The sequence below is a fragment of the Salarias fasciatus genome, unplaced genomic scaffold (assembly GCF_902148845.1).
Source record: "Salarias fasciatus unplaced genomic scaffold, fSalaFa1.1, whole genome shotgun sequence".
In the NCBI taxonomy this organism is placed as follows: domain Eukaryota; kingdom Metazoa; phylum Chordata; class Actinopteri; order Blenniiformes; family Blenniidae; genus Salarias; species Salarias fasciatus.
This window is the reverse complement of record NW_021941388.1, coordinates 18,369-82,146: the sequence shown is the minus strand read 5'-3', so window position 1 is coordinate 82,146 and position 63,778 is coordinate 18,369. Positions and strand designations below refer to the sequence as shown.

The window sequence follows — 63,778 nt, the reverse complement described above, 5'->3', positions numbered from 1 at the left end:
CCGCTGCATCTCCTCCCACTTTTCCCTCTCTCCCTCCTCGCAGTTCGGCCCTTCACCCATTTTTTAGTGACAAACCTTCTGGGTTTTCTCAACCACCCCCCCCCCCCCCCCCCCCCCCCCCACCCCCCCTCAGTTAGCAGGAAAACAAGCTGGGGGCAGATGCGGGATAGCCTCTATTTAAGGGGAAGCCACTATAGGAAAGCCACAATGGACCAATTCAAAGAGCAGACAGCATGGAGGCATGTCATTAAAAGCAACTAATGACAAGCACAAGCTTCAGCATCTAGGAGTGTAACGGTATTTGTATTCGTCCCGTACCGTCACGGTACGGGGGTCACGGTTCGGCACACACAATCACACGACGAATACACCAGTGAGTAAAAAAAAAAAAAAAAAAATCCAACCTTAGATGGCGGTAATGAACCTAAAAGCTGCCGGCAACCACCATTATCACAGAAGAAGAAGAAGTACAACAAGCAGGTCCAAACATGAACAAACAAAGAAGAAAGTACAAGCGGAATGAGAGCTGCAGCGTGTGGCGGAGCGGATTAAACGGGAGAGTATTTGTTCTGCGTGCGTTCCCTCATACGGAGTGACGTGTGACGTGCCAGTAAATGGGAAGCAGCACAGTCAAAAAACCAGCAGAGAACACCACGGTGGTGGAAAAACACTTTTTTAATACAAAACCCCGACATAAAAACATTGGAGAGGCGAGATGGAACCAAATCGCGCAACAGCGAGTTGTATAAAGAGCTCCATAGCAGAATACGAGCGATCGCCGGCTGGTGTTATGGATTAACTGGTTCCCGTGTTAACGAATGACGGCGGAGGTCTGTGTAAACACAGGCTCATTACAGCAGTTGTTAAAGTAAGACTCACAAAAGACTTTAAACGTATACACTCACTGTAACTGTCGATAACCGACGTTCGCCAGAACGACTAGATATTTCAGTCATTATTGGTCACAAGTTAACACGGGCACCAGTTAATTCGAAACATCGGCATGCGGCGCAGAGCTCACACCGAGACGTGCTGCTCGGCGCGGCGGTGCTCCGGTCAGGGGAGCAGCCGTTCCTTCAGCAGCGTATCATGGAGATTTTGGGACATTATTTGAGCAGATATCAGCAGATAAAAACTCTCTGCTTGGCGCTGAGGACTGCTGCTGCAGAGAGGAAGACCTGCAAGTTCCTCGTGAGACGTTGTGCGCATGTCACAGGGTCCTTGTAAACGAGGATTCATGGTGGATGCTTTGTATGCTGTACATGAATACACTCGCGTTTAATACTATTGTTTACAATCGGATTGAAAAAACACCATGTAAACTGGACCAATAATGTGTCGCGTGGGAAAGCTTGGGAAAAATGTTCTGGTACATTTGTGAGCTTTTTTGACTTTTTCCCCACTGTACCGAAAAATGTACCGAACCGTGACCCTTACACCGAGGTACGTACCGTACCGTGGCTTTTGTGTACCGTTACACCCCTATCAGCATCACACATTCAAACATGTTGAGATGCAGGAAAGACATGAAGCAGAACCAGGAGTCACACAGACCTGCCAGACGGCCTGGTCTGCTCCCACAAGCATACTGCAAGTTATAAAACTTCCAGAACATACGTTTATGTTTGTGATTTGTCCGCTACGAATCCACTGTTTTAGTGAGCTGCTTTTTTGATAATAATGAAATTATTCCTGCATCAAATCCACACTATGAGCGTGAACTGATGAAACATAGACTCTCAAAGCTGCAGAAATAGTAAATGGATTTTATTCTTTTTCCCAATTTCAGCAGCTCAGAATGAGCTTAACAACGTTCAAGCACACGTTTAAGCACGCACCGGTGGAAATGGCTCCCGCACAAGCCACTGAATTCCTCCAGTGAGAGCCGTTTATGATGTCTTGCTCAAGGACAGTTTGACATTTGGACGTGGGAGACACAAGATTTGAACGTCGACCTTCTAATTGGGAGACGATGTACCAACGTTACTCATTTATCCAGCAAACATGTATTTGCAAATATGGTTTTGATGAGATGTACTGTGCAACAAGGAGATTTCAGATTGATGGGTTTTTTTTACATTGTCCGTTGCTCATAAGGTCTTAAAGTTTGAATGTTTTCGGGCTAAAAACAAAGAAAATATTCAGAGTGCAGCTCATATGAGATCAAATTGTGCAGCATCTGCTTCATCAACTAAAATGAGCTGGACAGATCTGCCTCACAGTAAATCAAATTATGCATCATTGTGGTGGAATACTGCCAGCTGCAGTTTTTTGTTAAATTACATTTAAAATTACACGCACACGCACAGGCACGCGTGCACAAAAACCTGTTTCAGAGACTCTATTATTAGAGCTGATGGAGCTACCTGGAGACACCTGGTTACAGTGCGGTGTATACGCTGTGAGTTCAGGGCTATAAAGAGCACATTTTGGGTTCAGTTGCTTGATTATCTCCCATCACCGTGTTGTGGGGTCATTACGGGTGAAGACAGGATGCTTCCAGACAGTCCACCACAGGGAAAACACAGACAGGAAATCACATATTGAACTGAATCATCTTTGTTTATTTTCGTACCAAAAGCTTACAGGAAAAAAAAACCAAAAAAAAACCTTGTATTTCTGTTAGTGCTATCAGTTTTAATCGCATTGATCGCAATTTAATCGCATTGATCGCAATTAATCGTGTTAATTCATGGAGAACTGTCAACAATTAACTTTTTTAAAGTTGAGATTAATTGCAATGAAGAATGTAATCCTCATAAATCAGTCCCAATGTCAGGAAAAAAATACTATTATCCTCTAGTTCTTTTCTTTGACCCAATTGGCAGACAATGGATTAATCGCGATTAAAATTGACAGCACTAATTTCTGTTTTTGAAAGCATACTTCATTGATCTACTGTGTAAATTAGATTTTGAAGGTAATAAATTCTAATGAAAAGATAACATTAAGATTTGTTCTGCGCTGTTAGTAAATAAAAGGGATAGATGGATGAGAAATAATCTATTATCTACTTATCAGGCTTCAGGACAGGCTGAACTAAATTTTAGTTAAAAAAAAAACGCTTTCACTGATACTTGGTGATGATCAGACGCTCGTAGATATGAATGTGAGTGTTATATTTACACAACTGAAGCCAGGGTTTCACTTCCCATAACCCATGAAAGGACTGCTGTCATGTCCCTGAACTCAGAGCAACCCCAGAGTCCAGGTAGCGCCACCCTGAATGAAACCAGCTTCAAGATTTTTGGTTTACCTTGTAACTACTCAGACTGTCCCAGTTAACTCCCACTCTGCTCCTTGACGTTTTGTGAGAGAAGGATTTATCTGTTGTTATGTGGAACATGAAGATCGGGGTGTACTGTTGCTGGAGCCGTAATGATTCCTGTGTGTTTGGTTTGAGGGGGCTGACTCTAACGTTGCTGTGTGCAGTCAGCAGGTCTCAGATGCCACGGTCACTGTCTGAAGCCTGGTCTTCTGAGGCTGCTTTCCAGTCATCTGAGGCTTTGGATCCAGACTCAACTCTCACTCGATGCTTTACTAAAAAAAATCAAAATGACTTGTAAGGCTTGGTTGGTTTGAGATCTCAGACAAAGAGAATTCAGAGGGTGGGTTGTTGTTGTTGAAAGACAGGAGTTTGCTTTTGCTTGTTAACTTGCGGATTAGACTTTAATGGCTAATTTTGTAAATTGAAACCATTTTCAGTTTGGCTTCGGTTCTCTTTTCTTTTTGTTTTCTCCTGCTGTCCCACGGAGGCAGGTTAAGAGGAAGGTTTGAGGCTTTGTTTGTTGTTTTGAAGTTTTGTGGTTCTGCTTTTTGTTGGACTTGCACTGGGGTGTTTGTCTTTATGCAACTTGTCCAACCTCTTTTTCTTTATTTGAGGATAAATGGATTTTAAGAGCCTAATGTGGGGCATTTTGTTTAATTCTCACAACTGCATTGTCTCCATTACTCTAGCTCATTTAGATTATCATTCCCGCGATAGCCCACGCTGCAGTGGCAAAACGAGGGAAAACAAATCAGCGGTTCACTGCCCTCAGCTGCAGTTGTAACCAAATTAAAATCACCCAACAATCTCTGCCAGGAAGAACAGTGCAGCAAATCCTCACATGGATTTTGATCTACTACTGACTCAAGAAAATGAAAAACACAGCAGCTGTGCAGGAGGCGACAGAAACCCCCCAGAGGAGGGAGGCGGGAGACCGAATCGAGACTGAAAGGAGAAAGAAGCGAGCAGGCTGCAAACATAGGTGTTGCAGATTCATATTTGTTGCTTTCACACCTCTGGTTACTTGGTTACTTGGTTACTCCGACTCAGAAGTACACATCGACAGCCTTCACCACAAATCAGAGATATGTTTCTATATTGTTTGTATGCCATAACCTCCGCCATAAGCTGTTTGCGTACTGCCGTTCTCAGTTCCTCCGCAGTGAGAGAAAAACTGGCTCATGTGACCTCTTGTGGTCTGTGAAGTATCTCTTACTGGGCTTTCTGAAGTATCAGCTTGACTCCCTGTCGTCATTTTTCATAATATTCCTGCAGACCAGCGCGACCAGACGTACTGAGACAAAGAGCAGACGGATGGAGACGAGCAAATTACACTCGTGCGCCGGCAGGAAGAGGATGGGAGAAAGCAAGTTGGTATCTCCTCTGCATCTGGAGTAAACAAAAAGATAAATAGAAGCAGACACTTCATATGTTAGCTGGAAAACAACTTCATCTGCAACTCCATTACTCCATTGGATGCATTACTGCCGCTCTCTCTCTCTCTCTCTCTCTCTCTCTCTCTCTCTCTCTCTCTCTCTCTCTCTCTCTCTCTCTCTCTCTCTCTCTCTCTCTGTGTGTCATCAGTCATCCACTGGAAGAAGCTGTGTGGGAAAAATGTGATCTGTCAGATGGAAGAAAGACATAAAAGTCGCAGTGATCACTGACGGATTCCGAGAAATTCTTGTTTTTTCCAGTGTGTCCTCAGTGTATTTTGTGATGTGACCTTGAATGTAACACTTTTTTTTTTTTTTTTGACTGAGATTGTGCACAAACTCTCCTTGGCCCCCATATCAACCTTCACATTTCCCACAACACCTCAAGATAAGCAGGATTTTGTTAGAAACTTGATGTGACTTCTTCCCAACTTTCCACTCCTGCTCTGTCTCTGCTCTGAGGGATGAATCTTGTGATCGGGGCTGCACAGTACTTTATTTCACTGCTTTCCAGGGCCTGAAATGCTTCGATCAGGTGTTAAACAAGCTCACGTAAATGAGCTGCATTTTCGCTCACATGCATTCTGCTGGTGGTTCACTCAGAATGACAGAAAAAGTCACAACACGCATAAACTCGGGTATTGAAATGAGGGATTTGCATGCATTAAGCTTCTTTTTTGAGATTTGATCTCTCAGATACCGCCCCATCAGTAGGTCTGCTTCCAGTCCTGTCAGCACTCAATATCTCCTTTGTGCCTGTTCTTAGATGTGCAGAGCTTAAGTAGATGAGGCTCCTAGTGTCTGGGGGCCTCCTTGGAGGAGGCCAGAGGTCATCCTGGGGGGTTAATCATGTCTGAAAATCCCAAATAAGACACTTCAGAGAATCTACAGCGGATCTGATAAACTACCCAGAATTTTCATTTTGAAGGCTCCTCCTTTTGTGTGTTTGTGAGAGTAGGTGTGTGTTCTGATGTCCTGTGGAGAGGATTGATCAGTTAATTAGATACAGATGCTTTATAATCTGGATAATTTTAAAACAAATACTTTTATGGATTCATGATCACGAGAAAAGGCAGCAACAAACCTTTAGCAAAGCCACGAACATGTGAACGGCTGTAGGAACAGGAAGCCTGAATCATGTTAGATGGATTGTATCTACAGCCTCTTATGGGTGTTACTGTCAGAGTGACAACGATCATGTTGCTGGTTGAGAAGCACCGAGGAACTAAAACTAACAGTTGTCTCTGAGCAAAAACTTAAATCTCATGTGCAACAAATGTAATAAGTAATAAGTAAACCTCATTTGCTGATTGTATAGAAATAAATGCAGCAAAAAAGCATTCAGCTCTCAACACTGTTGTCAAGTGAAACAGTCCCACTCAATAATAATGTGTTGCAAAGTCTTGGATCAGAAGAAAATGGGTTAGCTCTCACCGGACGAAACCTCTCACTCGCAGCGTGGAACACTGTGCAAAAGGCACATATTGAAAAACAGGGAGAAACACCCCAGTGCCTCTTTTTATGAGTCACTCGATCAATTTTGCACTGGAAGCCTGAGCTCAGCCTCTGAAACAGCTGCAGAATAATGTCTTAGTTCCAGCCAAATCCTCACAAGTGTTTGGCTGGAATTTAAAGCTTTTGATTTTCAGGAGAAGGCTCAGATTAAAAACGTGCAGTGTGAGCTTTCAGGAAGGAGAAGCATAAGAAAAACACACACACACACAACTAGGTTTCATTTGATAATTCTTAACTTCAGGGTAAAGCCATATTTGTTTTCATTCACAACAAATACAATTTTTCCATTGGAAAATGAATTCCATGTCATTTATTCTGAAAAATCAATGTGAGATCAGAATTTTGAAACTTTCTCAACTCTCTAAACACTTTCTGTTTCCGTCCAGTTATATTTTACACATTTTTGAGATTCAACTAAACAACTAACATAATCTATGCTTATACTGTTTGATGGTGTTGTGCAATAATAAGGCTTTTATCGTAGCGATCGTCATTTCCAAAGTGTGCAAAAGATGTCGTTTTATCAGCACCTGATCTGAGAAATCAACAAGCTCCTCTAGATGGACTGAGTGTTTCGTCTGTGGTCATATTTACACAGGCGAGATGAAGCAGTCATCAGTCGAGAAGCTCTAAAGACTCGCGTGGCTTTCATTAGAAAATCTCCTGAGATCACATAGATTTAATTTTCCGGTTCTGTTCATCAGCATGAGGATGTTTAAGCTCAGTCAGTTTAGTTTCTTAGAGCAACGGCAACAGATCAGACATGTGGAAGATGGTTTATTAGTAGTCAAAGTCTAGATGATTATTGAAAGAATGTTTTATATTCCAGGGGGACAGTTAGAGGATGAAGTTTGGATGATGCAAAAGGATCAGCTGAGCTTGGAGTCAGACTCATTTTGGTTCAGGAGCAATATAGAGACCAGTCTAATCTCTGGTGGGCCAGACCGCCAAAATAAAAGCATAACTGATAAATCATCCCCAACTCCAAATGTTGACTTTGATTTTAGTGACAGGAAATGAAATTACATGATGCAATGTTTCAGTTCAGTTATGTGGAAAACCTGAAAAAGTTGTCTTTTTTTAGAAACATGTATAAAATGAGAGCAAACCCAAAATCTAAATATCTTTTGAAGTGTCTCTGCTGTGAAGCAGCCAAGTCATTTATAGAGAGAAACTCATTCTCATGATTTAATTTTACTTTATTTGTTTTTCTAAACTTGCTGATGAATCTGAAAATCCTTCTTCTGTCACATTAGTTCAGCAGTCTTCCCCCACAGTGTGGCTTTCATGCCTTCATGCAAAACTAATGTCTCAGGCCATAAAACTGTTTTACCCAGTGAATAAAAAGAAACGGCAATATTTTTGTACTGAAACATGAAGGTTCCTGATCTCCACTGGATCGTATGCCAGACCATGTTAGTCTTTAACACCAAAGGATTGAGGATTCACATCTAAATCCAAAAGTTCTCCAGTAGGCTGAATATTATTGCAGCTGTTATTAAAACTCCTCCATGCAGTCTCTCCGTTACACACTAATTTGAAATAAGAATTCAAGTATGTCCCGTCGGTCGCCTCACACTCGCCATACTCCTGGATGAAAGAGCCGACCAGAACCACTGCGTGCAGAAGCCGCCCCACAACCGAATCGCAGTATCCTGGTGGAAAGTTTTGTGTGGAACAACTTTAAATAATGATGCCAACAGATGTAGAAACGTCGGTGCCCAGAGCTGCTGGCACACATACAGCCACACAAAGAGGACGGTTCCATCTGGAAACGGGGCGGACGGAGCAGAATCACAGAAGTGCAGTTGTTGTTTGTATTCGCGGAGACACACATCTCAACTTTGGGGTGGTGTTATTTAATTTTCCGACAGGCAGAGCGGACAGCTGACACAAGTGTGAGGACTGATAACTGTTAAACTCTCTCTTTCAACACCACCGCTGTTCCTCTTCCTCTCAAGTCTTCTAGTCTTCTCGTTTTCTCATAACTTCTCTTTCGATCGTTGTCACTTCTCGATGAACGTGGCAGGACCTGAAATGATCCTTGCCTGGTTCTTGTTGTTTGTTTTTCAGTTGCCACAGCTTGATGCGAGTGTAGAAAACGAAACCTCTCCTCATGAAGTCAGGGTAAAGTTCAGAGTGACTAAAGACATCACATCCTTATTGGTTTCCGAGGGTTGCTCAAGGTTTAAAGTTTTGCGTTCGGTAACTCAAAGTGAAAATGAAGTCAGCTGACTCTCAGTTCATTTTTCTGGTCAAGGTACTCTGGATGACCTTTTTTGGACAAATCATATTGTGAATGCAAGGTCACGGCAAAACTGCTTATATTCCAGTAACAATGACAATAATTACAAAGAAAACAGCAGCTTTAATGAGATGCCATTTTTGGCTGACTTATTCAAACAAAAATACTTTGAAACAGAAAAAGGTTTTTTTTTTTCTCTCTTCGGTCCATTCCATAAAAGTAAATCCAATCATGAAGTAATTGAAACGGTAAAGTCTGTGACGTATTGCACACATTGTACCAAACTCTTTGTCTATCAGTCTTTATGCCTCCCTCACTTATCTACTTCTTGAAAAAAAAAAATTATCAGAAATGCAGCGTGGAAGGAAACGGAAGGAGCCACATAGACGCACCGAACCAAATTGTGGTTAAGACAGCTCGCCTCCAGTTTGCTCTCGGGTGTCAGAAGCAAATGTCGCGTTTTAGAGTGATGCTGAAGTGAAGGAGTGAAAGCGTGCGCTGCACCACGTGTGGTTTAGGTGGTCTGTTATGTAACCGGAGGCCGAGGCTGTGTGTTTCCACGGTGCATCAACAACAAAGTCGGCCCAGAGTTACAAACAGCTGGGCTGTCAGTACGCTTCTCAATCTGTCACCTCATCCTCTGTGTTTGGAGAACGGTCTGTCTTCCAGCTCCTCCACGCGCTGTCACGCTGGTGCTGGTTCCAGTTGGTACTGCTCTGGAAATAAAATGATGAAAGAACCCGATACTGCTTCAGGAGCCCTCAGTCCCATTTTCTTCTCTGTGGAAATTTTTTAAACAGATCTCAGACGGAGAAATGAATCTCTGCCTTTTGGTCTGCATCAGTTTTTCAGATGAGGAACAAAGTGTGGAAACACCTGCGGTTCACATTAAATGTTGTGTGATTATTTTGTTATGAGAGAAACTCCTTTCACACGGCACCGTCAGTATTTCCACTGTAACGTACACTCACCCGCCACACCGTTATGTGCTCCTGTGCTAAATATAGAATCCAAAGCGGAAAATAAGTCTAAAGTGATGCAGATCCATGGATTCAGCGCTGCCATGAATTTGACTTTACAAAGGGAACATTGTTCAGTTTGACTGGTGAGAGAGGTTTTATACGTGTTCCATTTTGATGTTATGAATTCGCTCTGTGTTGACCTGTTCTTCATCGTGTCAAAGTTATTTTCCTTTTACAATGAGGTTGTGCATAATCCAAGAAACAGCTTTAACACAATCCAGTCCAACTCAATATTATTAAAAATAAAAACATTATCAATTGACAATATCAAGCAAAACTAAACAAACTTTGTAAAGGCAGAATGGATGGCAGGGCTCTTTTGATATATCATAAAAGGTTCTACAATAATAATAATAATAATAATAATGCATTGGTTTTATATAGCGCTTTTCAGGACACTCAAAGATGCTTTACATTGCATTATTCATTCACACCATACTGGGTGGTGGTAAGCTACTACTGCAGCCACAGCTGCCCTGGGGTAGACTGACGGAAGTGAGGCTGCCAATCTGCGCCACCCGCCCCTCCGACCACCACCAACCATTCACTCTCACAACTTAAGCAAACTTAATTGAGTTTAACAAAATAATCGGTGCAGCTTCAAAAGACTTTTGAGGTCAAGAGAATAAAAGCTGTTTTACTAAAGAAGTGATAGAACTTGAGTTACCTCTTAGCATCTGGATGCTAACATGCATTGAGGTAGTTGACACCTTTTGCTGAACTGCAGAAATGTATGAAAGACCGCTTACAAATGCCATGAAGGCTTGTTATATGTGTGGTTTCCTGAATAGGACATCACAGTGACCTTTGGCCGATTGACCCATGTCAGATTTATGTCCACATAGGAAGCATGTCAAATCAGCTGAATCAGGACGGCGGGACTCGGTCATTTGACTCAGATGTTTAGTTCATGTCTGAGTAGCACGTGAGACTAATCCAGCCAAGGCGGCAGGATGAACTGATAACACCACATGGATAAAGGGAAAAAAAATGTCTTCTAAGAGACATGCGCAAGTCCAGTTGTCCTGATTGAATTGCAGTTTGGAAGCGTTGTTGGGGTTCAGCGTCTCCAACATGAGGAGCCGGGATGAGACGCTGGATTAAAAGGCCAAAAACAAACCTTCTGGATGTGGAGTGTCTGAGGCTGAAGGAGACTCGGCTGTACCTGGAGCCTGATCACAAATCCTCATTTGCATGACTCATTTGTTTTCTCTGCGTCCTGGACTTCAGAACACATTCAGATCCTTCATTCAGACCTGAAACAACACACCGGCTGCAGTAATTCCATTCAAGTTTTATAACAGTTCAGTCTGTTTGACTCTCTTTGTCTGCTTTATTATGTGTTTAGTCTTCATGGCTGTTAGTTCATTTTATTGTTGTGTTTGTGTTTCGGTTATATTCTGTTGATGCTGCGGAGCGCTTTGTGGCCGTGTTTGGACAGATTTTCTATAAATAAAGTCTTTTATTATGATTGTCGCCGACTTCCTTCCTCTGTGACCCATATCCAGCCAGGGAAAAGCTTCAAGCCTGAACCTCTGTGTCACTGAAGACTACCGACTCTTCCTCTGAAAGCATTTGGAAATCATTTAAATAAAACAGATTTATTTCAATAAGATATATTGTTACGGCTTCCTGTCGCACAGGTGGGACGAGAAAACATTTCATTGACAGAAAGTGAAGTCAGGCAGGGTGTGATATCCTAAACACAGCTATTCATCCGAACACAATACAGGAGCCCCGCTCACTATCGCTCCATCGGCTCACTTTCCTCTGTCCTGAAGAAACAAGGCGCTTATCCGCGCTCGCCAGGTGGAAACGCGGGCGAGCAGAGTGGACTGGCGGCGCCCTTCCCATCACTTCCTGAGGAAGCTCTCACCTCATTGGTCCCTTCCTGAATGATCGGAATTTTGCCTCGTTATTACTGCTGGGACAATAAACTGGTCCTCGTCCATCGGCAGACACACCTCTGAATGTCTGCAGGAACATGTTCATCCTCTGCTCCTGTGTCCTTTGTTTTTCTTTAATCATCATCATCATTATTCTGTCCTCGCCTCTGGACTCCAGCAGAAGCGATGTGTGGTGGAGTATGAAGGCTGCTGAGCTGCCCGCTCCGTCTGTAACATAAACTAATGGAATACCGCTGAAGTTGTGACAAACAGTCCTGTCGTCAGCAGGAGTTTTACGGGTCTCTGTGTTTACATCGGACCCCATTAGAGAACATATGTCCATGTCTGCTAGTATGTATACAGAGAGGCCCACAGATCCAGAGGAATCAGGTCTAGAGTTCCTCTTCCACTGTGATCTCTCTGCTCCTCTTCGTCATAATGTTTCTTCATCGCTCTAGATTATAAATGCATGCGGTATCCCCTGTAGAGCCTTTATTTTGTCTTCTTCTTCCCTCCCTCCTTCAGCTTCTCTGTGAAGTGAGGGGGTGGATTAAGGTGACAGAGGGCAGATGTTTCCTCCCCCGGCTTTGAAGAGGCTTGTAAAGATGGAGCGGGGACTGGTGGAAAGGCTAAAAGCCTAATTCTCCGCGGACGCTGGGCGTTTTTACGAGGGAGGGCCGCAATCTCGCGCAGCCGATACGGGCGGCGTTCTGGCAGCCGCTGTGGAAATGGTAGCTCACTGCCGCTCAACCGCCTCTCGCGGCCGCAAAACCCCAAATGTCGACCTCGCACCTCATTTTAGGCGGAGCGGCTTTAGATTTGGTGCAGCCGCTGGTGTGTCACTCTGCAGCACATCAAACAGAACTTTGCCTCCACCGGGGTACGTTTGTACACAGCGCTGCGCAGAGCTGCCAAAGGTCCCTCTCTTCTATGAACTCAGACGTCAGGGAGTCACTTAGAAAACCCTGCCGTGAATGTACACCGCATCTGTCCCTCCATTTGTTATGTGCGTGACTGCTGAAACTGCTTTTTGTTGGCCTGAAGCCACCATCTGCCTGCCTTAAAGCTACACATTGCCACCCTGTGGATGAAGAACTGACAGATTGTTTTATAAAGGCAAGATCTTATCGAAAAGCTTTTTCGATATATAAACATTTCCTGTCCTCTATCTTAATTTGTATCCTCCTCAGTGAATGTTTAGATAAGCATGAAAATAAAAGTATAACCTGGGAGACATTCAGAAATGCAACACAGGAAAGTAATGACAACAAAAGTAGAGGTTTGGGGAAATACCTACAGAAGCCACTTGGAGATTTTGTTCAGACTTAAAAAAAAATCTATCAGGATCATACACAACGTGGGGTTCAAGGACCATACAAACTCATTGTTCCTAAGATCTAGCCTTCTAAAGCTTGAGGACTTAATAAATTTGAAATCTCTGTTAATACTCTACAAGGCAAGAAACAATTTACTTCCCGGTAACATAAATCGTCTGTTTGCTAATAGAGAGGGCAATTATTCTTCCAGGCAAATGCTTAATTTAAAAGTTCAACGTGTTCGTACGACCCTCAAAAGCCAATGTATCACCCAGAGAGGCGTAAATCTATGGAACAGCTTAGATGGGAACCTAAAAAGTGCCATCACTATTCATCAATTCAAAAAACTGTATATGCGCCGCATTTTTGATAACTATGCCAGACAAACATAACACTGGAAGTGAATACTGTACGACATAACACACGCTCATAAACAGGCACATGCACAGGTTAGGGTGCATGGGCCTGGGTATGGAAAATGAACACACAAAATATAATAATACTGTCGGACATAGTATGATTATGAGTATACTGTAATAATATGAAATATTGTGTGCTTGGTTCGAATAACGACGAATAATGACTGATTGGTTAATGATGCAGCTCATGTCCAGGCATGCACACACACTGTGTGGCATGCCAGGACATGAATCTTGTACCACATAACACACACACATTCATAGGCAGGCACATGCACTTGCTACTGTGTAATGGCCTGGGCATGGATGATAAAATTATGTATAAATACAACAACATTGCCATGTGACCCTCAGTGATATAATTACGAGATATGGGAAGGGGTAGGCACTGATAAGCTTCTGCTTCAGCCTACTCCTTTTGGGCTTTCATTGAATTGTTTTGTATATTTTTGTTGACATGTTTGTTATGTTATGTGATATGCCCAAATAAACGGAACGAAATAAACGGAACGAAAGTCCAAGTTATTCATGTCGATCATTTCAAAAGATTTACTCAGGAAACTGAGTTTGAAATACAAAAAATAGCGCTTTCATTGCATTTGGCATATAGATTTGGAGCCCTCTGCTTTTTGCTTTACCTCAAACATCCAGTCCACCCATCATGGGGGTGCAGGGGCTGGAACCAGTGTCAGCTCTCACATTTCAGATATTTTATTGTGCGTTGTCGGGCTGCTCTTTTGTTGCTCCTGACTGAACGAATAAAATGCTGATGTACACAGCACTGTGTTCCTCCTCACACAGTAAACAAAACTTAAATGAGACACAGCACAGTGTATCATTAGTTTTATTGTTCTGCCTCTAATTGCACAGATCCCTTCAAGAAAAACAATTGTGTAAAACATTCTAATGGTGCATTTTTTATATGCTGTCACATCATAATATTGAATTGGTCTCTACTGCATTGATTATTCATAGTTCTTGTTGACTCCTATGCTCTACTTTTAAGTTTGGCGTTACAGCAGGGACATTAAAGAGATAAAGGTGGGATCCTGATGCTCTCCACTGGAAGAAACAACTGTTTCAGGCCTGTCAAGATATGGCATCTTCATACATCCAGATATATGGATTTATTAAATATAATTTTCTCTTAGTAAGAAGAATGTTGAAGTCTTGACGGCTACCATCCAGACCTGCAGAGGTTGTGAGTCGCTGCATCGAGGTTTCGTCAATGAGCCTGACTGTTGGCTTAAACTGTAAGAACAAAGAAGAAAGAGCGACAAGATTAAGGCAGGATCATTGATTCTGACTCCAATCCAGTAAAACAAACAAGTAACTTACCTTTTATGGCGACTCTGGCCAGTGCTTCACTGGAGCCTACGTGGTTGGTGGCCACACACTTGTAGGTGCCTGCGTCACTCTGTTTGATGTGGGCTATCATCAGCTTCCCGTCCCTGGTGGTCTCCGACCCCGCGGGCAGGCTCGGCCTGCCGACGCGGCTCCAGGTGAACTGGATGGGATGGGAGCCGTGAGCCAGACACTGCAGGTGCAGAGCGTCTCCGGGCTGGAGCCTCACCTGGTCGGGCAGGGAGGTGGCGTACGGAGGGCCTGCGCCGCCACAGAGTCAGAGTGAGAAGCGACAGAGGAAGCAAGCGGAAGGTGTCTGTGGTGATTATCTGCCGAGTTCACTCACTGTCCACCTCCATCTGAGTGTACGCCTCGCTGTATCCATGGGCGTTCGTGGCGTTACAGATGTATTGTCCAGAGTCTTGGCGCCCCACGCTGGTCAGAGTCAAAACTCCACCAGACACGGTGTGTTTCCAGGGTAAGGGCGCTCTGAGCTTGGACCAGGTGATGTCAGGGGTGGGCGAACCTGGATTAAAGGCCAGAGGGAGACGGCGAGGTGACGACAGAGAGCGGAGCGGAGAGGAATCGAACGCGTGTGCGGCTGCAGAGCTCACCGCTGGCCTGGCACTCCATCACCACCGTGTGTCCCTCGATCACCGTCATTTCTGTAGCGCTCACCGAGGCCACCGGAGCTCCCAGCCCCCCCTCAACGACGACCCCCACTTTGACCTCTGCCACCCCCTCCGTGTTCTCCGCGTGGCAGATATAAACTCCTGAGTCCTCTGGACGGATTGCCGACCACTGAGGGACAAAAAACAAAAACAAAGACATTATGAGTGAGCGAGTGGCCAGAAAGAAAGAAATCAAAGTTAAATATTGATAACAGGAAGTGGCTCGCGACTTCACGTTTCACCTGGAGGCTGTTGACGTTGTCGGTCTCCGTGGTAACCAGCTGCAGGGTGGATCCCTGGCGTTTCCAGGACAGCTTGGGTCGAGGCCTGCCGGAGGCCTGGCACCCCACGGACACGGACTCACCCATCCGGACCCGCAGGGGCCCTGCTGGGGTCAGCTCCACCTTAGGAGCATCTGAGGGAGACGATACAAAAACACAAACATTTGAAAACACTGTTGGGAAAAATGAAAATACACTAACTTCAATTTGAAGTTGGCTGACATGGTTACTGACAGTTGTTTTTCTTAGTGCAGCATGGTTATTTATTTGGTATCATCTCTGGACACTTGGCAAACTTCTCACACTTTGTTTCTTTTTTTTTTTTTTTCTTATTCTTATTCTCCTTGCCTGCAATAACCCCGGAGGGATATTTCTGGGTCTGTTGTGTTTGCTAGCCTGTTGCTAACATGTTTTTTTTTTTTTTTTTCCTGCTGTTTGGTGCAGAGGATGCTGGAAAAAGTTGCCTATTGAGACTAAAAATAACCCAGAGCAGTGACAGTAGAAGAGGAGAGAGAAGTCGAGTTGGACGGCTCAGCAGTGAGTTGAAGCTCACAAAGCTTTTTGTTGTTGCTGTTGTTTTGTTTTTTTTTTCCTCAGCCAAGGTGAGTTGCTGATTTTGGTCAGACTTCTCTGCAGTTTCCAGAGCAAGGCTTTTTTTTTTTCTTTTCTATTTGTACTGTTGTTTTCACCTTGGGTTTGACAGAGAAATCTGCTTCTCTAAAATAAAAACAGCAAAAAGGGGATGAAAACCTTTGGGAGCTCACAGCTAAATGTGAAGTTTATGGAGGACAGAAGTGCGACTATTTCAAACCAAATCAAAGCTGCCTGCTGTTTGTGCATCGCTTTTTTTTCTTTTTTTTTTGTTCGTACGCCGCTTTGGCAGAACACTGAACTACAGAGCCAGACTCACATTTGACGTTCAGCACCACACTGGCTGCTGCACGGCCAGCACGGTTGGATGCCACACAGCGGTATTGACCCTGGTTTCCAGGTCGGGCATTAGCAATGGTCAGAACGGAGCCGTCCGGGCCAACTTTCCCATTTTCTGGAGGGAAACAAGAGCTTTCAGGGCAACTTCACAGATGGAGATATTGTTCTGTCGGTGTTTACAGGATTTCATTCCTGACCTGGTAATTCCTGGTTGTTGGCTCGTCTCCATTCCACTTGGACCGGCGGCGCCCCGCTGCTCACCTGGCACCGGAAGCTGGCCGACTCTCCTTGGCGCACGGTGGCGGCTTTGGGCTCCACTGAGACAACAGGAGCCTGAGCGGCCACTGCAGGGACACACGGAGCCGTTCGGGCACAAATCAACTGTGTCAACCTTTAGACAGGCCTTCAAAGACAAACACAACCCCAAAGCAAACAGCCAAAGCAAACACACAGGCCGAACAGGAGGACAGCTCCATGACAAAGCAGGAAAAGAGAAACATTTAAATGAAATGAGGAATTTATGAGTTTAGTGGAGGCCAAAACCTTACATATAGCACATCTTTGCTTTGATTTGCACAGAATTTAAAGATAGATTCACCTTCAGCAACACAACAGAAGAGAAAATGTAATTACTGTTTTAACAAAACATGAGAAAGAGCTCAACAGCAACATTTCTGTCAACTTTGATTCTCTGTAATTCCCATTTAGACAATTTGTTCCATAACAATCTGAATTAAAAAAAAAACAGTAAAATGCAAATTGTAAATAATAGATTTAACAATAAAAATTGCTCTTAGCTTAATTGAATATGATCGTCATTTTTCAATGTGTTGGTTTTCCTTAAAATTGTCCTTTTTAGCCAAAGTTATGTCTCAGGCATATTCAGGTATTTACTTTAATTAAACCTCTGTTAATAAGGTTGTAACTGGTCGTAGAATTGAATCAGATTAATTACCTGAACACAATAGAGAACACAGGATCAGAGCTGTTGGAGATAAATCCATGATGAACGCACTTCCTCTGCTAGATTCAGCCTCTGTCTGTCTGGCTTTGTCTCCTCTCATGCTCAACCTTTGACCTTTCCTTAACCACTAGTCAAACACTGAAGTGGCAGTAAAACAACGCCCTTCGAGGTCAGTGGCTTTGATCAGAATTTTGCTCTGTTTCAGGTAAAAATAATGATCTGAACTGGCTTTAAATTATAAAACTGACAGATAAATAACCGGCGTCACTGATACTACAAGCACAATACGATTAAACTGAGAATCACAAAAATAAAACTTGCAGTCTGCAGTAACATGAGTGGAGACATAATGCAATTCTGTCTCGGTTTTATTTAGCTTTCCGAGAAAGTGACCTCCCAGCAGCCAAATCCCGATGCGTGTGTATTGATCAGTTTGTCTGCAGCATTAAATTAAGTGAAACTGCAACCTGAGGGCTTTCAGAGCACAGATGTCGACGTTTTCTGTCCTCTGTTGATGGATAAAAACAATCATAGGGGCAGTGAACCTGGAGAAGAGTCACAGCTAATGTATGAATACACCAGGAAAGTGGAAGAAATATTTTATTAAAAAAAAAAAAAAAAAAGAAAAAAAATACTTTCATTTGCATTTTGTTTGGTATTAGTGAGTTTGCATGTTCTCCCCCAGTGTGTGTATGAGTTTCCCTGGTACTATGGTTTCGTCTCACTTCCCAAAAGCATACATATTAGTGACCTTAGATCCTAACAATGGTGTATCATTACTTTTAGCTGACATCTGTCTGCAAGCGGTTTGTATTTTTCACGTGTTTACTTTAAAAAGGGATTTCATTCCAACGTTTGACACACTGTGAAAAAACTGCTGCTTCCACACATATCTGATACTCAATACAAGATGCAATCAATAAATACAGTGCTCACAGTCTTCGTGTAAAATGCAAAGCACAGAAACATACTTAAGTACATAGTACATTCTAGATTTTTAATGATAAAAACATGTTGATAAGAACCAGATTTGATGGCTTTTGTCTTTTCTATTTCAATTATGAAATCAAAAAAGCCTGATTGGATCTCAGAGTAAGTTTATGTGTATTCTTCAGCTCAAATGCTTGATTCCCAAAATGTGTAGAAGTTACTGAAGTTACTGTCATTTCAAACTACTCAAAGACTTGTATGTGCAGTGGCAGAACTGAACACAAGAGGGTAGCAGTGAGCAAAAGCACACACATACCCCATTCATACCCATGTATTATATGTGTGTGTGTGTGTGTTTGTGTGTGTGTGTGTATATATATATATATATATATATATATATATACATATATATATATATATATAAAAATAATTATATATATATATATATATATATATATATATATATATATATATATATATATATATATATATATATATATATATATATATATATATATATAATTATTTTTTGAGAAACTGACCCCCTATCCATTTTCTTCTGGAAACAAAACCACGGGATTGGTTAAGAGATGTTTCTGTCACACTGTGTTGTTTTCTATAAAACTTTTAAAAGACACAAAGACATATAATCACTGCCTAAGATTTTAGAAAAACAGGGCAGCGTGCATCTTTTTTTTTACCCTCGTTTCATCTTTAATGTGTTGAAAATATAAATGTTGGAACGATTTCTGGCTATGCAGGTGATGAATCTTCAAAATGAAGCAACATTTCTATGATTGCTTTCTGTTTTTAATGATGTGCTCATTTAAAACAATGGAAGTTTCAAGAACTTTGAGAAGTGATCAGAAAAAAGACAAAGAAGTAAAATCGTTGTGTTTTGGTGAGATACTTCAGAGTCCATTTGTGACTCAGCTGGAAGTCGGCCTTCGGTCCAAGTTCCTCTGAGGAAGACGAGGAAGAGGAGAGTGAAGCAGTTGATCCAGCAGCAGAGATCTGTTGATCGATCTGTTGTCATCCACCTAATGGGAAAAGCACGGGAGGATAAGGTGTGAGCTGTGAGGGGAGAACTGAGCTCCGTCTCACGCGAAGTGCCCAGCAGGTCGGTATTTTAACCATCGATCCGTCCACACAGCCTCAGCTGTCCTCTGCTCTCACCTCCAGCTGTCATGTTCACTCTGCCACAGACTGATTTTGCGTAATAGCAGTTGTTGAGTGCATTACAGTTTCACGGGATCCACAATCACTCCACTCATGAAGGTCTGCTGATAATATTACTCACATGAAGACAGGAGGCTGAACTCTAACCAGGCGTGGAAGAGATGGCTGGGTATCCTCCTGTAGACACGACAAGAACAAACTAAGAATTCTCTTTCAGAAGAGTGGTTACTTCAGCAGGCTGCGGTGCTTGGGCTGATGTTAAAGCGGACTCATTTGGGAGGTTGTGCTTTCTCTCGCGCAGGCCAAAGGAAACAGGCCATGGATAAGCAGAAAGAAGCTGCTGGTGGGGGATTCGACGGTGGGCTTCATCTCTCCAGCGCTGGAGTGCAGTGCAAACAACAGAAATTCAATATCCATCTCATGTTTGCTTTGTTCAGTCAGTAAAAACATCTTAGCAGCTTCCAAATCATGTCTGACTGAACTTGAGTCAGACTTCACTGTTTGATTTGGCTCGGCTGAAACCCGCCGGGCGACAGACCGCAGGCCAGCTGCAGCACAGTCCCGTCACTACGGCGGGTTCACCGTTATCTCGTCCCATCTGTTTTGACTGAATCAGACTCTTTTTTGTTTTTGCTTTTTTGCCTGTGTACCTGAGTTTGGTGTCACCGGGGAGTCGGCTTGGCTGGAGAAGGAAGACACGCTTGCAGCAGCCACTGCAGTTTTCACGGCGTAACTCTTGGCCTCCTCCTGAAACTTTGCGATGTTCTTCTTGTACTGAATTCTCCTGTTTCCAAACCAGTTGGCAACCTCAAAGAAACGCAAAGAAAACAGGAAGCAGGATATGAATTGAGAGAGTTCCCTTTGCTCAGTGTCCTGCAGGGCTCCCTGACATCCTGACCTGGGCCACGGTGATGGAGCACCTCCGGGCCAGATCCTCCTTCACCTCCTCATCGGGGATGGGGGTTCGCCAGGTGGGAGTAAAAATATTCATTTAAAATCTCAACCGCCTGTTTGCTGAAGTTCCGTCTTTTCCGCCTGGTGGAAGAAAAATGCAGACATTCAGCGATTACTGATCTTAACTAGACGCACTGAAGGACTGAATATTTGAATTCTGAAAAGGAGGCAAGATGTGAAAGGACAGGTCTTCAGTCCTCATTCAGGTGGAGGTGTAGAAAAAAACCAACCTGGCATCCAGAAAACTGGAGTGCAGGGTGATCGAAGGCCTCACACGTGCTCTGCTTCAGCTGCATCTGAATGGCACTGAACTTGCGGTGGATGGTCGCCACCATCTGGTCGATTTCTTTGGGCGAGACGGGCCGGGTCCGGGACTGCTCCCTCAGCAGGTTGGTCACATGACTGGTGAACTCGCTGCACGCCTGCACGAGACAAAGAGAGTGGGAGCGTTCGGTTCAGATCCACACCTCAAACACGGCTGTAAACTCTCACACACCTGTTCATATTTGTCCAGTTCCAAAGTTAAGACGAGTCGAGGAAACAGGAAGCAGAATAAACAGCACATGTTCAGCTCATGTAACTGGAACCAGCCTGAAAGTGTGGTTCTCCTGTGAAGAACTAGAAAAACAGGATACACACTCAAAAGACATCACGCACACCTGCGAGCTCCTTTTGGAATCCCTGCACATCTCAATGAGTCCCATTTAAAGGGATTAACAGATATTTTGTATCAACAGGAGTCACGCTGCGAACATTTTCTGCACATCAGGGGAATTAAACAGCAGAGTTTTACATTTCAATCTAGCAAAAAGCTCTCATTTTGCTTTCCTCAAGGCATTTTTTTTTCTCACACTGCAGCCTGATTCTGTACGTATGTTTTGCTGACCAGTTTGAGTGGGATGTCTTCAGCGACCAGCAGAGAGCAGCAGCTCATACCACCACGCACAACACTCACACCATTTCCAAGTTTCTGCCTGTTTTAGATTTTTCTTTGTAAATGATAAGAAAACACAAACACTAAAGAGGCTCAGAAATGCGAGAGGGTCATCTGAAATGTATGTGATGGGAGAAAGGAGTTAAAGGTGTTTCATTTTGAATTATGAGTGTCAGTCACGGCTCTATTTGAGCTGGAGCCGAAGTCTGTAGATCTGTCCACAGAAACCGAAGAAAGAAAGAAAAGAGTGACGAGAGAAACCACTGAGAAGACGGACGACCTCCTCAGGAAGGAAAAGAAAAATCTGAAGCGCTGCTGTCAAACATAGCAAGGCTTTCACATCACACACAGCTTTAATCAACAGCTCCTCTTAACTCTAATGCTACAAGGTTATTTTGTGCGTTTAGGTTTTGCTTTGTTTGGTTCCAGGGCCTTTGGGCCTTTCACATTGTCAATGTTTAATTTTATTGGATTACTTTACTGTGTAGGCATTCTCAGTCTTAACTAAACGATGTAAGTTTATTAGTATAGTAAATTATTTAAAGAATTCAACTTTAAAGAATTTCCTTCTGGGAATAATGAAAGCGTTTCTATTCTATTCTGTTCTTAAATGAATCATTTTCATGTAACGCATTACAAACTCGCATATTCAACGTCCTCCATAAACAACTTAACTCAACGTGATGAAATCATGTCCACAAGAGGAACACAATTGACTTGTGTTGCATTTATTAACTTTATTTCTTTAAATTCAACGACCCACCATTTCCCATTTTTTCAGTATACTTGCAAGACAACCAAATGTGAAACTGAAAGACGCTCTTGTATGTCTCCAAGACTGTCTTCTACAGATTTATGTCGGTGTCAAGCATGCGAGAATGTTTCAACAGAAACAGGACAGAGCTGTATGAAATGATGACTTTGATGAAAATGATATTGATGAGTTACATACACACCATGTCACCATGTACAGTTTTTCTTTCTTTATTTTTTTTTCTATATTTGTCTGTGTATTAATCTATATTTTCATATTCAGAGACACTGTCATATTTGAATAAATGTTTTATATCATAGTTGTGAATGATTCTGACCTTTTGTGCATTTATCTTTTTGTCTTTTTCCATTTTTGCCATTATTCCCATTGAGGAGGGCGTGGTAGCAATTTGGCTGATTTTCAGCCATTTATGGCCATGGTGTGCATTTTTTTCATATCTTTCATTACAAAGCAGTTTGTGATATTTTTAATATATGACACATAATCTTTTAGCTAAATTTACCATATATTTCATTGTGCTGGGTGCAAATCACTTAAGTTGAAGCGTTTCCTTAATTTCTCACTCTAAATTCACCTATGTGTACACTAAGGCACCAATACTTGTTTCAGATGTTTTGCAGATGTGTGTTTATGACATTTGATAAAGATTTTGTGTTGCCAGAGTTAACACAGTACTTAAAACAAGCAAAAACAGCAGCACCAGATTTTCGTTTTTCTCATTCTCATGCAGACACATTCCTGGCTGGTGGCAAGGTTTGGACAAATATTCAGAGTAGAACTTTTAACCCAGAGTCTCGAAGGGTATTGTCTTTGAAAAAATGCATTGAAGGCGTAGATCCAGTGTAGTGGAGCGAAATTCACTTCCTAGGCACTTTTTTCCATGGTCCCAATACAGCCTAGAAGTGGTGTGTTTGAAAGAGCAAGAGACGTAAAGATTCCCCTCGTCACTGAAGTCCTCTGGAAACTGGAACAACACCCCAGGATCTGTAACATTAGTAAGAAGAAATATCTGATAAAACACCAGGACCAGCACCAGGACGTTTGAAGAGACTTCAGATGAAGATCCTGGTATGAATTAACTTGTGTTTAACGCTTTGGTCTGAAATGTCCCACGTGACATGGCAGACTGGTTTTTATGGCCACAGTGCAGCAGAAACACCTTCATGTTCAAAATGTGGGGCTCTCGTGTTTGAAATCCATCTCAGGTTCATCATGAAATCCCAAAGTAGAAGGTGGAGGAGAGCCGCAAAACACTGAAGATGAGCTTCCTCCTCATCACGGACAGCAGCAGACATGTGGAGCTGAGTGAAGAGTGAAACAGAGATGCTCTAAGAATTAATATTATTACTTTACGGAATATTTAAGGATAGTGTTCTTTTTATGGTGCAGTAGGCCTAATATACAGCTACAGAGATTTGCGCTACTTAATGGCCAGATGTGTACATTTGTGTTTCCTTAACTGGCTGCAATCTCTTTAGTTCAAAAAAATACTAAATGTTCTAAAGCAGCACACAAATATATTAGTAGCACGCATTTTTTTTTTTTTCAATAAATGCTTGCTGCAGAGCAACATTCGCTGCTAACGGAGCTAACAGGGAAACAAATACACGTGGAAGGCATTACAGATGTTGGCAACATGTTGGTGTTTTTCCCGACCAGCTGATGCATTGTTGGTGCATGCCTCTTTCACTGGTAATATAAGCGTTTAAAAAGTCTTATATTTATGTGTAAGGAAGATATTTGCACATTTTAAATGAAGTGAATCGTGATTGTATGTTTTTATTCCTCTGCTGCCCCCTGGCGGTCAGACTAAAGGTTACTTTAAGCCTGCCGCAGTGCCTGACGGGACATGTAGTCGGAATGGATTCAGTACTTCCTGCTTTGGCGAGGAACATCAGGAAATTTCGATTGACAGCCAAAAAGTTTTTAACAGACCAGACAAGGACACGTCGGAGAGACGGGCGTCAGCACAGCCACACAGTAAGTGTGTTTTTGTCGTTACATCAGTCGATCGTTAAACAAAATCCTACTCGGTTCCATTTATAACACGAAGTTTTGTGAACGGAACAGTCGGGAACTAGTTAGTGTCACGTAAACTACATTTGTCATGAAGACTCAATCCTGACCACAAATCTGTCTAATTTCCTAAATTTACTTGTTAAAGTCATTCACAGCCTTTTCATTGTGTGTGTAGATTCGTAAAACATAAAAATGATAATAAAATGAAAAATAAAACCGAGAAGAAGCAGAGCAACAAATCTGGCCAGTGTGTCACATACAATTATTTTATTTTTTTTCTGTTCAGGGATTAATTAGTAAATTGAAACGTGACTCATTTAAAAATGACCTAATTACTGTTCAGTTTCTTTAACTCGGTTGTTTTTGTGTGACTGGAAACTATTAGTCATTTATAATTAATTCCTCACGTGTTTTGTTGTTTGTGTATTTCTGATGTTTAATTGCCAGTATTTACTTGTTTCTTAAATAACAAATGGTTCATCGAGAGATACAAACTGGTAGTACTAGTGATTCACTATACATCTAAACGTCTGGACAAATGTATTTAATAAGAAACTAATTTTCATAAGGATTATTGTGTTCTGATTTTACTTACATTTAACTCTTTTTTAGCTTTTTTTAAAAAAATTTTTGGATCTGGAGCTTTGCGTCTAATGTTTCACAACAGTGTTTTCAAACTACAGTATGAAAAGAAAATACAAGCATTTATTTATGTCAAAATTCATACAAACTTAATGGAATCAGCTTATTGAAATATTTTAGTTTGAGTGTGAGTCAGAAAATGTGTTCTAGAGTTCAGTGTTGCAAACATTTCCATCAGGACTAAGGACAAGTGAGTTATTTGTAAATAATCGTGTGAAGGGGAAAAATGTCTCGGGTAGAATGACATTTCAGCTGTGGTCAAGGATGAACTCCTCCACTGAATCGGTTCTTTCTTTCACTGACTCTATAGTGATAATATGGTTACATTTCCTGAATGGGATCTTTCTGTCTTTAACAATGCATAACCTCAGGACAATATGGACTTCTGCAGTAAGTAGAAAGCAATTTACCTCCGTGACTTAGTATTTGTTGTCACATGGAGAAAGGATTTGGCGATGATTCATTCTTCCACACTCAGTTTGACAAATAATGGAGAACACAACTACAAATACCATAAAGTTTCAGTGTTCGGAACGTGTTCAGTGGCCTCGTCATGGAATTAGAAGAATCATGCGCAGATTTATATTTCTATCTCCCCCAGAGGCCTTACGTCTGCATCTCTCAGCACTTTTTTTTCTCATCTGCTCTTCAGATGTCCCTGATGGAGCGTGGGACGGTCCGGCCCATCACCGGAGTGGCCTGGACTTCCAACACAGGCACCTGCCCCAAAGACTTCAGTCTGGTAGGAACTGAGCTGCATTTAATGTTAGTCCTCTGTCAAGCACATGAAAACAGGAATTTGCAGGTCCACGAACTGGTTGAGTAGCAGTTGCAGGATGTTTCCAGTTACAGTCGCCTCTCTCTCCTCTGTACTGCAGAACATGTGCCTGAAGAGTTCAGATTTGTAATCACTTTATTTGTGCATCACCTTTTACGGTTTGACACACGTGTCAAATATCCTCAGTAAACAAATGTAATAATATTTAAAAAGGAATCAATGTGTGCCTGAAATAGGTGGATAAAATAAGCCAGGAAAAGGACGTTACAATTGGACCAATATACAAGAAAACAACTAGAGTCGAATCAATAAAAAGTAGATTATTCTACAACAAAAAGCCAGCAGATACAAAACTACAGTAAAAGAATCAGCTTGTTCTGGATATTTATACAGGTTGTTCCCTTTGACACCATTAAGTGTAATAGCACAACTATTTGTAGGTCTAAATACATTGGTTTTGTGAAACTAATAGAGTGTAATGAAGAAGTAAATATGAGTAAATACTCCATCAGTTTTATACAAACAAAGAAACTTTGGTTTTGGCACTTCATGGTTAAAATTCAACCATAGTGTTTTTTTTTTCTTTTTTTTCTTTTTTTTTTTAGTCGTAAACTTGTTCATAACCAGGCAGGAAAAATGCTTGAAGAGAGAAGTGTCGTCTGTTGGACTGTTCACTGACCGGATGGTTTACAGTATGGAAAGGATGTTGCAAACTCCTCTGTGAGTCAGAGGAGCCGTTCCAGTGTTTAGTCCTAAACTTAAACTCTGACTCTGAGAAGAAAAAAACTCACTGTTTATACACAGGCTGTAAAGTTCCAGACCAGAATTTATGTTCCACGACCACTGAATGTGTATAACTCAGTGTTAATGACTCGAACGCTGTAAAGAACACTCAGTAAGCTCTTTTACAACAACTGAACTGCAGTTCTGTCCATTAGTTTTAGCTTTATTGCCGAGATCTTTAAATCAGTTAATATATTATACACACAGCATTCTTAACTTCAGGTCATTATACACAAACGAAAATGTATTAACCTGAACTTGCTTACTGCTAGATTCAGCAGGTGTCAGTTGGTCTTTCTTGTAGTTCTTCTGTGGTCTTCTTCTTCTTCTTCTTTCACTGGGTTCAGCAGGTGAAGCCACCGCTCAAGTGTGGATTCCTTCTTAACTCAACGTCCCTCCAAGAGTGACACTCCTTTTATTCCCCGATTCAGTGTGTTCCTTGCCTGCTTTGCAAATAATTGGGTGCATTTTCAATCACGTGCTCTCTGTATCCATCTCCCTGCTTTCTGCAGATCAGCATCACAGAAGAGGGCGCAGCAGCAAACTTCACCCGCAGCTTTGGAATGAAATCTGGATATTATCTGTGCTACAGCAAGGTAGCGATCGGAGAGACTCTCCTCCGTTGTTTCAAACGTGCCGAACCTTCCCACAGACAGAGCAGCAGTCCCATGTTTCCCTCGCTCTCTCCGTGTAGGACCTGACAGGTGGCATGGTGGTGTCAGATATTCAGATTATTTCAGAGAAGGACAGCATCCCTCATGGCTACTGCTACATCGCAGAGCACCTTGAGCCAAGTGAGTATACGCGCACTCACACACACTCACATATTCCAGCGAGGAATCGCGTTTACGGAGAGCTGATTTTGTGTCACTCTGAACTTTTTTCCGTGTGTTTCTGTGTGTGTGTGTGTATGTGTGTGTGTGTGTGTGTGTGTGAGCTCAGAGGCCACCGTATCGAAGAAGAAGCGTCTGTGCGTTCGCATCGTCCCAGTGGGCAGCGTGGACACGGCTCTGCTGGACATCAAACTAACTGCCAAAAGCAAAATGATGCTGCAGTATTACACATATGTGGGGTTGGTACCACACACACACACACACACACACATACACACACACACACACACACACATACACACACATTTTTAGAGATGCAAGTTAGAAAAGTGCATTTAGGTGTCGACCTGTCTTCACTCTGGTCCTAAACTGTCCCTTATCCTCAGGGACATACATGGCTACATGCTGTGGTGCAGAAAGGGGCTTTTCACCAGCCCTCCTCCTCAAGCCAAGCCCCGCAGGGTCAGTCTGGACCTCCGGACCCTCTCTCTGGAGCAGCCCTCTGCTCCTCTGGCCCTCAGGCCGAGGTATCGTATATGTGTGCAAGCTCCAGTCCTGGAAAACTAATCATTCATCATGTAATTCATTAAGAACTAGATATGCTAATATCAGCCTTTTTCTGTTTACTCAGCAACCCTCCTCCTCCGCTGCCACACGCCAGGTTAACGCAGAGACGCGGCAATCTGCCGAGCATGGACAACCTGGACAAACCTGCCGACAGCAGCTTGCAGGGAATCACAGGTACTCTTTATCCAGGAACGCCATCGTCCCGTTTCTCACCTCGGGCTGCCTCCACTCACCTGTCGTACCCGTCTCCACCCTCCCTCCGCAGCTCTCGATGGAGTTCCCTTCAGCCTCCACCCTAAATATGATATCCAGGCAAATGGCACGGTGCGTTCAGGGTTCAACGCTAAAGCGATGATTTCCACTCACAGCTGAAAGTTGATCGATGCTCTCTCTCTGTCGTTTCTCCGTCAGGGTCCTCAGTTCAGCTCCCAGATAAACAACATTCGTATAAAGTCACTCCAGGACGTTGAGAATGAGGTACAGTTCAGTCTGTTTACTTTTTTTTTTTTTTCTTCTATAATCTGAGAACATGAATGAACACTAAACTCCTCTTTATTTTGTCTTTTCTAAGTATAAGTACACGTTTGCAGTGGAGGAGTTTGCTGCTAAGCGGACCAGACCATCGGTGACAACAGGAAGTGAATCGAAAGATTAGTTTGATCGTTGAATTTCCCAAATCAACATCGTCTTACTTTTGCTACTTCATTCTATTTGAAAGGGTTCCTTCGAGTAAAACCTCAGAAATATGTTACAAGTGAAGGATAATCACCTCTGTTTTTAGGGTTCATTTTATGCAAAGCTTGAAGTGTAAAAGAGTTGATCTCAGCTGGAGGTCGGAAAAGGCCTTCCATGAACACTATCATGATACCAGACACTGGCATTTCCAAACCCACAATCACCACCTTCAAGCAGTCAACGTGTCCATTTGCCAAAGAAACGTCCTGTTTTAATGACATGCGTGTTACAGTCCTCTCAGAAATTACAGGGTTTCAGAAGTGATTCCAGTTCTGTAGTGTCTGCCGTCTCGCTTTGAGTGTTAGCAGCTTTAAATCATCACTTTAAGATACTTCAGTTCCATTTCTCTTTAATGCACTTTGCCTTTCAAGATGTGTTTTTCCTGCTCGCTTTCCTGAATGATTTGAGCTTTAGTGGTTCATCTTTGCTGCAAATGACGCTTAAATGCCCTAAATGACACACTAAACGTATGTAAATACAGAACATGGTTTTTATGTGTTTTCATGACTATGCAATGGTATTTTTGCATTATTCCAAAAAATATATCTTATTTCAAGGTGATGGAATGAAGTTGGGTATTTTTTGTCTGTGCATGACCAAATGTGGGATCAATGGGGCATGTTTTTTTTTTTTATTATTATTGTTTATTATTTTTAAGGAGTACTGAAAGTGGACCAACTATTTATCAATGTCAGCCTTTTGTTTTTATCTTTTCTGTAACACATTTTGACTGCATGTAAAAAATAAATAAATTCTTTAAAAGTAATTCAGTGTAATATATCTATATTCAATTACAACACATATAAAATAACTGAAATGAATAATAATAATCATAACAAGCAAGTTGACATCTGACAGCCAGGTGACTGCAGACTGACTGGAGGACCGGACTGAAATACTTTTTATTCATAAAATTGAGTTAAGGAGGAGGCAGGGAAGAAAGATGGACGTTTTTCTGGTTCCTCTTCATACTGTGTGTACAGTGCAGTATTTTAGTTCTGATTTGTAGATCCTAATAATCAACAGTGTATCAGCCACATCCCAAAATGGATTAAATTCATTTTTTCCCTCAAGATTCTACACACAATACCCCACAATGACAACGTGAAAAAAAAATCAATTAATGAATGATGGATGCTCAGCGGAAATATCAAAAGCATTTTTGTAAACAACTGTTAAACTCATAGCATGATATTTGTTAAATAGTGCAATAGTACAAATTGTTTTTGTACAAACCAGAGTGACCATTTCAGTGCGAAGTGGTGGGAGCACAATTTGAATATTTCCACATTTTCCATTATGCTTTAAGGTCAGTTTTGATGATACTCTCTGTTGCAAGAAAACAGTGAAATGATCTCCAACTGTGGTATTTTGAAGTCTTTTGCATACATGTTTTTATAAGTGAATCCTCACAGTTTAGTTTGGAGAAGATCCTATTGTCTGCAGGGATCTCAGTACACTGGTAAATCTGCTACACTTAATATCAACATGATAACCAGAGAGCAGATTCAAAACTGTATTTAATTTTATTTAATAATTAGTTTTTACTTCAGCATGTCCGTCACCAGACTAATTCCACAACTCCCCCAGGACTCTGTGTTGTTCTTTTTTTTATTTAAGTTGTGATGACCGAGGTGGACGCTGTGTTGGACAGGCTTTGACCTGCGAGCCGCATATTTAACACCCTTGATTTAGATGTTTTAAACTGGTAGCTTAACTTTCATGCTACAATATTAGTTTTATGTGTTTAGGTTTTGCTTTGTTTGGCTCAGGGGCCTTTTACATTGTGAATGTTTATTTTTATTGGATTACTTTACTGTATAAGCATTTTCAGTCTTAACTAAATAGTATAAGTTAATTAGTGTTGTAAATGATTTAAAGAATTCAACGATAGAGAATTTCCTTCTGGGAATAATGGAAACATTTCTATTCTGTTCCATTCTATGCAAACTTGAGACTCGGAAAAGACCACGGTGAAATGTCGCCCTCTGCTGTGCAAAAATATAACTACAAACTGAAACATTTCCTTCCAAAGGCCAACCGCCTTTCCTGAAGTGCTTTGTCTTCTGACTGAATCAAATAATTAATGTTAGAAACATGAGCACCACAGGACATAAGTCTCAACATGTTTTATTTTTTCCTTTTATTCGTTTGTTCCTATCAAAAGAATGAAAGTATTGTTAAAAAAAAGCAGTAAAAGGGCAAAAAGATGGCTTTTTATTGTAATATATGTATAATCTCGTTTCCACCATGAAAGGTAGAACTTAAACAGGTTACTATAATTTATATTCTTAAATTCATATTTTATGTTTCCTATTATTAGATAGATATATAGATATTTTGTTCGCTTCTTGCGGGTTTGCTGCTTTCTTTCTGTGTGAGTCTTTTGGCTGCTGTTTGTTCTGCTTTCCGGAAAACGAGCTCTGATTCCAACCAGCTGTTTCCCGCCTCACACGGATCAGCTGCACACACACACACGCACACAAACTCGTAGTAGGCGGAGGCAAGAAGCCACACGCACACACTGGAGGGAACCCCATCAGCTGTGTAAAGCAACACAGGCTGAATTTACTTTTTATTTTTCATCCGAAAACACTCTTCATCGCATTCACCGTTTCCGAGGCTGTGTCGGTGGATTATGCAGCGCTGAGGAGCGAAGAGGAGGAAAGAAAGCCGCGGGTTTAAGCGAGAGGAGCGAGTGGAGGGAGAAGAAAACAAGAAAACACGGGACTCCAGAAGCATGGAATATTTCATGATGCCGACTGAGAAGATTTCGTCCTTACAGCAGTTCAAGAAGACGGAGAAGGATGTGATCGGGGGTCTGTGCAGGTGTGTGACCGCGGCTCTCGGCCCGCGTGGAGACGCAGATAAGTCTTTCGTGTGTCTGAAACGCGTGTCGGTGTGTGTGCGCGCGGTGCAGCCTGCCTGCACGCAGCATGCTAGGTGCTAGCCGTTAGCCTCGCTGCCATGTCCTGGCAGCACGAGCGTGCTGCTGGAAATTAGCTGCGCGTCGTGCCAGTTGTAGCCGCCGGCGGCTAGAATAAACTGAGCGCGCGCCTCCCCCCGGCTTTTAAGGCATACATTACCCCGCCGAGGTGTTCCCCGCTCCGCATCGGGCACGTTTGCGGTTATTTGGTTGAGAAATATGTAAATAAGCGGGGTGAAATCGATACTTTGGCTTCCACTTGAACACCAACCACGTGGTAGTTAACGTGTTCCCCGCCGCTGCGCTGCTACTCACTGAATCACATGTTTGTAACGGCATATTTACATGTAGCGCTTTCAATCATTGACAAAACACAGCTACATCCAGTCACGCTGTTGTGGTGTTACATTATCGTGCGTGAAACCGCATTTCGGCCTCAGTATGTGCGTGTTTTATGCGCCGCCTCTAGCTGCAGCCGTCGTTGTGTTGTGTGCTAAAATTAGCTTAGCATAGCTATGTCGTCTAGCTCCCACTGCGCACTCTCTTCCCGACCACGCTTGGCGTATTTTGGCCGACTTAGAATCGCTTGTGGCCGCTTGTTGAGCGGAAGCAGGTCGTTTAATGAGCATTACAGCGAAGCCAGGTGTGTGTTTGTGCGCAGCAGCTGATTAGCTGACTGCTAGCTCGGTGCTAAACGTGGAAAGCATTGTTCTCCATGCTGCCAGGGGGCCTGCTGCTGGTGCTGGCGGAGGCACATGCGCCGCCCCAGCGGCCGAGCGAGGGTACTGCAGCGCCCCGGAACAGCTGGTGTGTGTGCGCGTGTGTGCGCGCATAAAACAAATACATTATTGAATTGGCAATTTTTTCCCCCCGTTTTTGCATTTAAATAACAAGTTTGAAAGATTTTACTACCCAATTTGTCACGATTCCTTAATAAAATAGAAAACATCTGGGAAATATTGTTTTTGTATTGATTCCTAAGGTAGAACTTAAAGAAATGAGTAGATAACATATATGTGAATGTGCCTTATAATCCACTGTTTTCAGTGGAGATTATTTGTTGTGAGTCACACAAAGTTATGCTGCTGTGGTCAGTACAGAGGAGTCCTAAAATGCAGCAATTTATATAATAAAGCAGCTTTTAGTGATTATCTGAAAGAGCCCAGTGTTTATGAAGACCTTAAAAAAAGCGAGTGAATCTGCGACCACCTGTATGTGTTTATTTTGTTCTTCATTTGTTAGTGGCAGAAAAACAGAATAAAGTTACATTGTCTTCATTTCAGTGTATCATTTCAGCAAAATGATACTTTTAAACTGGCAACAGTTCATTTATTATATTCTTGCGTCCAAAATGTAACTATTTCCTTTTTTTTAATATACAGATTTTTTTTGTGAGTAATGTGGAAGTACGTCAGTGTGTTAAGTTAAGCTTTGTTGCAGACAACATGAAGTTGGATGATGTTTTTTGAAGAGAAATGTTAACAAATGTTTCATTTATGGAAACAGCTTCTAATTGGAGAGAGAGGGTAAATTATCACAATGTATGCCTGAAGTAGATAAAGGGACAATAACACATTATCAGGTTTAAGTGCAGTGGGGATATGTTTACTTACAGTTGCATTTACTCGGCATGTTCAGTTTTCAGGAAAGTTTGATCCTAAACTCAAATTAAAAAGGTGTTTGGGATGTTGGGATTATAAGTGGCTCAGTTGTCCATCAGCTTAAGAGCCGTCTTCTGCCCGACCCCCCCATCTCCTCCCACCGCCCTCATCGGGTTCTTCAGGTTTGTTTGGCTGTCTTCATCCTTAATGGTTAACCTATTTCTCCCCCTGAGTAAATATGACGGAGATGGTTTTGCCACCGCAACATCTGAGCCAGTGAGCCGCCGAGTTCAGACAAACTTGGAGACCTCCGCACATCTACACTGAGGAATGTGAAGAGGTCGAGGCCTCCAGGTCCAAGGATTAAAGCTTTAGAGTTGAAGGTTTTATTGTTGCTTGGTTTTATTTTAACCTGGACCTGCAGAGTTTTCCCATCGTGGTGCGATAAGAAAGCCAGCGTGCAAAAGGTTTCCTGATTTCTTTAATACAAACTCAATCAATATGGGAAATCTATGTAAGGTCACATTTTTGCAAAGTGCAAAACTGATCAAAATCATGCGTTTTACCATTATAGGTTTAAAATATTCCTAAACTGGATTCATTTCTCATTGGATTTTCTTTACAGAACTCGTCACATCTGGTTTAGACAATCAAGTTCTACTGCTCACAATATGTGTTTAGTTTAAAAACAAAAATAAAGCAGCGGTTCCATAATATGACTTGCTGGACACTGCGTGTGTTTCATGTCAAGATTGAGGGTTTTGTTTTTTTTGTTTTTTTTTTTTTTCATGTTTGCTTGTGTTATCAGACTGTCATTAATCAACACTCATTGGGAAGAAATGTGGGGGTAAGGCGGGTTAAACCTGCTGGGATTTGGCGTAAGTGCTTCTCATAAAAGACACTTTATAAAAATACCAAAAAGAAGTCTGTCCAATCACAGACCACAATCGATAAATGTGACACATGGTTTTTTTTTTTTTTTTTTGTTTTTTTCTTAACACAAGCTTCACAGTGCGGTGAAAAACACTGAAAGTTAAAGTTATCGTCACTCATTGCACTTTTTATGACAATTCTGCAGATGTTGAATCAAAAGAAACCCAGACTTCCTCGTCGGAAAGAGGCCGAGGACCAAATTGTTCTCACTCCTCTCTCTTTTCTGCTCTTTCAGCCTGGCCAACATCCCCCTGAGTCCGGAGACGGCCCAGGACCAGGAGAGGCGAATCCGGCGTGAAATCGCAAACAGCAACGAGCGCCGGCGCATGCAGAGCATCAACGCTGGATTCCAGTCCCTGAAAACACTCCTGCCACACACAGACGGCGAGAAGCTCAGCAAGGTGCCGCCGGCATGCGAATCCGCGCCGTAGAGTTCAGACCGTCATGTGTTGGCCTCCTGTTCGGTTTTAGTTTCCTTCCCGCTCCGCTGCGTGCGCCAGGAGTTAATCTTTTGCTCTCGTGTGTGCCAGGCGGCCATCTTGCAGCAGACGGCGGACTACATCTTCACCCTGGAGCAGGAGAAGACGCAGCTCCTGGCGCAGAACAACCAGCTGAAGCGCTTCATCCAGGTGACTACATGGAAACGAAAACCCGGTGGACGCATCAGGAGCAGTTTTGCGTCGTCTTTGCACGGCCGGGTCGAGCCCCGCGGGCCGTGCGTTTGTAACCCCTTCCAGTTTTCAGCGGGAGGATTAGTGTCTGTGGTTTCGTGTCTTCTCAGGTAGCTCCGGTTCCCCTTTGTTTACGAAGAGTCTTAAAACGCCCCTCGTTTCGCTCCCCGCCTCTTTTATCTCTCATGTCGGCTTTTTGAAGTCGGTGCGGTCGTTAAATTTCCCATCACAGAAACCCGGTTTGTTGTCGGCGTGTGAATGAGTTAATTCAGTCCAGACCGGAGTGGCGTTTGGCTGGATTTCATTGTGAATGCTGCTGTGGGTGACCAGACGCTTTGCAGCACTTAAGGCGAAGATGTTGGTGTCTTGGTGCTTCGAGACGCGTCCATCTAAGTAACAGATTTAGTCGAGGGGTTCATTGGATCAAATCGGCCTGCTGTGAACGAGTTAAAAGGAAAGATAGCCCAGCAGCGTTTCACTGATCCCTACTTGTTCCGGCTTGTTTGTCGAACTTGTTTGCATGCAGGTGCTGCTCACCTCAGTGTGAACAGCAACATCAAAAGCTTCCCATTGAAGCCGAACCTGTGTTCACCTGTAATTAACCGGCATTGTTGCAGCGTCACATGTGGGAGAAAGTAGTCCTGAAGTCAAAGTTATCGTCATAATAATGGAAAGGCCGGACGCAGACTGACGCAGAGGCTCGCTGCCATTCTCTCTTTGGTAGCTGCAGGCTTTGTGCAAAGCGTGTGTGGTCAGAGCGAACATGTGCCACATCTGTCGACCAAACGGGGCCTTCCCCTGATATTTTGTTTACGCCCTCATTATTTGTTCAAAGTCGACCTTTTTGTATTGTTTAATTCCTCTCAGATAGGCTGCTTCTCGTTCAGGTTCTGTTCTCACGTCGCGTTCTAAATAACGATTTCACTCCAGGAGTTCAACGGCTCGTCGCCCAAGAGGAGGCGGGCGGAGGAGAAGGATGAAGGGATCGGGTCTCCGGACACGCTGGAGGAGGAGAAGGTGGAGGAGCTGAGGAGGGAGATGCTGGAGCTGCGGCAGCAACTGGACAAGGAGCGCTCGGCTCGGATGCAGCTGGAGGACCAGGTGAGGAGACCGGGAGGTTATTCAGAGTATCGCCCGAATAAAGCGTTCGTTTAAAATCAAAGGTCATTAATTGTCCCCGAGGCTGCATTATGACGCCAAAAAGTCCAAAAACATGAAGCCAGTCAGAAGGTTAGTCCTGAAACCCGGGCGGCGGCGTTGTTGACTGGCGTCTGGCTGAATGAGAGACTTCCTGTTGAACTCGCATCCTGGATTTACCTGCAGGGCAGGTTCACACTGAACAGATGGTGAAGACAAACAGGAACCTGAAGGAGTCGTTGGGAGGGGAGGGCGAGCACGAGGGGAGGAGAACTTTAATCAGGTCACTCCGTGTTCAGTCAGCTTTATTAGAACTATAATACGAAGACATCGTTTGAAGTCATTAAAGATAAATAAAATCGCCCCTTGAATGTTTTTAACAGACCTAGATAGAGAGCTGTTGCGTGCTGAGCCTCGTGTCTCTGTCGCTGTGTTCAGGTGCGTTCTCTGGACACCCAGCTCTACCCGGAGCGTCTGAAGGTGATCACCCAGCAGGTGGAGGAGGAGCAGGCGCTCATCCAGAGCCAGACGCTTTTACGGCTTCAGCAGATCCACGCCGCTGACCGGCAAACACACAGTCCACAGGTCAGAAACCCTGCGCGCTCACGTCAGCAAAAACCTGACAGGAGGCACTGATTGTATAAAAACACTGCTCTGCTGCCGCTTTTCTTCACGTGAAGCCAGACTCTCAGACCCGGACTGCTGAAATAATCCCAATGCGGACATCTCAGCTTAGCGAAGACGAACAGGAGGCTTTAAAAACAAAAACACTCCCACCTTATCTGTCCCCCACAGCCTCCAGATTAAACGGAGTGATCTCCAAAAGCATTATCAACAGTTTGTTTTCGATTCTGGTGGCCTGAGAGCATCAAATTCATTGAGTTAAACCAGTTTGTACATTTACAAAGTCAAATGTTGAACATTGCAGTAGTGGAACTTAGTTACCAGGAAGTCGGGGAACATGAAATAACTTCTCTGCTCCATTTTAACTGTCGTCTGTCCTGCAGGTGCTGGCTCCGCCCACTCCTCCCGCCCCCACCCACCACCCCACGGTCATCGTCCCGGCTCCGGCGCTCACCCAGCACGCTCACCACCACGTCACCGTGGTGACCATGAGCCCGTCTGTCCACAGCAGCACCGTGTCCACGTCCAGGCAGAACCTGGACACCATCGTTCAGGTTCCCACCTTTTTTTAATTCGCTGGAATCTGTCATCGCTCCGAAGCAAAGACCAGAATTGTTCTGACGTGTTTCCCTCCCGCCCCGTCAGGCCATCCAGCACATCGAGCGCACTCAGGAGAGAAGAGCCAGCGCCGAGGAGGAGCAGAGACGAGCCGTCATCGTTAGCCCCGCCCACGTCGCCATGGACACCGCCTGCTCGGACACAGACACGGACACAGAGGGGGAGGACATGAACTGAGCCGGCCGAGCCCAGGAACTCACCGTCAACACAGAAACACTTAGAAAACCTTCTCACTGTAAGATTCCCTCCAGGAGCTTTGACTACTTCTCACTTAAAAAATATAAAAAAAACAAACAAAAAGCATCTTTCTTTGGCATTATCCAAACTAAATCCAGTGGTTAAGCTCTGTCAGTCTCGTACTGTAAGATCTCTGAATATTGAAAACATAGGATGGTCAGACGAGGCTGTTTTTTTTTTTTTTTTTTTAATATCAGAGCTGGTCTGTGGCTACTTGAAACCTTTCAACGGTCTCCTCGTGTTAAAAAAGAAAAAAAGTTAAAAAAAAAAAAAAAAAAGCTGGAAGCGTCTGTCCACCGTTCGTCTCCGTGTGTCACCGGCACGCTGACAGTATTACAACGAAATGATGGAGTCTGTATATTGGAGAGTTGAATGTAAGGAAACACACACACACAAAAACAAGCAGCTCTTAATTTTAAAATTTTGATGTGAAGTTGTTTCTTTCCCAGTTTTTTTTTCCTCCAGTGGACATTAAATCCGACTTAAGCTCTAACGTAAATGTTAACAATTCGGTAATTTCTCACTTCAATCCAGATTTACTTGAAAAACAAATTTATAAGCCCATTTTAAAATAAGCTGTTGAACAATGTCCATAGAGTTTTTTTTTTTTTTTTTTTTGTCGTTGCTTTGCATCAGGGTTACTGAATGCTGAAGGTGAATTTTTTTTTTTTTCTTCTTTCTTTTTGTTATATTGAGATTAACAAAGTGGAGGCTTGTCAGGTTTTCACCGGACGCCTTCGGTCCCACACATGAGTTTCAGCTTCCCGCCTGCTTCTGGAAAGCAGATTTAATGCCACATGTGACTACAGCAGAAATCTGTTGTTTTTTTTAAGTGATGCGCTTTGGAATAATTGAAGCTTCTTTCTCCACTCTGATCAACACTAGTTGGTTGATGATGTGTAGAACTGAAGTGCGTATCGATCTGAAGCGTCGTCGATGGATTACACATGGCGGGTTATTAACTTTCCCAGCTGCGTGAACGCACCACTTTACCCGTCACAGACAAAAAAAATAAAGCGTTTTTGATATTAATTCTGATCAGATTTGGTTTGCGTTTGATAATCTGGGAAGCGAGGCCGAGAACCTGAAACCCAGGCGTGCGATTGATGTGTCAGTATGGCGTTGGTGGTGGTGGCGGCGGCGGGCGGAGGTGGGGGGGTGTTGGGTGGGGCGCTCCCAGCGCTCCTCCAAAGACTTCAGCCTTTCTCCTGGTCTTGGTTTGTTGATTTCAGTGACTATGCACTAGCGTTTTTTGGTATTTATGCAATTCCATCTCCTGTCTCATTTGTGTTGGTGTCATTTGCTCATGAGGTGAAGTACTCTATGCACCGTTGTTGATGGGTGTGTACACAACGCCTGCCGTACATATATGTAGATATATATGTATGTATATGTCTAGAGAAAAACTTGACATGCTCGTATCAAAGAATGTAGTCTCTACTTGCAAGGTGCTCTTTGTCAACCTGGTGCTCTGCTGGTGAGCAGTGGACTGAGGCCAAATCCCTTCACACACCGTCACAGCCCGTCACGTCTCTTCAGAGTGTGCCTGATTCTTTATTTCTCTCACAAACGATGTTTGTCATTCCGGTAATTCAGAGTTGCTCAGAAAAAAAAAAAGTGATTTATTGCACACACAAAAAAAAAAAACATACGAAAAAAAGGAAAAGTCATCAATAAGCAGCTTTCAGTGAACTCTGAATGTCGCCGCTTTGGAAAGGAAGCGAAAGATTCGAACTGCATGTAATGATCAGCCGGTGTTTGTTTCAGTGCGTTACAATATACGAGAAAAAAAGTGAAGAAAATAAGTGTTTGAGAGGCTGGAGACACGTCTCTAACACACACACACAAAACCTTCATTTCCACCCGGTGTGTGTCAAGTCTGTCCGCCTCGTGTCGAGTTGCGTCTGCTTTCCTCCCGGGATCGAGACTGGAAACCCCTGCTGCGAGCCTCTCCTGTCTCCGCTCGATGCTGTAAACATTCCTTTTACTTGGATGTGTATCTGTCGTTTGATCTGTTGCCAACCGAATGCATTTTGACTAATTGCTGTTTATTTTCTTTCCTTGAAGCAGGCTTTTCTTATTACCTTTTGTTTACTCTTCGCAGGTTTTCTGTCTGTTTTTTTTTTGTTTTGTTTTTTTGTTTTCCATGAACACACCGCCGATGCGTTCACTGACACCGTCTTGTGGACACTGTTGACCGGGTTCGTGTCGGTTTTGGTTAGATTAGTCTCTTCATTCCAGCCATGGGGGGTGGGGGGAGGGGAGGGGAGGGGGCGGGGGGGGGGGGGGGGGGGGGGTCATATTTGCTTTGAGGGTTTGGGTGTTGTGCTGATAAACGTGGAGCCGCGGCTTCGGCTCGCCGTTTGTCAGGAAACGCGGCACTCCTAAATGTTTTTCTGTACGTCGTGCTGCAGCACTGCTGTCTTTTTGGTGGAATTTGACATGTTTGATATGAAGCACTTGCTGTTCTGTACTGCCTGAGTCCATTTTGAGGAAGATTTTTTTGCTTTTTTTTTTTTTTTTTTTGTCATTTATTTTTTTCGTAAGCTCTTTGCCGAGACGCATTTTAACGTCTGTCCATGTTCTGCTCTTATGTCTTCATTTGTCTTTCTTGACTTGCTTTTTTTTTTTTCCCAGTGACAAGCTTTTTTTATATATATTTTGTGTGATTTCAGTTTTGTTCTGTTCTTTTTTTTTTCTGTCCAGGGCGATGAGAAGCTGTTATATTTTGTTTATAAAAGAAAAAAAAACTTGGGTAAACAGGCCTTTGTAAAGATGAAAAAAAATAAAATTTGTACTTTTTTATTACACACCTGTGTTGCTCCACTTCATGTCCAGTTTGTTGTGTCCACCAGGTGGCGACAGTGAGTCCTTGTTTGGCAGGAACATTAGAAATGGAACTTAATAATCTTTTTTTTTGTAAAAACGCACAGATCACAGTAGTGTGAACAGAGAATATAGTCTTAATGGGTTTAAATCAACAAAAATACAAAACACAAAAACATTAAAACGACTTAAGACAACTAAAATATGTGACAAGACAAAAAACTGAAAATGTGAAACAGGAAAAACGAGATGTCAAATTACCAAAAGTGAAGAACTAACAACAGATTTTGTGATATTGCAACACAAACGGAACAAGAACCACAGAAAGATGCATGAACACTCGGAAATTACCAGAAAGGGAGGAGATCTACTCCCAAAGAGGACACAAACGTGATAGCAAAAAAAGAATAAAAACACACTCGATAACCACTAATATACAAATCAAAGGTTATGGAAGAAGCGCAGAGTTACAAAACAGCCAGGAAAGTATTTTGCATTAGAATTAGGATCACAGAATTAAGCCAAAGGACCACAAATCGTCAATTGAAAATCATGTAAAACAGCCAAAGAAGATGTAATACGTCTTCTGAGACAAGACAAGAACCACAGAAAGATACCAAATAACCAAAAATAGACCAAACTGTCACACATACATTAAAAAACAAATACAGTGGGTAAAAGAACACAAAAAAGAACCACAATAAAGCACAAAATAAAAGCAAATGGACCAAGAAATCGTGTGAAACAGCCTCAAAGTGACATTAAATATCAGAAAGGGACACAAAACGTCGCAGACATCCATGAGAGGGTCACAGAGACGGAGCACGAACTCCAGAAACACCAGAACAACATCACAGTGTCTACAAAACAGGCTGAAAGAGATGACAAAAATCACAAAGACACAACAAATGATCTAAAACAGACACAGAAGGACCAGAGGAACACAGAAAAAAATACTACATAGAGACTAAAAGCAGTCAAATAGGCAGAAAATCATGGAAAAGAAAGAAGCAAAATGACCACAACTCAGAATCATAAAACAAATGCGTGTACACACGTTTTGCACCGTTTCTTCATTCCTTCAAGCCAGCTCAGATTTAACACCCTCGTCTCTGTGAGGGAAAAAACTGCTGAGGGGATTTATGCTTTTATGCACCGAGCAGTGGAAACTATTTTGATTGATCGGTCATGATTTATTACCTAATTTTGAAGATCAAAAAGAAAAGTCTTCCCCTGACCTCCAGATCTCTCCTGTTGCTGCACCCCCCCTGGTTCTCTCTGGCGCCTCCCAGTGGCGTCCCACTCTACACTGTAAAACCCCCTGCCTCTAAAGAGTGTAAAGAGCCTCTTTCCTCTCCTTTAAATCAGGCTACACACTCGGTTTCCTGCTTCTTTCTCCTCCCGGGATTCCTGATCGGCGCTCGCAGCTGCTCCGGCACACAATGGCGGCCGTGGCTGCAGCTGCTGTGCCCCACCTCCACTGGCGTGCCCTCTGACCTTCAGCCCCGGAGGGGTATATATAGCAGGCCGAGATGAGAGGGAGGCCCCTGGCAGCCAAGATGAAGCCCGTGGTGTGTGTGTGCTGCTTGCTGTCCGTCCTGGTGCTGTCCGCAGCAGGTATGGTGCAGGACTCGAACCCGCGTCTGACCCGCAGTGTTTAGGAGCCCTGAGCTGGACGCGTCCAGCCAGTCAGGAAACGGAAACGCTGATATGCTGCAGCTGAATGCATTTGGTGTCTGAGCATATCGTGTGCAGTGCTGTGAGTCTGAACTGTGATTTTTCCCTCATTTTGTTGTTGCATATTTGGGCTGTTGTTGGGTTAAGGCTGAGTTAAAGTTGCCGTGAGCTGCTGCAGAAATGTCAGAGCTGAGGTGGGACTCCGGTGGATGGAAGCCGTCCTGAAACACAATGACTGAGCCACTTGGATCAGATACAGAGAGCCACAGTCTCTGCTCGAACCAGCTGGAATCATTTGTTGGATCTCCTTCACGTCGACTGTCAGAGCTGCTGACATTTCACAGGTCTGCTGTTCAGGCCATATAAAGCAGACTACAGCCGTGCCGTGTGTTGCTCTTGGAGGTTGTGACTCGACTTGTCCGTCTGTCTTAAAGCTGAGGCGAACCGTACCCTTGTCTGTCCTTGCACGGGCTGGCTCGGCCCCTCGGAGCCGCTGTAGTCAGGTGTCAGGCACCAGACAAAGTCGTTACCGGATACCGTGTTCACCAATAGCGCTGGTCCCGGAGACATCGGTCAGGAATGCACACGGATCCTGCACACACTCACATGTGAGGACTCATTTAGGTGCTCTTGCATGCAATTACAGGCCCATTATAAAATCAGACATGGGCGCGAGAGGACTCTGTGTCTGCGGCTAAAGTCGGCCCGGCGCTTAATGTCTGCGTAAAGCTTCGCCTCGCCTGCGGAGAGTCTGTCTGCGGAGCTGCTAATCTGTCATTCCAGTCAGCACGGGCCATGTCCAGGGGATGTCCCGGCTAAAACAGGCAGCCGGGCAGAGGACACGGAGGACCACAGCACAGTGGCACCGCAGCTGTCCTGCTTAGAGTTACTTCATCAGCTCGAAACTAAGTTAAAACTAACGACAGCAGCAGGAATACAAACTATCTGCTGTTTCTTTTCAGCAGTAAATCTCAATCTATCAGTCCAAATGCAGGGATTGATTCTACTGAGTCACACGGCTGCAGGGACTGCGAGCAGCAGTGCGGCGCAGTCGACCTCATGACAATCGCAGGGAGGAGGCGAGCGTCAGCCCTCCTGAAAATAGGAGTGGAATTATCCATCCTTCTTTTCACCCTCTGACTCATTGTGGGACTATTTCGGTCTGCAAGGAGCAGCGTCCGGCTCCCAGGCACCTGTCCCACTCCGTCCCCGCAACGCAGAGCCCTGCAGGCCCCAAGCTGCAGCAGCAGCAGCAGCTGGGAGCGAGGAACCGCCGCACAGGCTCTGACAGGGCAGCACACTGCGCCAAAACCTCAATAATACATGCACCTGAAAGTTTAATAATTGCCTGAGAAAAAACTCAGGGATAAATGAGATGTATGCTGATGACAAACCCAGGATGGAATATTGTATTCTACTCAAAATAGTGTTGTTTTTTTAATATGTATTTTTCAAGCCATGAGCTGAAAAGTTTTACAGTGAAGTCCAGATGATAAAAGCTCCATTTAAAGGTGAAACTATGTGTAAATTTGAACTTATTCCATTGAAAAGCCTAATGATTTCCTTAAGTTCACATTTCAAAGCAACATGCATTTGTGGGATGAGCAGCAGAGTATGTAAGTCGTGCTCAAAAATTAAAAACAAAATTGCAAATCTTCTCCACAAGTAGAATTCCTTTGCTATTATTTCTATTTTGGCCTGTGTTTCCAGTGCGATGAGATTTACTGCCAAGAAGTATTTTTAAAACAAAGGAATAATTTACCAAACACTAATTTAATGACGTTTTGTGAATAAATTATAATTAATAGAGACGAGGGTCAAACAAAGGTAACAAATGGAATAAATTATAAAAACAATTAACACTTCATTTTCATTCGGTTAATACGCAATACAATAATCATTTTAAAGCTGCTTTATATTCTGACAAAATCACTGCAAGTTCACATTTGGATTTTTGTCAATATTTTAACATGATCATTTAGAGACCATGTGGCTCCTCTCTCTCACACCTGTAACATCCGGTTTTAATCGACTGACACTCACACGATTAATGCAGGAGGCAGAAGACTGTAGATAAAGCGGAATATCATTTTCTGCTGTCCACGCTGCCAGCAGCAGCCAAATCAAATTAATGTTAACAGAATTAAGATGATGAAAGCAGGAGAGGAAAACACGAGATGCTAAACACGAGGAAACTCACCACAGACATTTCTCACATGGTTCCTGTCAGAATTGACAAAGAAAGAGGAGAATAAATTAGGCTGTTTTCTACTTTTGTCTCAGCTGAAGGAAGTGAACGTTTAGCTGCTTCTTGTTTGGATCATCAGACTGAAATATCTCAACAACTTCTGAATGAATCATAACTCTAACATTCGTGTCACTCTACAGGAGGAGTTGTGATGACTTCTTTTTTCTTTCTGTTCTTCACTGATCCTGGAAATGTGCACATTAAGCTTTTCTTAATTGCATTGAGCTAGTTACAAAATACATACACGATGAATCAAACTTGGCAAAGATCATTGATGTGCAAGTTACAAAGAATGTGTTGCACACCAATAAATGTACTGATTTGAGAAATTACTATTACTATTATTGTTTAACACACTGCATTTGTCAGTGTGTACATTCTACGGTTTTGTTGTTGCACATTGCATCGGCTGTAATTGATCAATTCATTAATTACTCAATGGAAAATATTATTAACAGAAAGAACAGTGGAAATAAACTACAAGCAGACAGACAGCTAATACACACACCTAACTAATTTGTAATGGAAGCATAATTCATGTTGATCTTTACATTCTGTTGAGTCAGTTTTTGGATAAATGAGGCAGCTGATGCTAAAACAGTGATCTAAGAGAGCAGACTCGGTACAGACAACATCCTGGAAACTTGTCCCAAACTTGCTGAAACTTCAGAAACTGTTACAGCGACAGTGATTTTGTGATGACATGTGAATCATGAAGATTGAACAGATGAAAGGTGAACTCTGTTATTTGTAACTATTTATTTGGAGATTTGGAGTCTTCTCTCACTCTGTCAGTGTTCCAGTGCAGACAATGTTGCAGCAGAGCATCTCTGGACAACTTCCAAATCTCTCTCTGGAGCAGTGTCCCAGCACCCCCTCCTCCTGTTACCCTTCACTCTCATTTGATTCACTCAATTACTGACACCTACGGTACACTTAAGTCAGGCTGAAACACGTTTTGCCTGAGATCAGGATGGACGCTGGACAGCGGACAGACATGTGCAGTAACAGCATCGCCTCCTATCAATGAATCTCGGAAATTAAAATTCATATGTAGGATTTGTTCCCTATAACCAAGACGGACAGGTCAAACAGTCATGTGGCTGATGGGACTCAGTACAATGTGCAACACGGTGTCCCAGGATTTTACTCTGGCATCTGCTAATATCAAGTTTTACTGACAATTACAGAGCTAGAATGTCTTCATCTTTGCACACAGCGAGGAAGCGTGGGATTATAAACCCGATATTCTCTGGTAGCTAATGCTGACAGCCGCCTCACGAGGTGCTAAGCTAACAAAGCTCCCCAGTACCAGAGGTGACAAGCAACATCAAGAGAGCAAAACTGTTTGAAGTGTGATTCAGGGTCTTAAAATAGGGAGAAGAAAGCGTCACGGATCGCAGCGCGGGAGCAGGAGGGAACATGGAGTCCTGCTGGAGTCAGTCAGGAGAGCTGGATGAGTATTAAGTGCTTCATCCAAGCTCAAAATATAATGTATCCCGGCTCAGAAACAGCTGATCTTGGTTTGATGGATCCCTCGTTGGCTTTACACGACTTCCTCCACATCCTCATTTAAAACAGACGTTACATTAAAAACAGAGCAGCTAGTAGCTACAGAAAAAAAACCTTTAAAACATTTAAAATCCAAGAGGGAGGGACGATACAGTAACAGTGACTCAACAGAACTGGTGTTTGCTCAGGGAGAACATGCAAACTCTCACCTGGCCAAACACCAGGAATGGCCTTGCTATGAGGCGACGGCGTTGCAGTCATTCATAAAGGCGTGATCATCAGCTCCTCGCCACATCTCATCCGAAATGACAGAATACTACAGAGTGTGTCTAAACCCCCCGACAGCTGCCCGCACCTATTAGTCTTCATCCCTCACTCTGTAACCTGATGCGCTCGCATACGTCGAGCAGTCTCGCATCACGCCGCGTACCGCTGCGTGCTCCTCCTCGCAGCCGGTTATAATTAAATGGAGGTCGCGGCCTCGTGCTCTTTGTGTGCTGCGGTTGTAAAACCTATGCAGCGTCCATGTGTGTTGTGTAACAGAGAGGGACTCCCCTGTTGACGGATCCTCCAGGAGACACACTCACTGTATGTTACGAACCGCGCCATGCTGAGCGAAGTCTACGGACCCGAACGCGCTCTGAGGCGTCTGCTGATGTCCTGTTGAAGGAAATACAGTGGTATAAGAGCATAAGAAGAAAATAAACCTGAAAGATTGTGGGTTTTTGGAATGGATGTAAAAAATCTAATATTTGAGATTGGGATTGATAAATATTAAACTGATAATACGGAAAAAATATGGCATCAATGCAGCAGGATTAAGGTGAAAATAGAACAACAAACAACATAAAGGCCTTTCAACTGAAGATTAAAGCTTTCCCACATTTTTTATGTTGATTCACAGAAAGAGGGTCACTGCATCTTCACCATGACATTAATAGTTTCCTCTCCTCCAAGCGGCTCCCTCAGCTGTCTTCTCCTGGATTCTCCACACAACTGTCCGCTCTTTGTCAACCTTAAATAGTCCATTCCTCCCCGCCTCCATTCAAGGAGCTGAAATCTGAGTGTGACCTCCGGGAGGTGCTGAACATGTGAGCTGCTCTGTTCTGGCTTTGGGCCTTAAGTGCAGGTCGAGTGCTGACGCAGCAAATAAAGGTGACTGCTTGACAGGCGCAGCTAGATGAAGTTACGTATGTTTCATTCTTCTTCTTCTTCTTCTTCTTCTTCTCAGATCTGCTGCCGGAGTCCTCCGCCCCGGACGAGGAGCCTCTGGTGCAGCTGCAGCTGCAGCAGCCGGAAGGCGACCTCTTCTCATGTGGCTGCGACGCGCCGGAGGAACACGCCAGCCAGAGCTCCTCCAACGACACCCCGGCTCCGGAGAGGGCCGTGTGTCAGCCCTGCAAGCCCCCGGCGGCCGGGGAGGACGTGCCCAGCTCTTCATCAGAGCAAGAGGAGGAGGAGGAGGAGGAGGAGGAGGAGGAGGGAGTCCTGCTGCCTGGAGATGATGCTGCCGCTGAGGAGGTGGCGGGCGAAGAAGAGGAAGAAGAAGGTGAGGGAAATGAAGAGGTGACCTCCGAGGAAGAACCTGAGGCAGAGCCTGAAGAGGAGGAGGGAGAAGGAGCTGAGGAGGCAGCGTCACCTCCAGATGAGGAGGAAGCAGCAGAGGTAGAAGAGGGAGAAGAAGAGGAGGAAGAGGAGGTAACTGAGGTGGAGGCAGAAGAAGAGGAGGCTGCTCCTGGAGAGGAACCTGCTGAGGAGTCAGAGGAGGAGGAGGCGGCTGAGGCAGAGGAGGGGGAATCAGACCCAGAACCAGAACCAGAGGAACTTCTGGAACCTGAATCAGAGGAATCAGAAACAGAAGAGACGGAGGAACCTGAGCCAGCAGCAGATGATCAGTCTGAGCTGGTTTCAGAACCAGAACCAGAACCAGAAGTGGATCCAGAGCCAGAGCCAGAGGTGATCCCTGAACCAGAACCCGAAGTCATTGCAGAACCGGAGGCGATTCCCGAGCCAGAATCTGAAGTAATTGCAGAGCCGGAACCAGAGCCAGAGCAGATTCCTGAGTCTGAACCAGAACCAGAGGTGATCCCTGAACCAGAACCAGAGCCGGAGGCGATCCATGAACCAGAACCGGAGCCAGAGGTGATTCCTGAACCGGAACCTGAAGTCATTCCTGTGGAGCCAGAGCCAGAGCCTGTGGCGGCGGCGGAGGAGGAGGAGGAGGCGGTTGTGGAGGACGTAGCAGAGGAGGCCGCTCCGGCAGTCCAGGACGTCGAGGAGGAGACGGTGGAGGAGGTGACTGAAGAGAAGCCTGCAAAGTCCAAACCCAAAGGTAAAAAAACAAAAACAACTTCACCTGTTCACTCACTGCTGTCTGACAAAGTGAAGCTCGATCAGACTTTCACGTCTTCACCGAAACAATTTAACGTCTTGGCTTCAGAAAACAGATGCTGCCTATTGAAGAAGCATGTCGTTATATGACGGCAGGGTGTTGACAGCGGCTATAAAACATGATATAAACTGGTTTATTCAACCTCCTGCCCTGATCCCACCCATTTCATTTGTCGACCCCTAAAACTAATTCGTTTCACGGCAATGACTTCGATGAGGAGATTAACACCGACAGACAGACAGACAGCACAACGGATAAATACATAAACTGATTGTCTTCCACTTCTAATTTGCAACAATTACACCTTTTATTTTTTTATATGTAACTATTAATTTTAAAACTTTGTTTCAGATTATATGACGATATACAAAATGAGATTTAATGTGAGGACTGGTTAAATTCAGGAGTGTGTCAGATCTCACGTCTGTTTCGTTTCACATTACTATGTTTATTTAAGTTATTATTGTCACTGTATCTTTTTTGTGCGTGTTCAAATTTGCTGTTTTTGTGGGAACCATTTATCTGATTGGTTTTCAGATTTATCCCCCCCAAAAAAGAAATCTGATTGTAAACATAAAATCAACCAAATATTTGTTCACAAAGTGACTTTGATTGCAGCTTGAAAGGATTGAATACAGTTTAAATGTTCATCTCTAATGTCAGAAGGCTAATTATAAACTATAAAACTCTCAGGGATTTTTTTAAAGCCATGGGTGCTACCTATACAACATATAAACCGCTATTCGCTAAGTCATAAAGTTTCTACCGATGTAGAACAAATAGAAACTGTGATGACTCTTGAGTCTCTGCCTGTTTAACTGAGAGGGTCATGAAGTGACCGCAGAGGTCTGCGTCTTCCCCCCTTCCAGTCTGGAACATGCCAGAGCTCCAGAATATGACACTGTGTGTAGCTAAAGAGGAATTAGCAACAACCTCTGCCACAGAAATAAAACAGACCGAAAATAGACAGATAGAGAGACAACGGCGCGATGCACAACTGTGGAAGCTAAACTTCCCCCAGATGGTCTGATCACTCACAGGATCACTCAGGAAACCTTTCACCTGGCTGAGCAGATATTACATAACCACGTCATGCTGACGGCTTCAGTGATGCTGTGTTTTATTCAACTATACAACTCATTACTGGTCATGTGTTTGAGGTTTTTCTTTGCCAGGCGAGGTAAAGGCGTGTTGTTTTGCTCATCAGCAGTTGACCGATGGTTTGTTCCTTCGATCACATCACAGACAGTCCAGCATCAGGCCCAGCGCCGAGGGACCGCTCGCACATCGAGGACACGCTGCAGCTGGCCGGCGCTGAACCCTCGGCAGAGTTCTCAGGTCTGTAACACACACTGATCAAACGGCCAAATTCCACGCCAGGACTTCCTGTGTGAAGTTTGCACAATCTTCACTCTAAACCTGAACAATTATAACCACCGGTCAACTTCAAATGCTCATTTTTTGATGGTGGGTGAAATCATAGTAGTCAAAGAACACACACACTCACACACACACACACATAGGGAGAACATGCAAACTTCAAAATGAAAGGCTCCCAAGCCCAACAGGATTCGAACTGGGAAACCTCTTGATGTGAGAGTACTCACATCACTGTGCAGCTCAGCATGAAGAAAATGACTATGAAGAAATAAATACTCATAAAGCTCCAGTACCTAAAAATACAACCACATTACAGTCATGTGAGTATGTGTAATTTGTTGCACACACACATGCACGCACACACACACACACACACACACACACACACACACACACACACACACACACACACACACACACACACACGCACGCATTGTCCTGATCAAATGTGATTTTTTTTTTTTTTCAGGAGAGCACATTGCTATGCAGCCCTCCGTTTCAAATGTCTTTCAGACGTTTGCAGTGGAAATGCCTGAAGCCGTGTATTGAAATAAAAATGGAGCTGAATGTTTACAGCTACTCTGTGTGGAAAGGAAAAACAGATGTTTGCATGCAAATGAAAGGAAGTTAGAAACAATTTCGGGGTCCTTTTTGCCGAAACTATTCTGAAAATTACTTCAGGATGTCTGAAGCTTCTCAGCCCATGCGTTTGTACTGTAAGAGTGTGTGTCTGTGTGTGTCTTGAGGCAGGTGATTAATCAGTGTAAATGTGTAACTGCATGAAGGCCGCTCTGTTCTGCTGGAGCAGATTGGTTCATTTCAGACGGGGCCGCAGCCGAGCCAATTTCTTAATCACTTCAGCACCATTCAATAAACTTTACGAGGGTAATTCATCACGTACAGCAGAAGCATCGCTGTCATCAGTAATGGTAGCATGAGAGTTTGTAATAGTCTTGCTCCAAAATGAATCCCTGCCTTTATTTCCCAGCTATTACAGCCCCGTTTCCTCCTGCTTTTATCTCCACAGGTGCCATGAAAACACTGTTAAACATCTACCACAAGGCCATCAAGCCAATGGAAGACGCCTACAGATACAATGAGCTCCGGCAGCATGAAGTCACAGGTAACTCAGCTTCCTGTGGATGCTAAACAGTGTCAGCCTGTGAAAAACGTAGCCGAGCTGCAGGAGAGCAAACTTCTGCAAGTGTTTATAACATGACAGCAGTGGAGGTCATGCAATGTAATGTAAACTCAAAAAGGCAGTGAAATGTTTCATTTTAAATGCCGTTCCGTAACTGCTGCAACGTCAGACGCCACAACTCTGGCAGCGCATCAAATAAAATAAAGAAGAACGCAAATACTTCTGCGGCGACTGCGATTACTGTGCAGATTCCAGCTAAATGTCATTCATGGAGCCATAATTGTTCATTCACCATAACTTTATTTTTTAATCACACCAAAACCACTCACCAGAATTTAATAATCATCCGAACACACTGCTCAACATATAGAGCAAAAGGAGCTGCAGACAAACCATGAGGTCCAAAAGAAGTCATAATTAAGGAGCAATATGGAGCCAGGATGTGACATTATTTCAACCAGCCTCACAAGAAAGCACAATAAAGACTCTGTCTGCTGAAATTTAAAGGAAACATCGTGCAGGCCAGGCGCCTACAACTTTGTTCCACAGCACTTGAGGACAGAGAGCAGTCTTTATGCTAAGCAGCAGGAGGAGGTCTCCAGTGTGCCATGTGGCTCTGGGACACCTTGTGGTGGACTGTAGAAGTACATAGTTTAATCAGTGTGTGTGTGTGTGTGTGTGTGTGTGTGTGTGTGTGTGTGTGTGTGTGTGTGTGTGTGTGTGGCAGAAAATGTCACTAAATGGTACAATGGGGGATAACTGAGGTGAGAAATGAGAAATATCAGGAGAATCAAGGAAGCGTGACTGTTTTAAATTAAGTGTTCGCTGAGAGCTTTGGAGATAAGTAGTGAGCTGACGACAAGCATGTGTTCCAGACAGAAGCAGGAGGAGGAAGTAATGGATCAGCTCAACAAACCAAGACTGAATATCAGTAGTTCAAAAAAAAAAAAAAAAAAATGCAGCCTTTAAGTTTTAGTTCAGTGTGTTCTAAAGTGTTGAATGTCTGGTTTAACCCTTTAAATTAAGGTGTATGTATATAAATATGTGTTTATATGAATCCATATGTGCTATTTACATGTGATATAATCTGTGAAAAAGCATATTTCACCATTTGTAGCCTAAAAATTCTCTAAATTGGATTCATTTTACACTGTATTTCTGTCAAAGATCATAAAATGCTATTTAGTGCCACTATCCTGCTATGTAAGTTGTACCTTTAATATGGTTTACTTTACTTTAGGCATGAGACATTTTTTTTTTTTTTAAATGCAGTGGTTTCATGCATATAATGCTTTCTTCTCAGATTATTTTCAAGTTAAAAATGCATCAATAAGGTGAAGTAAACCAGAAACACCAACTGTCTTGATGTTCTGCAAAGACATTTCAATCATATTATTCTCATCTTCTTATCATTTTTCTTCATGTTTGTCTCCACTGTGAAACCCTCAGACGGGGAGATCACCTCCAAGCCGATGGTCTTGTTTTTGGGACCCTGGAGTGTTGGAAAGTCCTCAATGATCAACTACCTGCTGGGCCTTCATGGCACCTCCCAGGAGCTCTACACAGGTCTGCCCCGTCCGAACCCCACCCTCAGCTTGTCAGGGAGAGACGGTGAACTCACCCTCTGCCGTCCCTCCGCCAGGCGCCGAGCCCACCACCTCCGAGTACACCGTCATCATGCACGGCGAAAAGTTCCGCTCCGTAGAGGGCATCGTCATGGCGGCGGACAGCTCCAGGTCCTTCTCGCCCCTGGAGAAGTTTGGCCAGGGGTTCCTGGAGCGGCTGGTCGGCGTCGAGATGCCCCACAAGCTGCTGGAGAGGGTCACCTTCGTGGACACGCCAGGCATCATCGAGAACCGCAAGCAGCAGGAGAGAGGTGACGGCTGCTGGAAGAGGAGGGGGAAACTCTCATCAGAGCAGCAGATCGTGAAGTCTTCATGACCCTCAGTTTCTTCTCTTGATGTGGTTATTAGAGTTTTCCGGAAAACCCTTCAGGAACAGACCCTCTTCTATTACAATGACCCAAAAAAATGCACCAGGAAGCTGCAAAAAATATTCAGAATGATAATATAAGAGCCTCATTTCAAACACAGATCACATTTTAAAAAGCCTTGGTTTCAGATGTGATGGTAATTTTCCAGCACATGTGAACCAGCTATCAGTTGAAATCACTCATAATTACTGCCTGACTGAGATACATATCAAATGCAAGCATGCTGATTAAAATCAGAGACATGCAATCAGTCATTTTAATGAAATCGGCCACCGCAGTTACAATAAATCCTTGTGGAAGAAATATTCAGCAACAAAATGGTGTCTTGGCGGCGAGGATGTGATATTTGTGGCCCTCAGAAATGATCGGAAATGTTTATTCCTGTTTTATGCAATGCACTACTTCCGATTTTTATATGATTTGATATTTCAAGAAACTTTATCCAACAAATAAAGTTTAAAAATACTGCATTACCAAAACAAAAGTCAGGAACTTTAAAGTTCTTGTACTTTCTGTTAATCCCACCCTTCCTCCCGGCCCTCAGGCTACCCGTACAACGAGGTGTGCCAGTGGTTCATCGATCGGGCCGACCTGATCTTCCTGGTTTTCGACCCCACCAAGCTGGACGTGGGCGGAGAGCTGGAGATGCTCTTCAGGCAGATGAAGGGCCGCGAGTCCCAGATACGCCTCATCCTCAACAAGGCCGACAGCCTCTCCAACCAGGACCTGATGCGGGTCTACGGAGCCCTGTTCTGGAGCATGGCCCCCCTGATCAACGTGACCGAGCCCCCCCGGGTCTACGTCAGCTCCTTCTGGCCTCAGGACTACGCCGTGGACACCAGCCGGGAGCTCTTCATGAGGGAGGAGATCTCTCTGCTGGAGGACCTCAACCAGGTACTTTCAGCTTCAACACACTCTCTGTGTCCAGAAAACAGTAGTTTTGTTTTTAAATTTTGATCTAAGTTCTCCTCTTAGGAAATATGAGAGCAATAACATTTCTATCACTGCTTTGAATCAATTTATTTTTATATTTCAACATTCATCATCATTATTTATCAACTATACTAATTATTACAGTATTTATTCCAACCCCGTTTGCATTTTCTCCTCATCGTCCGTCTATTTTAACCCATACAGTTCATTCTATAACATGATGTCCATCGCTGTGGCTCATTAAATTCTCTCATCTTTGGACAAATACTGCCTTTTTCTAATTTGATCAGTCATTTTTTGGGGGACTTTTCAGCTATCTGTATGTTTCATCATAGCTTATTTCAGTTTTTGCTTTCTTCCACCTAAACTTCACAAGACGTAGAGATTCAAGTCTGATGGGAAAAGAACCAAAGCATGAGATACAACTGGAAACATTAAACAAGGGGATGACCACAGATTAGAGAGAGACGAAAGTGACGATGGAGCAAATTTCAAGGTTTTAAGAAATATTTTCCCTAAAGTTTAGAGAGAAGTTGTTTGTCAAGCAGCAAACTTTTAATTTGAACTGTTTATGTTTTAATTCTTTCTGTTGCTGTGGTTACAACATTGTGTTTATTGTCGGTGTAAACAACACCTGAGATAAAGATTTTCCTGAATTCCTGCGTTCGAGGCGTGGAAAAGACCCTTCGTCTCTATCTCCCTTTATTTCGCTGCCTTCTCTCCTCTTGTTCTCCCCGCAGGTGATTGAGAATCAGCTTGAGAACAAGATCGCGTTCATCCGGCAGCACGGCATCCGCGTGCGCATCCACGCGCTGCTGGTGGACCGCTACCTGCAGACCTACTACGACAAGCTGGGCTGGTTCAGCGACCCCTACGAGGTCTTCCGGGACATCGTGGACGACCCGGACAAGTACTACATCTTCAAGTCCATCCTGGCCAAGACCAACGTCAGCAAGTTCGACCTCCCCGACAAGGAGGCCTACCAGGACTTCTTCGGGGTCAACCCCGTCTCCGGCTTCAAGCAGCTGTCGTCCCACTGCAGCTGGACCGGCGGCTGCCTGCTGGAGAAGATCGAGAGGGCCGTGTCGCACGAGCTCCCGGCCCTGCTCAGCAGCATCAGCAGGAACACGGAGGCGCCCGCCCCGCCCAAGGCCGCCGCGCCGGCGCCCCCGCCGCCCCTGCCCGGCACCTGCGAGGGCCCCGGGTGCGGAGAGAAACCCAAGAACCGCTGGAGGAGGGAGTGAGCCGCAGGAGAGGGAGGGCAGAGAGGAGGCCGGAGGGATTCCTGAGAACGATCCGCCTCTGATGTGGCTTTCAGGACGGTCCGCGGGGGAGACCGTGCAGGGAGGGGAGGGAAACGATGTCCAAAGAGCCACAGTGCCAAGCAGATCCGAACCAGAGAGGACTTTCTATTTTGTGGTGCCGTTTTAATGTGCGCGATATACTGAACATGCCACATTTTCACAATACTTTTATAACTGCTGCACAATTTCTTCTATGGTATTTATCGACACACCTAAATGAAGTTTTTTGCACAAAAAAAAAAATGTGATAATTTAAATGAACCCTTTGACTGAAATCAAACACTTCTCGGAATCATAACTAACAGATGCTGAAAGTTGATGTTATCTCAAAAATGTAGCAGAAAATCTCACTCTCTGCACATTTTCCAGCAATTACATGGCAGTAAAATCCAAACAGATCCAAATGTTGAAGCTTCAGAACGTCTCATTACGTGTGAATGAAACCTGGGTACGGCTGTTGTGTCGTTTCTCCGGCTTTTGAAGTTCCTCCATTATTTATTCACACTGTTTTCACCAGAGGAGGACACTGGCAGCAGCCACGCTCCTGCGGCGATAAGAAATGCCATCACCCATTTATCTTTCGCGTGACGATTAAGTCACATCTGCTGTGCTGTGATTTTTACGGCCTTAATTCTCCTTGCCAGCAGGTTCATGCCCCAAAACAACCCCGGTTTGTTTCTAATAATCTAATGACAGTGTGAAGAAAAACACGGAAGAAGATGCCGTCGTTTTTAAAGTCACCGTATTTCACCGTGCTGATGAACTGTGATTTATCTGTGTGTCCTGCTGTACGATGTTTATATTAGGAGCAATTTTTACTCTAAAATACTACGTGCCCAAGGTGAAATGAGTGAATTCAAATGTGTGTACATCTCCAGATTGAGCTGTTTTCTGTTCATGTGAGTGTTCCCGGTGCAACATGTGGCTTTTCCAGCCCTCTAAACTGCTGTTAGTTTTACCTCAACATGGCTGCAGACCACATGTGGGTTTCCATTAAAGTGTAATCCTTTCCTCATCCTGTCTGTTTTTAATTGTCATTGTTGTGTGTGATTTCCTCTGAGTAAACAACGAAAACAACCGGCGAGCCTCGTTCCTTTTGTGAAGCCTCCATAAGAAAAACACAGCAGATAAAATCTCTCAATGTGTGCGATGATAATATAATTTAAGACATTTGGTTGTTCTGGAAAATACAGAGGAGACGCAGTGATTGAGAGATGTGGGCCTGAAGACACACAAGTCAGAGAACTGGTTGATTGGTGCTGCTGAATTTCCTCCTGCAGTTACTAAAAGCAGCCACCAGGTGTCGCTTCTATTCAGGAGGAGGAACTTGTCCTGTTGCACCAGATGACTGAAAACAAGGTTCCTTCTTCTCATGATCAAAGAAAAGGAGACAGTAAATAAGAGCCCATCAACCATGGGAAAATTTATGGTCACAAATGAACCCGATATGTGTGTTTATGGACTGTGAGAGGAAACACACACACACGGGGAGAACATGCAAACTCCACACAAAAAAGCCCACAACCTGTTCACTGTTAGATGAAGACATTCTGAAAGGCCTGGAACAAGACTTGCAGCAAAATCACGAATATTTAATAATTAAAATGGCACAAGACAAAAAGAGTTCTGAGGTCCCCTCCTGCTGTGAATGCTCAAGCCAGAAACTATACTCCATTTATCCAGTCAATACAATCATTCTGTGCACAGGCATTCAGCAGAGCTACAGGGCAGATAGTGGGAAACGATTATCAAGGCTCGCTCTAAATCGCCGCCCACATTTCATATTTTTTTGACTGGAATTGAATGAATGAAAACAAAGAGGAAGTCCAGCCTGATCGTAGATCAGGTACTTACAGGTGAAAAATATTGATTCTAAATTGAATAAAAAGAACAGACTGCAGACGAATAGACAGATACTCCAAGATAGTGTGTCAGATAAGGAGTCAGATTCATAATTATTAGCTAAAAACACTTTTCAAGGCCTCTTCAAGAAAGGAATTTAATGTCCCTCATTGGACGTCTGGATGAGTTGCTGTTCTGTCAAACCTTTGACATCCCAGACTGACGCAGCTCACTGAGTCCATGTCGGTGGGTTTTCCAGTCTTGTCTGTTTCCAGTTTGTCTTAATGCACGTCTCTGTTCCATCAGTATTATTGTTACCAGCCTTTAATCCAGCCCGACTCTGCCAAGTTTAGTCTCCTTCATGTTTTTGACTGTCGTTTTTTATTGACCTCAAGGTTCCGGGCCCCCCTTCCTCCCCCTCCCCCCTCGTCTGTTTTGTTCCCACACTGACTGATCATGCTTGCAGCGACCTCTGCCTCCTTCCTGCCTCCTCCTCGGTCATGCATTCAAGTCCTCTGTCACATATATGATCTGAAACGTTTTTATTCTAAGCAAACTATCATCTCTCTGCAACTAGACGTTGCTCTAAAAACAAGATCATTGACATTAGAAGAGAAATATTTTATCAAATACAAACACAGGTCAGGGGTGTGAAATTCATGCTCCTGCGCCATATAGATCCCTGTTAACACTTTTATTATGATTTTGAGCAATCAGTGAAAAAAAAAAAAAAGAATTATGTCCAACAAATCGCAGCAATTCGAATTTTTTCAAGAGGTTTGGTGCAAAGAAGCAAATTCCAAACAAAGTTACATTAATTCACCTTTTTACAAAGCATATTTTGAACAACCTGAATTCCATTGTGGAGATTTTATTTTTGAATACAATATCATCTTTGTAATTTTTACAATTTCCCAAGTTGTTCTATAGGTATAGAGCAGAACGAAACGGCTGACGGACTGTTTCCGGTCCATGTTCTGGACTCCTGATAGAAGTGGTTATTTCATTCACTTTAACTTCAAGCACTGGTCCCTAAAGTGTGACACTGATCTGTGTGTGTTTCAGTTCATGTTTAGCCTTCAGAGAGATGACGAAGATGAATTTTTTTTTATTGTGATTAATCACATAGTAAGACTTAGGGCTTTTTTCAGTTTGAAAACTGTATTTTTAACATCGACATTGTATTTAATTGATCTACATGGCATTTTATTTCGAAAGAAAATTCAATAAGGTCAAAAAGGAAATTCTTCCCAATCAAGACGCTCTGGTAAGAAATCAGTCACTGCATGAAGTTGTAATGCTGAAACAATTACTTTAAATTCAGCTTTTAAACTGATTGTTTGGACTGATGAATGCTTTACGTTATGGGCTGAAGACTGTCTAGAAATGCAAAGCAACAGAATTTAAAAAATGCAATTCAAAGCATGATTAGTCATGATTAACTATGGAAATAATGCAGTTAATTGTGATTAAAGAAATGTACATTTTGTCAGTCATAATGATAAACAAAAAAGGACAGCATTTTATTGAAATAAACATTTTCTTAATGCAGTTTGCATAGTCAAAATAAGCATCGTAGAAAGCCATCGAATTTTATTGATTGAGAATAAATAATATGAGCATTTTGTCAATTTCTGAAAATAGTTTTCTATATTTTTATAGCATCTTTTGTTTCATTACATTAAATGTTGCCAAAAGCATTTCATCGGTCACTAATCCAACATGTCTTGAAGAGATTTGATTCTTACATTATCCCGTCACAACATTTCATTCTCAGAGTGTTGGGTTCGTGGACATTTCTAGATTCTAAAAGTAGATTTAGAGGCAGAGTGTTCTGGAATCAGATCCCTGTCATCTTGAACCAGATCAGAGGTTCAGTTAAAGGAGGCGAGCATAGTCTCCACTTTGAAGATCAGACCTGAACTTTCCTCATTCATAAAGCTTTCAGTCAGAGCTGGATCAGCTCCGCTGGTCTGTTTTCTGTTGAAACCGCTGTAGGTTGAGGCTGCAGGGGAACCTGTCTGACACTGAGCTCTCTCCTCTCTGTACCTCCCCACAGGCTCTCTGACCTGAACAAAGTCTTACAGTCGGTGGCATTATTGCTCTAATCACAGTCATAACGTTGTGTCTTTCCTCTTTGTTACTGCTGAATCATGAGACTAGGGAAGTCAGAATTATTTTTTTTGCAAAACAACATGTTGAATTGTTTGATGCGGAAGGAACCAAAGTGAGCACACCATGGCGGTGAAACAGTGAGGATTCTGGGAGCTCACAGAGAGACATGAGCTTCAGTACTTTGGGTCAACTGTCAAGATATGAAATCAAAGGTAAAAAAGAGACGGAGACAAACGGGTCCAGGTGAGACTGAAGCTAGGTAGTGAGAGCAGCAGCTGTGTTGTTCAGGTGAGACATGGTGACGGCAGGCTGAACTGGAGGTGGGATTGACAGAGTTTTGTCTTTTTGGGCAGATTTTCACAGAACAGAGGGATATTCGCTCCCAGCTGCAGAAGAAAACTCGACTCTGCGTGAACACGCTCCTGATCTGGATATATGCAGTCTGCCTGAGATCGGATTCTGTAATCTGTGTTTGCTGAGTTGACGGGCAGCGCTGTGCCAGACGTATCAGCGCGGCTTTATCCACTCGACAAACAGGACACTCTTGTAAGCTCCCAGACACAAGCACGCACACAGACACACGTGCACGCACACACACACACTGAAAAAAGTACAGGGGGGTTTACTTTACAGGCTTCACTGAATTAAAAATTTAGTCATTATTACTTCTTTACAGAAGCTTTTTCTTCTTCCTCTATTGTCCCAAACCTCGCCACTATCTTCAGATGTCTCCCAACGAATTTGCCTTTTTATCGAGATTTCAAAATGATGATTCTGGAAACAAACAGAACAGGAAATCTGGCTTTGTTTGGTCATTTTAAAGCAGCGTTAAAGCACTCGGAGCAGTGTTTATCTATGAGGCCATGCAGTATTATGAGTGATATACTCTCAATATTAATATATTAAAGATGTCTAAAATATTAAAATGCAGAAGGAGGGAAGAGACCAAGTGCAATTAGGGAGCAGAGTCTGTCTCACTTTTACTTTATTTATTCCAATTTCCACACAAGCATTTTTGTGTGCTGACCCAACTTACAACTTTTACGGATTATATGTTTTTATATTTTAAGCCACAGATTCTTGCTGTCATTGACATTTTATACAGTGTGCCAACATTTTCATGGTGATCACCATCAGTATATTCAACACACTGTACTTAAATACAGATAGTCAAAGCTTTCAATGACAACACACATATGGTCTAACAAAAGCACACAATCTGTGGCAAAAATATTTTTTTTTTCCTGATATTTTTAGGATATATCAGATAAAGTAAGCCAATTTCCTCTCCCGGTGAAGCAGGGAAAGACAAACAGAGCCGGAGAGCTGCAGTTAGACAAGGTGTAATCACAGAAAACTGAAACATGAGTAAAGGATTACTGAGCTCAGAGGCGTGAAAGGAGACGGCGGGCCCCGGATCGTCACAGGAGAAAGCCCTGCTCCATCTCCATCCCTCTCAGGAGAGATCGCGTGTCTCTCTGTGGTCTCTGGATCGTTTTACATCCCTTTGTGGTCATTTTGTGGTTGTTTTGTATCCATGTGTCACCGCTGTGGTTGTTGTACATTTAGTTGTCAAATGTATTTTTTTTAAGAGCAGCTTTTTAGGTGCTTTGTGGTCATTTGGTGTCCTTTTGACCCTGATTTGTATCTTTCGGGTAATTCCTTTGTATTGTTGTGATAGTTCAGAGTTATTTTTGGATTTATTTGTGTCCGTCTTGTGCTTATTTTCAGTTTCTTTACATATCTTTGTCAACATTTAGTGGTCTTTATACCGTCATGTGTCTGTTTGTGGTCATTTTGTGTGTGTGTGTGTGTGTGTGTGTGTGTGTGTGTGTGTGTGTGTGTGTGTGTGTACTTCCATATCTTTGAATGATGTTTATGGATATACCTTTTACTTCTCTGTGTATATTTTGTGTTGCATTTTTACATTTTTTGGGGCCATTTTAGTGTGTCTGTTTCATGTTGCTTGGAGATCATTTCGTGTCTCTCTTTGGCCACATCGTAGTTATCCTGCGCCGAGCTCTTTGTGGTTTTCTGCAGCTGTTTCTGTTAAGTTGTTGTCCATAAGAGTCTCCTTTTAGCCAAGTTGCATAACTTCATTGAATTTTGCATCTTTTTTTGGTAATTCTTAGTCAATTTGGAAGATTTTTTATAGTCATTTCATGTGTTTTTGTTTATTTTTGATGGTTTTTTTTGTTTTAATTAAATATCACTGATTGTTTGGTGTTGCCTTTCTTTAACATTTTGAGTGTGTTTGTGGAGTTTTTTTGTTGCGTTGCAGTTATTTTCAGTCTTTTTGAAGCGGCTTTTGTGTGAATCTTGTTTGAATCTCTCTTTAAAGAGGCTTTTTTGGATCACTTGATGTTCCTTTAAGGCTTTTTTTCCCCCGATCACATTCAGAAACGTAGTATCTTTTTTGGTTAAGTTCCATTTAAGTTCTGAATCTTGCTTCATACTCTTCTGTTTGGACTATATTCTTGCAGGTCCAAGTCGTGCTTATTAACACTTTAATTGTTCTCAATAGAAATAAAAAGTCCCTACAGTTTGTGATTTATAAATACTTTTCATATTAAACTCTATTTAATAGAAATGGGGACTAATTGATGTGTTTGAGTCAAAAGTCATTTCAGGAATGCTTCAAATAAAAGGAAAAACATATATTTGGAAAGGAAAAACTACTGATCTTCTTGGCTTTTTCCAGTTTTGATCAAACTGGTTCAGTCAGGAGAGCAACGAGGGTGATAATCATTTACAGCGGCAACAAAGACAGGTAGAAAAGCTAGTTATTCACGTGGGACGGAGCAGCTTCTTTACTGGAAACCGACAACCACCAGTAAAGTTACACAAAGACAACCACACACGTACAGGAAGTTGATGTCTGTATTCAAATTAAGTCCTTTCCAAGATTTGTCTATTCATAAGCGGCTGTTGAATCCACTTTCCTGGCATTTTCTGCATAATATGTTGATGTTTTCACTTCGGTACTTGCTTACGTGTTCTTAATATAAGATTTAAGTATAGTTAACAGTCTGTACACAAACAAAGGCAATAAATGACAATCAGACGTGGGTGGAAATGTTTTACTTTCTCACAGGCTTGCGTTGTCAGAAGCCAGCGGAAGCTGCGCTCTCCGGACAGGGTTTGCGCTTGACGCGCAGCCTGCGCGCACAGCCCCGCACCGCCACAACAGCTGGGGGAGGATTTCCGACCCAGTCACGGCGACGATGGTGGCAGCGACAGGAGCGCAGAGACTACCCCCGCCTGGATAAGACCGAAAAAACTGCCTCCAAACTCCCGCTGGATGTGTTTTTTTTTTTTTTTTTTAATTCAGCGCCCCCCCACAACTCCGGCAGAGAGCTGTACCAAGGGGGGAAAGGGTGGCAACCAGCGGCGGACGAAGAGGACGCACCGCAGCCAGAGCGCACAGTGTTGTGTTTGTTGGACACATGCATGCCAGCGAAAACTAGCGCTGCCACCCCCGATTTAAGGAATTGCTTTGAGATAAGGAGACGCCGCTGCTTGCTGGGACGATTTTCAGAAAGAAAGAAAAAAAACCCACCGAGGAGATCCGAGGGGTTTCCTGTATTGCTGTGGGGATTTCTCCTTCTTTGCTCTGAGGGAATGCGAGGGGAGGAAATCCAGCTCAGCTCCAAATAACCAGAGACTCCTAACTGGGTCTCCTCTCCAAACGCAGGAAATACGGCCTGGGAGAAGAAAAAAAAAAAGAAAAAGTTTGTGAGCTTTTGGAGACGAGAGGGGGCCTATCGCTGACTTTACATGCGTTTTTTCGACTTGACTTTTCCCCCCCAAGTGTTTTCTTCTGTGACGCGCTCCAGCTGTTCCACATAAAGAAGGTTTCAGAAAAGGCATTCGAATGTTGCACGCCGCTGGTGTTGTTATTGCAAGAGTTTTGATCATCCCTAGCTATTTATAGACCTGCCTGTTCCGACCGAGGCTGTTCCTCATAGCTGTATGTTTTGCCAACTGCGCGCAACAAGTTGCAGACACTCCCAGCAGAGGCAAACCTACGCTAATTCGGGCCAGCGGATGGTATTTTCTGCCATTCTTTTTTCTGATCATGCGTCTCTGAATAGCAACATACCCCTCCCCGAGCCCCTCTTTGGAAAGCGGAGGGGGAATAAACGGTGGAGATCCGGAGAGGAGTTCAGGAAAGGACGGGGCTGGATCCGTGGGAATAGGCCTGCCTGTCAGGCCTCTCATGATCCGGGTCTGGGACTGGACAGGGATCCCGAATAACTCACTCTGGAATATTGCAGAAAGGCACGCCGGAATAAAGATGGAAGGAGAACGTGTGGGGGACAGAAAAGGCAAATCCTTAGCGCGCTGAGCCATGCAGGAGTGGATGTGTGGAAGGTAAAGCTGCCTTAATTAAAACTACCTTATTTTGTACTTAATTGAACTGACAGTCTCCATGGCTACATTTGAATTTTAATGTGAGACGTGAACACAAACAGGGCTGAATAAAAATCGCCTTCTGAATTATTATTATTATTATTATTATTATTATTATTATTATTATTATTGTTATCACTTTTCATCCTTAATAATGAGAGGATTCATCACTTCCACACAGTTGAGTCGGAGCAGCAGAGCTTCCAGTGGAGGCTCCTCTGTGGGCGTTGTGGACAGACTACAGGGAGTGTAGATGGTCCGTTTGTCGCGCGTGTTGTGGAGATAAGAGGAACAGTAACTTTTGCTGCCGCTCGTGCGCAACGCCAACTGTTGACAGCCTCATATTTGTATTTTTTTCATAATGATGAACGCTGGACTTGAAGGCTGTTTTTTTTTTTTTTTTTTTTTAATGGAAGAAATAAGAGAAAGCTTGGCATTTCTCTCTTGACGGTATCTAACTTTTCGATAAGAAACATCGCGCACGTCCAGTGGAGGTAATTTCCAGTCATGTAACGTCAGGACCGACTTGATGAAGGCGTAAAATTCCCGTTGCATCACCGACCAGTCCCTTTTCCGAGAAGGATGTTCGGTTCGGGAGGCAGAAAGAGTGATGACAGTGTTTTTACCGCAGCTGGGGAGAAAGCCGGGCTCGGACCCAGAGCCTCTTTGGAGAAGCGTACATGTAATGTGAGCACTGACGCAAACCCGGGCTCGGATAATGGACTGCTCAAGGAACTGGAACGGTGCGTCTTGTGTGAGTGAGCGTGCAGGCTGCTGCGTGCGTAGGAAATACGTCTGTGCCGTGCTCACCATTCATGCAGTGTGATTATTC

General features: G+C 43.3%; 4 protein-coding genes and 1 pseudogene across 5 annotated transcripts; 3 read left to right on the top strand and 2 right to left on the bottom strand.

Moving 5' to 3' along the window:
• The first annotated feature begins 8,213 nt into the window (after nucleotides 1–8,213).
• On the top strand, nucleotides 8,214–29,179 carry LOC115385497 (multivesicular body subunit 12A-like). Of its 2 annotated transcripts, XM_030087559.1 has the most exons (12): nucleotides 8,214–8,218; nucleotides 19,626–19,627; nucleotides 23,956–24,046; nucleotides 25,380–25,469; nucleotides 26,801–26,884; nucleotides 26,983–27,082; nucleotides 27,231–27,360; nucleotides 27,508–27,648; nucleotides 27,753–27,862; nucleotides 27,954–28,012; nucleotides 28,100–28,165; nucleotides 28,260–29,178. In XM_030087559.1, the coding sequence occupies exons 4-12, from the start codon at nucleotides 25,380–25,382 to the stop codon at nucleotides 28,341–28,343; spliced, it is 864 nt and encodes a 287-aa protein (XP_029943419.1). In that variant the 5' UTR covers nucleotides 8,214–8,218; nucleotides 19,626–19,627; nucleotides 23,956–24,046; the 3' UTR covers nucleotides 28,344–29,178. The 2 variants fall into 2 exon arrangements, with proteins under 2 accessions (XP_029943419.1, XP_029943418.1); XM_030087558.1 differs by lacking the exons at nucleotides 8,214–8,218; nucleotides 19,626–19,627 and having other exon boundaries at nucleotides 23,927–24,046; nucleotides 28,260–29,179.
• On the bottom strand, nucleotides 14,351–17,334 carry sid4 (secreted immunoglobulin domain 4). The gene is made up of 8 exons (XM_030087472.1): nucleotides 17,286–17,334; nucleotides 16,528–16,674; nucleotides 16,311–16,445; nucleotides 15,343–15,534; nucleotides 15,063–15,230; nucleotides 14,795–14,974; nucleotides 14,443–14,709; nucleotides 14,351–14,355 (listed from the first exon to the last, which is right to left on the bottom strand). Exons 1-8 carry the CDS (start codon nucleotides 17,332–17,334, stop codon nucleotides 14,351–14,353), a joined length of 1,143 nt encoding a protein of 380 aa, XP_029943332.1.
• Nucleotides 19,257–22,473, bottom strand: LOC115385458 (pre-B-cell leukemia transcription factor 1-like; annotated as a pseudogene).
• A 1,733-nt stretch (nucleotides 29,180–30,912) lies between the features above and the next one.
• LOC115385496 (transcription factor AP-4-like) lies at nucleotides 30,913–37,573 on the top strand. The gene is made up of 7 exons (XM_030087557.1): nucleotides 30,913–31,252; nucleotides 34,119–34,284; nucleotides 34,414–34,512; nucleotides 35,485–35,655; nucleotides 36,130–36,276; nucleotides 36,699–36,869; nucleotides 36,961–37,573. The coding sequence occupies exons 1-7, from the start codon at nucleotides 31,164–31,166 to the stop codon at nucleotides 37,108–37,110; spliced, it is 993 nt and encodes a 330-aa protein (XP_029943417.1). The 5' UTR covers nucleotides 30,913–31,163; the 3' UTR covers nucleotides 37,111–37,573.
• Nucleotides 37,574–41,528: 3,955 nt separating this feature from the next.
• Nucleotides 41,529–55,623, top strand: LOC115385457 (sarcalumenin-like). Its single transcript, XM_030087471.1, has 9 exons — nucleotides 41,529–41,613; nucleotides 46,665–47,098; nucleotides 47,180–47,765; nucleotides 49,071–49,163; nucleotides 50,233–50,328; nucleotides 51,796–51,912; nucleotides 51,989–52,222; nucleotides 52,884–53,233; nucleotides 54,013–55,623. Exons 1-9 carry the CDS (start codon nucleotides 41,529–41,531, stop codon nucleotides 54,514–54,516), a joined length of 2,499 nt encoding a protein of 832 aa, XP_029943331.1. The 3' UTR covers nucleotides 54,517–55,623.
• The last annotated feature ends 8,155 nt before the right edge of the window (nucleotides 55,624–63,778 follow it).

Excerpts from the sequence above, each read along its gene's own strand:
- LOC115385496 (XM_030087557.1), top strand. The coding sequence starts at position 31,164 with ATGGAATATTTCATGATGCCGACTGAGAAGATTTCGTCCTTACAGCAG. Across the intron at positions 34,285-34,413 it reads ACGGCGAGAAGCTCAGCAAG|GCGGCCATCTTGCAGCAGAC; the intron begins GTGCCGCCGGCA and ends CGTGTGTGCCAG. Across the intron at positions 35,656-36,129 it reads GGATGCAGCTGGAGGACCAG|GTGCGTTCTCTGGACACCCA; the intron begins GTGAGGAGACCG and ends CGCTGTGTTCAG.
- LOC115385497 (XM_030087558.1), top strand. The coding sequence starts at position 23,927 with ATGGATTCAGTACTTCCTGCTTTGGCGAGGAACATCAGGAAATTTCGA. Across the intron at positions 24,047-25,379 it reads GGCGTCAGCACAGCCACACA|ATGTCCCTGATGGAGCGTGG; the intron begins GTAAGTGTGTTT and ends TCTGCTCTTCAG. Across the intron at positions 25,470-26,800 it reads GCCCCAAAGACTTCAGTCTG|ATCAGCATCACAGAAGAGGG; the intron begins GTAGGAACTGAG and ends TGCTTTCTGCAG.
- LOC115385457 (XM_030087471.1), top strand. The coding sequence starts at position 41,529 with ATGAGAGGGAGGCCCCTGGCAGCCAAGATGAAGCCCGTGGTGTGTGTG. Across the intron at positions 47,766-49,070 it reads TGCAAAGTCCAAACCCAAAG|ACAGTCCAGCATCAGGCCCA; the intron begins GTAAAAAAACAA and ends ATCACATCACAG. Across the intron at positions 53,234-54,012 it reads TGCTGGAGGACCTCAACCAG|GTGATTGAGAATCAGCTTGA; the intron begins GTACTTTCAGCT and ends TTCTCCCCGCAG.
- sid4 (XM_030087472.1), bottom strand. The coding sequence starts at position 17,334 with ATGGATTTATCTCCAACAGCTCTGATCCTGTGTTCTCTATTGTGTTCA. Across the intron at positions 16,446-16,527 it reads CAACAACCAGGAATTACCAG|AAAATGGGAAAGTTGGCCCG; the intron begins GTCAGGAATGAA and ends GTTTCCCTCCAG. Across the intron at positions 15,535-16,310 it reads TGTGGTGCTGAACGTCAAAT|ATGCTCCTAAGGTGGAGCTG; the intron begins GTGAGTCTGGCT and ends CGTCTCCCTCAG.